Genomic DNA, 72,089 nt, shown 5'->3' on the forward strand with positions numbered 1-72,089 from the left:
GGAGGAAGAGGGGGGGATTTCATGGCCCTTGGAGGAGGGGTCTGAAACCAACCCTAACTCTTGTTTCCCCACACATACGGACTCAAAAAACTGCCTATACTTAAGTATTTCGAAAATACATGGGCCTGGCCCACTATTAATGTGACGTAGCACCTAGAATAGCCTCTGGACGAAATTTATGAAGTGGCATCTTGTATATTTCTTCCTAGGCTTCATGCACTCCTTATGGTGTCTTCAATGTCCTGAAATCATCACTTGTAACTCCGTTCTTGTTCCCCTTGCGCATGCCATCATCTCCATGATTTGTCTTGGTCCAGTGTTCATCCCTCTTATCCATGACAGGCCCTTCATTTGTAAGAAAAACAAATGTATCCAATTTAGGCAGCATCATATTCTCATGAGCATTAAAATCATTACCAAGAAACGAAAGTACCTGATAATTTAATTGGCATGCACGAGATCTAGTAATTGGTCCAGTATGTATAGCAGCAGGGGCTATGGGTGTAACAATGGTATTGATGTCCTCATCAGAACCCTTTCTTTGACTCATCCATTTTGAACTCCTTCAAAATCTTGTCAAGGTATGTGCTTTGTGAAAGTCCTATCAAGCGTCTTGATCCATCTCTATAGATGTTGATGCTCAATATATAAGCAACTTTATCGAGGTCTTTTATTGAAAAAATCTTATTCAAGTATCCTTTTATGCTATCCAGAAATTCTATATCATTCCCGATCAATAATATGTCATCCACATATAATATCACAAATGCTACAGAGCTCCCACTCACTTTCTTGTAAATACACGCTTCTCTGAAAGTCTGTATAAAACCATATGCTTTGATCACCTCATCAAAGCATATATTCCAACTCCGGGATGCTTGCGCCAGTCCATAAATGGATCGCTGGAGCTTGCACACTTTGTTAGCATCTTTAGGATCGACAAAACCTTCTGGTTGCATCATATACACTTCTTCTTTAAGATATCCATTAAGGAATGCAATTTTGACATCCATTTGCCAGATTTCATAAAATGCGGCAATTGGTAACATGATTCGGACAGACTTAAGCATCGCTACGATTGAGAAAATCTCATCGTAGTCAACGCCTTGAACTTGTCAAAAACATTTTTGCGACAAGTCGAGCTTTGTAGATAGTAACACTATCATCAGCGACTGTCTTCCTCTTGAAGATCCATTTATTCTTAATGGCTTGCTCATCATTGAGCAAGTCCACCAACGTCCACACTTTGTTCTCATACATGGATCTTATCTCAGATTTCATGGCCTCAAGCCATTTATCGGAATCTGGGCTCATCTTTGCTTCCTCATAGTTTGTAGGTTCGTCATGGTCTAGTAACATGACTTCCAAAACAGGATTACTATACCACTCTTGTGCGGAACATGCTCTGGTTAACCTACGAGGTTCCGTAGTAACTTGATATGAAGTTTCATGATCATTATGATTAGCTTCCTCTCTAGTTGGTGTAGGCATCACTAGAACTGATTTCTGTGATGAGATACTTTCCAATTCGAGAGAAGGTATAATTACCTCATCAATTTCTACTTTCCTCCCACTCACTTCCTTCGAGAGAAACTCCTTCTCTAGAAAGGATCCATTCTTAGCAACAAAAATCTTGCCTTCGGATCTGTGATAGAAGGTGTACCCAACAGTTTCTTTTGGGTATCCTATGAAGACACGCTTCTCCGATTTGGGTTCGAGCTTATTAGTTTGAAACCTTTTCACATAAGCATCGCAACCCCAAACTTTAAGAAATGACATCTTTGGTTTCTTGCCAAACCATAGTTCATACGGTGTCATCTCAACGGATTTAGACGATACCCTATTTAACGTGAATTCACGTGTCTCTAATGCAGAACCCCAAAACGATAATGGTAAATTGGTAAGAGACATCATAGATTGCACCATATCTAATAAAGTACAATTATGATATTCGGACACACCATTACGCTGTGGTGTTCCAGATCGCGTGAGTTGTGAAACTATTCCACATTGTTTTAAATGAAGGACAAACACGTAACTCAAATATTCACTTCCGCGATCAGATCGTAGAAACTTTATTTTCTTGTTATGATGATTCTCCAATTCACTCTGAAACTGTTTGAACTTTTCAAATGTTTCAGTCTTGCGTTTCATCAAGTAGATATACCCATATCTGCTCAAATCATCTGTGAAGGTCAGAAAATAACGATACCCGCCATGAGCCTCGACACTCATCGGACCGTATACATCAGTATGTATTATTTCCAACAAGTTAGTGGCTCACTCCATTGTTCCGGAGAACGGAGTCTCAGTCATCTTGCCCATGAGGCATGGTTCACAAGCATCAAATGATTCATAATCAAGTGATTCCAAAAGTCCATCTGCATGGAGTTTCTTCATGCGCTTTACACCAATATGACCTAAACGGTAGTGCCACAAATATGTTGCACTATCATCATCAACTTTGCATCTTTTGGCATTAATATTATGAATATGTGTATCACTATGATCAAGATTCGAGAAGCCATCGAGTGCACGACCATAGAAGGTTTTATTCATTTAAACAAAACAACAATTATTCTCCGACTTAAATGAATAACTGTATTGCAATAAACATGATCTAATCATATTCATGTTCAACGCAAACACCAAATAACATTTATTTAGGTTCAACACTAATCCCCAAGGTAGAGGGAGTATGCGATGGTGATCTTATCAACCTTGAAATCTCTTCCAACACACATCGCCACTTTGCCCTCAGCTAGTCTTTGTTCATTTCGTAACTCCTGTTTCGAGTCACTAATCTTAGCAACTGATCCGGTATCAAATACCCCGGGGTTACTATGAACACTAGTAAAGTACACATCAATAACATGTATATCAAATATACCTTTGTTCACTTTGCCATCCTTCTTATCCGCCAAGTATTTGGGGTAGTTTCGCTTCTAGTGACCATTCCTTTTTGCAGTAGAAGCACTCAGTTTCAGGCTTAGGTCTAGCTTTGGGCTTCTTCATGGGAGTGGCAACTTGCTTTTCATTCTTCTTGAAGTTCCCTTTCTTTTCCTTTTCCCTTTTTCTTGAAACTAGTGGTTTTGTTAACCATCAACACTTGATGTTATTTCTTGATTTCTACCTTCACCGATTTCAGCATCGCGAAGTGCTTGGGAATTGTTTTCGTCATCCCTTGCATATTATAGTTCATCTGAAGTACTAGTATCTCGGTGATACTAACTAGAGAACTCTGTCAATCACTATCTTATCTAGAAGATTAACTCCCACTTGATTCAAGTGATTATAGTACCCATACATTCTGAGCATATGCTCACTGGTTGAGCTATTCTCCTCCATCTTGTAGGCAAAGTACTTGTCAGAGGTCTCATACCTCTTGACATGGGCATGAGTCTGAAATACCAATTTCAACTCCTGGAACATCTCATATGCTCCATGGAATTCAAAACATTTTTGAAGTCCCGGTTCTAAGCCGTAAAGCATGGTGCACTAAACTATCAAGTAGTCATCATACCGAGCTTGTCAAACATTCATAACGTATGCATCTGCTCCTGGAATAGGTCTGTCACCTAGCGGTGGATCAAGGACATAATTCTTCTGTGCAGCAATGAGGATAAACCTCAGACCATGGACCCAGTCTGCATCATTGCTACTATCATCTTTCAACTTAGTTTTCTCTAGGAACATATCAAAAATAAAACAGGGGAGCTATACGCGAGCTATTGATCTATAACATAGATATGCAAATACTACCAGGACTAAGTTCATGATAAATTAAGTTCAATTAATCATATTACTTAAGAACTCCCACTTAGATAGACATCCCTCGAGTGATCTAAATGATCACGTGATCCATATCAACTAAACCATGTCCGATCATCATGTGAGATGGAGTAGTCTTCAATGGTGAACATCTCTATGTTGATCATATCTACTATATGATTCACGTTCGACCTTTCGGTCTACAGTTCGAGGCCATGTCTGTGCATGCTATGCTTGTCAATTTTAACCCGAGTATTCCGCATGTGCAAAACTGTCTTGCACCCGTTGTATGTGAACGTAGAGCTTATCACACTCGATCATCACGTGGTGTCTCAGCACGACTGAATGTCGCAACGGTGCATACTCAGGGAGAACACTTATACCTTGAAATTTTAGTAAGGGATCATCTTATAATGCTACCGCCATACTATGAAAAATAAGATGCATAAAAGATAAACATCACATGAAATCAAAATATGACACATGATATGGCCATCATCATCTTGTGCCTTTGATCTCCATCTCCAAAGCACCTTCATGATTTCCATCGTCACCGGCTTGACACCTTAATCTCCATCATAGCATCATTGTCGTCTCGCCAACTATTGCTTCCACAACTATCGGTAACGCATAGTGATAAAGTAAAGCAATTACATGGCGATTGCATTTCATACAATAAAGCGACAACCATAAGGCTCCTGCCAGTTGCCGATAACTTTTACAAAATATGATCATCTCATACAACAACGTATATCACATCATGTCTGGACCATATCACATCACAACATGCCCTGGAAAAACAAGTTAGACGTCCTCTAATTTGTTGTTGCAAGTTTTACGTGCCTGCTATGGGCTTCTAGTAAGAACCGTTCTTACCTACGCATCAAAACCACAATGGTGTTTCATCAAGTTTGCTGTTTTAACCTTCAACAAGGACCGGCCGTAGTCTGATACGTCTCCAACATATCTACAATTTTTGATTGTTGCATGCTATTATATTATCAGTCTTGGATGTTTTACAATCATTTCATATCATTTTTTGGTACTAACCTATTGACATAGTGCCAACTGCCAGTTCCTATTTTCCATGTTTTTTACATCGCAGAAAATCAATAACAAACGGAGTCCAAATGCCACAAAACATTACGAAGATTTTTTATGGACCAGAAGGAACATGTTGGGCCCTGGTTGCACCTGGGGGGAGTCCCGAGGAGGGGAAAACCTACCAGCGCGCGCTAGGAGTCCCAAGCGCGCCCTGGTGGGTTGTGCCCACCTCGGGTGCCCCTCAGACCGCCTCTTTGCTCTATAAATACCCAATATTTCCAGAACCCTATGGGAGTCGATGAAATATTCATCCACCCGCCGCAGAGTCCAGAACCACCAGATCCAATCTATACACCATCTCGGATGGGATTCACGACCTCCGTTGGTGCCTCTTTGATGATGCGTGAGTAGTTCTTTGTAGACCTTCGGGTCCGTAGTTAGTAGCTAGATGGATTCATCTCTCTCTCTCTTGATTCTCAATACAATGGTCTCTTGGAGATCCATATGATGTAACTCTTTTTGCAGTGTGTTTGTTGGGATCTGATGAACTTTGAGTTTATGACCACTCATATCTTCTTATATCCATGAAACTTATTTGAGTTTATTTGATCTATTATATGCATGATCTCTTATAGCCTCATATTTCTTCTCTGATATTTGGGTTTTGTTTGGCCAACTTGATCTATTTATCTTGCAATGGGAAGAGGTGCCCGGTAGTGGGTTCGATCTTACGATGCTTGATCCCAGTGAAAAAAAGGGAACCAACATGTATGTATCGTTGCTACTAAGCATAAAGAGATGGGACCTATATCTACGCAATAGATAAATGGATCTTGTCTACATCATGTCATCATTCTTATTGCATTACTCCGTTTTTCCATGAACTTAATACACTAGATGCATGCTGGATAGCGGTCGTTGTGTGGAGTAATATTACTAGATGCAGGCAGGAGTCGGTCTACTAATCTTGGACGTGATGCCTATGTAATGATCATTGCCTGGATATCGTCATAATTATTTGAGGTTCTATCAATTGCCTAACAGTATTACCCACTGTTTGCTATCTTTCTCGAGAGAAGCCACTAGTGAAACCTACGCCCCCCGGGTCTTCTTTCTCATATATTTGCTTGCGATCTACTTTTCCTTTGCATTTTATTCAGATCTATTAAACCAAAAATACAAAAATACTTTGCTGCACTTTATTTTATTTACGATCTATTATCAATCTACTACAAATTTTCTGGCATCGTTTCCTGAAAGGGATTGACAACCCCTTTAACACGTCGGGTTACGAGGTGTTGTTATTTGTGTGCAGGTGCCGTTTACATTGTGCTGCTTGGTTCTCCTACTGGTTCGATAACCTTGGTTTCATCACTGAGGGAAATACCTACCTTCGTTGTGCTGCATCATCCCTTCCTCTTTGGGGAAACACTGACGTAGTCCTAGTAGAGAGGAGTTTTTTAGCGCTATAGTCAGGGAGCAATCAAAAGGAATTTCTGGCGCCGTTGCCGGGGAGGATCTTCAACATAACCAGGTTCCTAATCACAAATCTCATCTCCTCGCAATTTACATTATTTTCCATTTGCCTCTCATTTTCCTCTCCCCCACTTCACAAAAAATGCCATTTTATTCGCCTCTCTTTTCTCGTTTGCCGTTTTCTTGTCAGGTCTATCCTTTGCTTGCAATCATGAGTGATTTTGGTATGGCACCAACAGATGATGGCCTAACTCCTAGGATAGGATGTACGGGCAATCTGGATGCTAAAACTTTTATCTTGGGGCAAGGGAACGTTGTGGGAAAAGAGTGTATCCAAGAATTTTTCAATTGTGTGGGAAACTTGAGTCTTGATGATGCTCCTATACTTAAACTACTAGATCTTATGCGGATGCTATTTCAGCACTAGTTCTGAAACTTGAAAGTAAATTTATTTGTACCCATCCTACCTTGCAAAGATTGTTTTTTGAGCTCCCCGTTATAAAGAACCCTAGAGCTAAAAAGTTTGCCACTCTTGTTCTTATGAATGAGTTTGACTACATAATATGGGAAGCTAGGGAAATCTTAGACTTTTATGGTATGAATCATGAACAACCCGTGATAGATAAAATTCTTTACAATAGTGACTATGCTTTAAGACATTTTCTTGGGTATAATAAAATCTTTGATGAGGATCTTAAAAAGGAAGTCGCAGTTCTAGATATAATCCAACAAGTTTTCAATAATGTTAATCAACATTACTCTTGGATTATTATGGGAAATCAAAAGGGGTATGATGAAAACCAACTTAGGATTGCTAAGGCCTCTATGGATAACATGTTTTATGTTGTGTCTACAAAGCCTCATGACGAAAATACCTCTAAGAAAGTCAAGAAGAAGGATGCCAAAACTTAGATCCATGTTTTATGCCTAGCTAAGGGCATAAAACTATAGCGCTTGTTGGGAGGCAACCCATTGAATACATTTATTTTTGCTTTTTGCTTTCTGTTCTTGTGTGTTAGCACAATTATGCTACTGTTATGATTGTGTTTTTTATGTTTTAATTAGTGTTTGTGCCAAGTAAAGCCTTTAGGATCTTCTTGGGTGATAGTTGTTTGATCTTGCTGAAAAAACAGAAACTTTTACGCTCACAAAATTAATTTTTTTACCAGGGAGCGATAAAATACCCATTCCACTTGCAGTAGATCAATATACAAATTTCTCAGGTCATCCTAATTTTTCAGAATTTTTGGAGTTACAGAAGTATTCGAAATAGTCAGATTGCTACAGACTGTTCTATTTTGAAAGATTATGTTTTCTTTGTGTTGTGTGCTTATTTTGATGGCTCCATGGTTTTCTTTGATGAGTTTTTGCCATAGAAAAGTTGGAATACAATAGATATAATACAAAAACAAAATATGAATTGGTTTAATACATCACTCATAGTAGTGATTTATTATTCTTATACTAACGGATCTCACGAAGGTTTTGTTGAGTTTTGTGTGATTGAAGTTTTCAAGTTTTGGGTTATCTTACGATGGATGAAGGAAGGATGGAAGAGCCTAAGCTTGGGGATGCCCCGGCATCCCAAGCTATTATCCAAGAATGAGCAACTAACTAAGCTTGGGGATGCCCCCGAGTGGCATCCCCGCTTTCTTCCAACGACCATCGGTATTTTACTTGAGACTATATTTTTATTCGTCACATGATATGTGTTTTACTTGTAGCGTCTTGTATGATATGAGTCTTTTCTTGTTTTATTTTGTGTTTTAAGTCATCAATCCTTGCTGGACACACCTATTTGAGAGAGCCAAAATTACGTCATGACTTGTTAAAATTGCTCTCTATGCTTCACTTAAATTTGAGAGAGCCAAAATTACGTCATGACTTGTTAAAATTGCTCTCTATGCTTCACTTAAATATTTTATGAGCTAGGACTTGCTATAGTTCTTCACTTATATCTTTTTGACCATGGTGTGCTTAGTTTTTTGAAGAAATGCTCTCTTGCTTCACTTAGATTTATTTGAGAGTTAGTAAAATTTTGAAGAAATTCTCTCTTGCTTCACTTAAATTATTTTGAGAGAAAGAAAATTTGTTATGCTCATGATATTCACTTATATTTGTTTGATCTTATGAAAAGCAACATCTGAAAATTAGTCCCAAAGTGATAGATATCCAAGAAGGATAAAGAAAAAAATGTCATGAAGGTCATTGGACAAAATAAACTTGATTCTTAGTAATAGTTTTGAGATATGATGATGTGATATGTGAGTTATGTTGATGAGTAATTGTGCTCTAGCAGGAATATTGGTGTTAATGTTTGTGATTCTTGAAGCATGAGCGTATATTCTTCGTTATGCTATGATTTTGGAGCATGTTTTATTTTTGATTGTCTTCCTTATGAGTGGTGGTCGGGGACGAGCGATGGTCTTTTCCTACCAATCTATCCCCTAGGGGCATGCGTAGTAGTACTTTGCTTCGAGGGATAATAAACTTTTGCAATAAGTATATGAGTTCTTTATGACTAATGTGCGTCCATGGATTATACGCACTCTTATCTTTCCGCAATTTGCTAGACTCTACGGTACCGTGCATTGCCCTTTCTGACATCGAGACATGGTGCAAACTTTGCAGGTGCATCCAAACCCCATGATATGACATGATAACCCACAAGTATAGGGGATCACAAAAGTTTTCGAGGGTAGAGTATTCAACCCAAATTTATTGATTCGACACAAGGGGAGCCAAAGAATACTCTCAAGTATTAGAAGCTGAGTTGTCAATTCAACAACACCTGGAAACTTAATATCTACAGCAAAGTATTTAGTAGCAAAGTAATATGATAGTAGTGGTAACGGTAGCAAAAGGTAACAATAGTAAAAGTAATGTTTTTGGTATTTTGTAGTGATGATAGCAATAGCAACGGGAAAGTAAATAAGCGAAGAACAATATATGGAAAGCTCATAGGCAATGGATCAGTGATGGATAATTATGTCGGATGTGGTTCATCATGTAACAGTCATAACCTAGGGTGACACAGAACTAGCTCCAGTTCATCAATGTAATGTAGGCATGTATTCTGAATATAGTCATACGTGCTTATGGAAAAGAACTTGCATGACATCTTTTGTCCTACCCTCCCGTGGAAGCGGGGTCCTTACGGAAACTAAGGGATATCAAGGCCTCCTTTTAATAGAGTACTGGAACAAAGCATTAACACATAGTGAATACATGAACTCCTCAAACTATGGTCATGACCAGTAATTATCCCGATTATTGTCACTTCAGGGTTAACGGATCATAACACATAATAGGTGACTATAGGCTTGCAAGATAGGATCAAGAACACTCATATATTGATGAAAACATAATAGGTTCAGATCTGAAATCATGGCACTCAGGCCCAAGTGACAAGCATTAAGCATAGCAAAGTCATGGGAACATCAATCTCAGAACATAGTGGATACTAGGGATCAAACCCTAACAAAACTAATTCGATTACATGATAAATCTCATCCAACCCATCACCGTCCAGCAAGCCTACGATGGAATTACTCAGGCACGGCGGTGAGCATCATGAAATTGTTGATGGAGGATGGTTGATGATGGCGATGGCGACGGATTCCCCTCTCTGGAGCCCCGGATGGACTCCAGATCATCCCTCCCGAGAGGTTTTAGGGCTTGGCGGCGGCTCCGTATCGTAAAACGCGATGAATTCCTCTCTCTGGTTTTTTCTCCCCAAAACACAATATATAGAGTTGGAGTTGGAGTCGGAGGAGCCTCAGGGGGCCCACGAGGTAGGGGGCGTGCCCTAGGGGGGCAGGCGTGCCCCCCGCCCTTGTGGACAGGTGGTGGGCCCCCTGGCCTTCATCTTTTGCAGGTATTTTTTATATTTTCCAAAAAGTTGCTCCATGAAGTTCCAGGTCATTCCTAGAACGTTTGTTTCTGCACATAAATAACACCATAGTAATTCTGCTGAAAACAGCGTCAGTCCTGGTTAGTTCCATTCAAATCATGCAAATTAGAGTCCAAAACAAGGGCAAAAGTGTTTGGAAAAGTAGATACGACGGAGACGTATCATGCTACGCTCTGTCGCACATAAGCCTTATTATATCTTCCTCAAAACTGTCACCATACCTACCTATTATGGCTTTTCCATGGCCATTCCGAGATATATTGCCATGCAACTTCCACCGTTTCCATTTAATGACTTGAGCATTCACTGTCATATTGCTTTGCATGATCATATAGCTGACATAGTGTTTGTGGCTCGACCACCTTTCATCATTTTTCATACATGTTATGCTAGATCATTTCACATCCTAGTACATGCCAGAGGCATTCATATAGAGTCATACTTTGTCATAGTTATTGAGTTGTAATTTTTATTTCTTTGGAGTTATAAGCAAATAGAAGTGTGATGATCATCATTATTCATTTTTAGAACAATGCCCCAGTGAGGAAAGGATGATGGAGACTATGATTCCCCCACAAGTCGGGATGAGGCTCCAGAAAAAAAGAGGAAAAAAAGAAAAAAAAAGGAAAAAAGAGAGGAAGAAAAGGAAAAAATAAATAAATAAAGAAGGAAAAAAATATATAAATAAACAAAGAGAGAAGGGGCATTGTTAGTATCCTTTACCACATTTGTGCTTCAAAGTAGCACCATATTTTTCATATGGAGAGTCTCCTATGTTGTCACTTTCATATACTAGTGGGAATTTTTCATTATAGGATTAGATGCACACCCACTTAGTTTCATATTGAGCTTTCATACACTTATAGCTCTTAGTGCATTCGTTGCATGGCAATCCCTACTCCTCACATTCATATTGATTGATGGGCATCTCCATAGCCCATTGGTTAGCCACATCGATGTGAGACTTTCTACTTTTTGTCTTCTTTATACTTAGCCCTATCATCATACTCTATTCCACCCGTAGTGCTATATCCATGGCTTGCGCTCATATATTGCATGAGGGTTGAAAAAGCTGAAGCGCGTTAAAAAGTATGAACCAATTGCTCGGCTTGTCATTGGGGTTGTGCATGATAAATACTTTGTGTTTCCCAGTCAAAAATACTTTGTGTTAAGAAGACAGAGCATGACAAGACTATATGATTTTGTAGGGATAACTTATTTTAGCATTGATATTTTGAAAGACATGGTTGCTTGTTGATATGCTTGAGTATCTAAATTATTATGTCAAAACTAGACTATTGCTTTGAATCACATAAAAAGTCCAATTGTCCATGCTATAAAGAAAAGAATATGGTATGACATGTTAAAAAACACTCCACATCAAAAATTCTATTTTTATCACTTACCTACTCGAGGACGAGTAGGAGTTAAGCTTGGGGATGCTGATACGTCTCCAATGTATCTATAATTTTTGATTGTTCTATGCTGTTATATTATCAATCTTGGATGATTTATAATCATTTTATATCATTTTTTGGTACTAACCTAATGACATAGTGCCAAGTGCCAGTTCCTGTTTTTTCGTATTTTTTACATCGCAGAAAATCAATCTCAAACGGAGTCCAAGTGCCACGAAACTTTACGAAGATTTTTTATGGACCAGAAAGAATATGTTGGGCCCTGTTTACACCTGCGGGGAGTCCCGAGCAGGGGACAACCCACCAGGGCGCGCCAAGAGGCCCATGCGCGCCCTGGTGGGTTGTGCCACTTCGGGTGCCCCCCGGACTACGTCTTTTCTCTATAAATACACCAATATTTCTAGAACCCTATGGGAGTCAAAGAAATACTCATCTAGCCACTGCAGAGTCCAGAACCACCAGATCCAATCTAGACACCATCTCGGATGGGGTTCACCACCTCCATTGGTGCCTCCCCGGTGATGCGTGAGTAGTTCTTTGTAGACCTTCGGGTCCATAGTTAGTAGCTAGATGGTTTCATCTCTCTCTCTCTCTCTCTTGATTCTCAATACAATGGTCTCTTGGATATCCATATGATGTAACTCTTTTTGCGGTGTGTTTGTTGCGATCTGATGAACTTTGAGTTTATCATCACTCATATCTTTTTATATCCATGAAAGTTATTTGAGTTTCTTTGATCTCTTATATGCATGATCTCTTATAGCCTCATATTTCTTCTCTGATATTTGGGTATTGTTTGGCCAACTTGGTCTATTTATCTTGCAATGGGATGAGGTGCCCGGTAGTGGCAGTGGTGCGCGTCGGTCCTAAACAAACGGTTTTTAACCCATTTCCACGACGATATTTGGAACTGTCGCCAAGTGAGTGTGTGCGATAGGGTGTCCTTCCCACATGACCCAGAAATGATCGGGGATAGGCCCTCTTGGGACCCAGGCTGGGGCCGTGTGCAATCGGGCGAGGCATCGAAACCCAATCATTTCCGTAGGTATGTACATCCCACATGGTAATCCGAGAAAATCATTTCCGTAGGTATGTACATCCCACACGGTAATCCGAGAAAATCATTTCCGTAGGTATGTACATCCACGGTGAATCACAGAAAAACATTTCCGTTCGTATGTATATCACACACAGTCAATCCAAGGAATACATTTCCGTTCTTATGTACATCCCACACAGTCAATCCAGGGAAAACGTTTGCGTTCGGACGTACATCCCACACAGTTTCATGTGTAGGCTCGTGTCTGAAAGGTGTAACTATCACACACGGTCTTCCTTGGTTAACTGTTTGCTTTTATCAACTATATCACACACGATTTGATGAAGAAAACTGTGTGGCATTGGGCTATCCATCGCAAGCGCTTTTACTGCTAGAACCGTTTGCAAAGATCCATGACACATTTAGCAGGTTTATTAGTTTACAATTAATAATTCCAGTATTACGCAAATTCACATTTCATATCGAACAACTGTTTGCCAATTTCATATCAGGCACATAAATATATTATAACATCATAGTACGGTAGCTACATGAAAACAACACAATACAACATATAGCTAGTTCAAGTTCATAAGAAGAATATATTCATTTCCCTAATCGAGATCATCCAGGCTCATCTTATCCACCTCTGCTTTCAGTTCAGTAAGAACCCGTTTTGCACGGGCCAACTGGTAAAGTGCCTCATCCTTCGCCAGCACCATCTTAGCAAAGTCTGATTTAAAAAATCTGAGCTCATTCTCCACCTTCAACTTTTTATCCCGCATCTTGAAATATGCTTCAGTGTTGACAAGACTTTCCCTAAGCCTACGTGTGTTCTCTTTCTCATACATGCTCTAGAGCTTCGTTAGGCACATCTTCAAAGACCGTGGCCACTCTTGATCAACCCACTCCAAGTAAGAACACTTCCGTTCATCTTATAATATTTAAAACTAGATCAGTAACAATTGTAGGGGAAATGGGTTTATAGCAACATAGAAAATCACCAATGCTTATTTTGAAAAACTGAAGAAACATGTTAATTATGACATATCTTCTCAAAAAGATCAATGTGCAAATGAAATAATTGGTATAGAGACAACAACCAAATTTTGAAACATCGGAAGCTATAATTAACTTAAACGATGCTACAAGTTCTTACTCATGTACAATAAATAACAAATTGAACATTTTATGAGGAAGGTAAATATAACTGCAAAAGCATAGCGACAGTGTTTGGATGATGGCAAATTGATACTAATAGGTGTGTACATGCACAAATTTAGTAACATAGAACCAATAGCACTAAGGCCGTCCACTATGTATGCCAAAACTGGGGTAAAGACAACTGTTCCTACATCTCACACCGGTGCCTTGCACTGGCGAGCCGATGCAGCGGAAAAAAAATCAGGGACCCGGACTTGGAAGCATGTAGTTGCTCCGATGCCCAGTTCCTTCGTGCCATAAAGATTTAGTACTTTACTGCTTGGCTGCTCGGATGCGTGGACCAAATTTGGCTACACAAACTAATGAAGCAGTGCCAAATAATTTTCTAATGGCACTGCTGATGAGATGGCAACAATTTAAGATAGTAGGTACAAACTGTGACACTGTCTTAGGATGCGTTTGGTTGAAGGCGTGGTATGAATGGGTTGGGACCGTGACAGTGTCTGAATCACATCTAACAAATGATTTGTAACAACGAAAGAGGGTCTAACCTTCTCTAAACATACCTCCCACTGTCCCCAGAATCAAACGCAACTAGCTTCACGCATGGAGATTGATGGTGACAACGAGCAGATAGATCTTTAGCCACCCCGCTCCATTCATTGCCACTGATGGTCTTAGGGAGCTACAAGAGGAAGAAACGACTCAAATCGACCTCCGGGTAAAAATCCTTCATTCCAAGTCATATCCTGAGAGAGAGAAGAGAGGCATACCCGGGTGGTGAAGGAGTAGTCGCCAGATGAGGAACCGCTGGAGATATCTTTGAAGAAGACCATGGCTACCCCGACGGTAGGATGCGAGACGGCGAGAGCGAGGAAGCGGCTATAGCTTAGCAAGGAGGGAAGGAAGGAGGAAACAGGGGAAATGTGACTTGTGGTCGGGGATAAAAGGGGGTGGGGAAGGGGGCAGGGGTAGATATTTTGGCGGTAGGCCAAAATTTTGGAAATGTGGAGGGAAACTTTGCGCGCGGTGCTACCGGACCATTTACTTTGAACAATTGTGTGCATCACAAATGATTCTTCTGCTTTACGTGCATGGGATGAGTTTGATAATTCAAATTTTGGTCTAAGGCATGGGCACATTCACTTTGAACCCGTGCGGTGCCGCCGGACCATTCACTTTGAACGATTGTGTGCATCGCAAATGATTCTTCTACTTTACGTGCATGGGATGAGTTTGATAATTCAAATATTGGTGGAAATTTCCCCGGGTACGTGATTGCATAATTTAACATCGCTTGCTAATTTGGCAACACAAAAGAGCATACAGCCATACCACACTTACTGAATCGAGCAATTTTAGTAATTACACAGAGCCAGTTGACCTAAACATTGCTCTAACAAAAGTCCAGCATTAAAAACAAAGCCTAAGTACGCATAATTAAAAATCCGCCGCCGCACCGGCCTATGCATCGCCGGTGTGAGATGAGACGTCAATGACTTGTCCTAGCGACATGCCGCCGTTGGTGGACTCCGTGTCCCCCTGCCGAAGTCAACCGCGTCCTCGTCCTCGTCCTCGGCGCCGCCCTCAAGGTTGTAGTACTCGTAGTAGTGGCTGCGCCAGAGCTCACGTTGGTACTCCACCACCAATTCCTCGACGGACAGACTCTTCTTCACCTCGACCTCGGCCACGCGCAACTCCTCCTCCCAGTGCTCCTCGATCTCCGCCGCTTCCTCCATCTCCAGCTCCCGCTTGGCGACCTCATGAGGAAGCAGGTGCTCCATGGCCACCGTCGCCTTTTCAGACGTGGGCTGCATGCTGGAGTCTAAGGTGGCCTAGAATATCTTGGCATGTGCATCCTCGATCTTTCTGTGGATGGCCTCGACCCGGGCCAGGGCAACATCAGCGGCACGGATGGAAGCTCGAGCGCTCTCGACATTTGCAGCCGCCGTCACAGCAGCAGCTGCAGCAGTGCCTTGTTGGCTGCCGCATACGCCCTCTCGGCGGAAGCGGACGCGCTCAATGCGGATGCGGCGGCACTCTCGGTGCAGGCGGCGGCGCTCGGGGGGGGGGGACGCGACCATTGTACGGGCCTTCACGAAGAGTTTCCACGACATCCTCTTTGCAAGAGGGGGTGCGGGAATGGGATCGGGATTCGTGGATTCGAGGGTTGCCGGCACTAGAGCAGTCGAGCCGGCGAAGCTTAAGGAGGGAGACTTAAATAGACCCAGATATTTTCATTGCAAACGGTTCCTAGAAAACAACTGTGTGTGATGTTGTAGATATTGTTTGTTAGCTATGAAAGACGAATTTGGAATAAAGTGTCAACGGATGGTGTTTTAAATGAACGAGAAATTTTGTAGTACTAATACAACTGTCATGTCAAATTTTGGAAAATTTCAGGGGTCATTTGACCTTCTAAGCATTGTTGAGGAAATCGTTAACTGGTAACTGCTCGGTTGGCTGGCGAGTAGGGGGTTAATAGGCTAATCGGCAAGTTAATCGGCCATTTAATCAATTAATCAGACGATTTCTCAGTTTATCAGCTACTCGGTGACCCTATGAGTAGGGATTAATCGGCAAGTTAACTGGTTAATCGGATGAATTCTTGAACAGGGCTTCTAAGACATTTAAGTGATTTTCTAGCCATTTAATGACCGTAATTGAAATTTGAACTACATGTACATGCAACAGCTAACCATAACGGTTTGAAAACTCATATTTCATGTACTTGTGTGCAATTTAGTTCCATGTGCAGTAAATTGGAAGGAATTTTCAAACATATTGGTCTAATGGCTATGACACAATTAAGCATGAAGTGACATGGCATTTTAATTGCAAAAAATAAAATAAATATCAGAAACACATGAAACCTTGGTTGATGTAATGTCATGCCACCAAGATGATGTGGTAAAAAATTGGCATGTTTGACCAAAGTTTGGACATACACCCCTCACAAACCGGAGCAACTCACTAGAAGGCTCGTGGTTCCGAGAGGGAACAATGCATCTTTGATGACGAACGGGAGATAGCTTCCTCTTACGGCCTTCAAATTTTTTCTATGTCTAATGTGCACTACTACAACTGTAATGTGAAATTTTTGAAAATTCTAGGGGTCAATTGACCTTTTAAAGACATTTCAGTGATTTTCTAGCCATTTAATGACCGTAATTCAAATTTGAACTACATCTACATGCAACGCCTAACCAAAACGGTTTGAAAAATCATATTTGTGTACTTGTGTGTGAGTCAATTCCATGTGTAGTAAACTAGAAGGAATTTTCCAGCATATTTGTATCACGACATGGACACATATGCATGAATACGTATGCATGGAGTGGCATGGCATTTTAATTCAAAAAAATCAGAAACAAATGAAACCTTGGTTGATGTAATATCATGCCACCAAGATCATGTGGTAAAGAAATTGGCATGTTTGATGAAAGTTTGGACACACACACCTCACAAACCGGAGTAACTCGCTAGAAGGTTCATGGTTCCGAGAGGGAACAATGCATGTTTGATGACGAACAGGAGATAGCTTCCTCTTACGGCCTTCAAATTTTTTCTACGTCTCACATGCACTACTACAACTGTAATGTGAAATTTTGGAAAATTCTAGCAGTCATTTGACATTTTAAAGACATTTAAGTGATTTTCTAACCATTTAATGACCGTAATTCAAATTTGAACTACATCTACATGCAACGCCTAACCAAAACGGTTTGAAAAATCATATATGTGTACTTGTGTGCGAGTTAATTCCATGTGCAGTAAATTAGAAGGAATTTTCAAACATATTGGTCTCACGACATGGACACATGCATAAGTATGCATGGAGTGACATGGCATTTTAATTCAAAAAAATATAGAAAAATTATCAGAAACACATGAAACCTTGGTTGATGTAATGTCATGCCACCAAGATGATGTGGTAAAGAAATTGGCATGTTTGACGAACGTTTGGACACAGACCCCTCACAAACCGAAGCAACTCGCTAGAAGGTTCATGGTTCTGAGAGGGAACAATGCATGTTTGATGACGAACGGGAGATAGCTTCCTCTTACGGCCTTCAAATTTTTTCCTACGTTTAACGTGCAACTGTCATGTGAAAATTTGGTAAATTTCAGGGGTCATTTGAACTTCTAAAGATATTTAAGTGATTTTATAACCATTTAATGACCATAATTCAAATCTGAACTACATCTACATGCAACGCCTAACCAAAACAGTTTGAAAAATCATATTTTTGTGTACTTGTGTGCGAATTAATTCCATGTGCAGTAAATTATAAGGAAATTTCAAACATATTGGTGTCAAGGCATGGACAGATGCATGGAGTGCATGCCATGGCATTTTAATTCCAAAAATTTTAAAAATGATCAAAAAACATGAAACCTTGCTTGATTTAATGTCATACCACCAAGATGATGTGGTAAAAAAATTGGCCTATTTGACGAAAGTTTGGACACACACCCTCACAAACCGGAGCAACTCACTAGAAGGTTCATGGTTCCGAGAGGGAACAATGCATGTTTGCTGACGGACGGGAGATAGCCTCCTCTTACGGCCTTCAAAATTGTTCCTATGTTTAACATGCACTAATACAACTGTCATGTGAAAATTTGGAAATTTTCAGGGGTCATTTGACCTTTTAAATACATTTACGTGATTTTCTAACCATTTAATGACCGTAATTCAAATTTGAACTACATCTACATGCAGCGCCTGACCAAAACAGTTTGAAAAAACATTTTTTTGTGTACTTGTGTGCGAGTTAAAAAATCATCCGACAATGTAAATATCTGGTGTTCAAAAAATAAAATGTAAAGATCTGGCAAGACAACCGGCCCCCACCTGATTGACACTCTATCTCGTGGCTCGAGGTTTGGTAGGTGATTGGCGGGGATCATTAATCAGACACAGTTCTGTATTGGAAACCGTCAGCTATTATGTTTATACACAGATTTGCTGCGGGAATTGTGTGTAATTCAAACTACAGTACTCGTAAATTCCAGCGTCCGGCGTGTGTACTGTCCACGTCGATCTAGATTACGGCCGCCAATAAATACTACCTTGCTCATGTCGTCCCGCCTGCATTCTCATCTACATCCTCCCCTCGCTCGCCCTCTCTCTCTGTCTCTCAAATCTCTGCCATGGCGCCGCCGGTCTGCCCATGCGTCGACGAGGAGTCGCCGCCCCCCGAGGTTGCGCCGGACCCGCCAACTTTGGATTGGTTTTGAGGCTAGTACAATCTTTGTCTATGGAAGTCGCCGCTGCTGGCTAAGAAAGCAAGGCAAGTGGCGTTCAAGAAGGAGATGGAGGAGGAGGAAGCCAGGTACCTGGCGGCCTGTGAAGCCCGTGATGCCGCCTGGAAAAAGGAGGCGGCAGAGCTTTGGGGGTGTAACACCCCGGATATGACTTTCCCAATATGTACTGCAACTCTTGTCGTTTCCGGCCTTAAATAATTTTCTCGGGTTCGGGTTTTTGTCTCCGTGTGTTGTTATCGTTGTCATGCATCTCATATCATGTCATCATGTGCATTGCATTTGCATACGTGTTCATCTCATGCATTCGAGCATTTTCCCCGTTGTCCGTTTTGCATTCCGGCGCTTCGTTCTCCTCCGGTGGTAATTTCTACCTTTCTTTCGTGTGTGGGGATTAAACATTTCCGGATTGGACCGAGACTTGCCAAGCGGCCTTGGTTTACTACCGGTAGACCGCCTGTCAAGTTTCGTATCATTTGGACTTCGTTTGATACTCCAATGGTTAACTGAGGGACCGAAAAGGCCTCGTGTGTGTTGCAGCCCAACACCCATCCAAGTTGGCCCAAAACCCACCAAAACCCTCCCCATCATCTAGAGCGTTCGATCACGATCGCGTGGCCGAAAACCGCACCTCATTTGGACACTCCTAGCTCCCTCTATGCCTATTTAAAGACACCCCCCGAAGATCTCCTTCTCCTTCCCTCGGAAAAAAACCCTAGATCCAAATCATCATCGCGCGCCACCGGACAGAGCCGCCACCAACGGACACGTCCGAATCTGCCCGCCACTGCCACGTGGCGCTCCACCACTCGCCCGCCGAGCTGTGCCCACTTCGCCGCACTGCGGGCCCGCGCAGCCCGGAGCCGGCCCTACCGGCCCGCGTCCTCGCCCCGCGACTTCGCCCCGATGCCGCCATCTCGCGCTCCGGCGACCGAGCCGGCCAGCCCTGCCGCGCGCCATCGCCGGAGGCCGCGCCAAGCGCCGGAGATCCTCGCCGTTCCGACCTCGCCGACGTCCCCGCGGCGCGCCGCAGCGTGCAAACGCCGCGCCGCCGTCTCCTCTCGTCGGATCCGGCCTCCTCCTCGCTTCTTCCTCGCCAGATCCTCGCTTCTTCCTCGCCGGAGCAAAGTCAACCCTCGCCGGAGTTGCCTCGGTTCGCGCGCCGACGACGAACCCTAGATCCGGAGGGTATAATTTTTCCTGTCTGCAGTTCAAATGCCCTTGTTCATCGTGCCATAACTTTGCATCTGTAGCTCCGTTTTGGGCATATAGCATATCAAAATGTTCGTCTCAGAGAGTACATCATTTCATTCCATTGCATCATTTTCATTTGAGTTCATCTTGATGCCCGAATGCTGTTAGAAGAGTGCTACTTGAGTTAATTGTCAGATCTGCTGCTCCATTTAGATATTTGTCATTTTTGCCATGATTATTGTGTGCATGATATGCCCATGAGCCCTACATATGTTTTGTTAAGGGTCTTGCCATCTTTCTAGAGGTGCAACCCATGTATTTTTGTGATGTGTGTGGTGACTAGCACAAGCTTGCCAAGTGAGGCACTTGGTAATGCTGATTTCAGGGACTTAGCATTTCACCAAGTCCTTGACCAGTTTATCTCATATGGCCATATGTTCATGTTGTTTCCTAGTTATCCGTGCCTCTTTTGAGGATGATTAGTAAGGATGTTTTGTTAATATTGTAGTGCTCTATCCATCTCTGTCTTTGTTTGCAATTATGGAGCACCCTAGCTTGAGTTAATCGAGCTCTACTTTTGCTACTTCGTGAATCTGGGCAGATTTTCTACTTGTTAGCGATTTTTCTGGTGATGTTGTAGTTGATCCGTGCATGCTATGCTATTGTTCTTGCCATGTATAGCTTGCATTTTATGTATTTTTGATGGGTGTATGCTTAGTTTTCCATGACTTGCTCTGTAGTGAGTGCATCGAGCTCGTAAACATGCCTACTTGATATCTGTTTCAGCATGTTCTAGTTTTCACTAAGTCTGAGAACTGATTATGTTTTTGCCATGTTCACATGCTTGCAATTGTATTTCCTTATCCCTTTTGGCTCAAGGTCACTAAGGGACTTTTGTTAAGATCTTTGAGTAGCTCCATTCCATGTTTTACTTTCCCATGTTCAGGTCTTGTAGCATGGAGTTTTGCTGCTCCGAAGTCTGAAATCTGTTTACCATATGCATTTTTTCCATGCTTGGTTGAACCTGTTAATGGATGAATTGGCCGTAGCTCAGTGCTAGAATTTTGTTAAGCATCATGAATGCATCCCTTCCATGTATTTTGTTGTCATGTTTGGGTGCTGTAGCATGCTCTACTTGCTATAAATCGCAGAACGTGGTCATATTTGAATTGCTTACCATTTCCAAACCGTAACTCCGATTCCGGCGTTCTTTATATCGTTTTCAAGCGATTTCATCTCATATTTCCAGTGGCACACTTGGATTCCCAAGTTGAGGCCAGGTTCATGCATTCCGTGTCACATCTTGCATATGCATCCCGCATCGCATCCCGCATAGCATATCATCTTTGCATCATATTGTTTGAGCTTTGCACGTGGTTGATTGTGTTCCGTTTGCTTGTTTGTCTTGTTTGGGTAGAGCCGGGAGACGAGTTCGCTAACGAGGATCCCGTTGAGTTTGCTTTCGAGGATCCAGTCAACTCTGACAACTTTGCAGGCAAGATGATCATACCCTCGAAATCACTACTATCTTTGCTATGCTAGATTGCTCGCTCTTTTGCTATGCCAATGCTACGATGCCTACCACTTGCTTTCAAGCCTCCCAAATTGCCATGTAAAACCTCTAACCCACCATGTCCTAGCAAACCGTTGATTGGCTATGTTACCGCTTTGCTCAGCCCCTCTTATAGCGTTGCTAGTTGCAGGTGAAGATTGGAGACCGTTCCTTGTTAGAACATTATTTACTTGTTGGGATATCATCCTATTGCCATGTTATCTTAATGCATCTATATACTTGGTAAAGGGTGGAAGGCTCGGCCTCTCGCCTAGTGTTTTGTTCCACTCTTTCCACCCTAGTTTCCGTCATATCAGTGTTATGTTCCCGGATTTTGCGTTCCTTACGCGGTTGGGTTATAATGGGAAACCCTTGATAGTTCGCCTTGATTAAAGCTTTTCCAGCAATGCCCAACCTTGGTTTTACCATTTTCCACCTAGCCTCTTTCTCCCTTGGGTTTCCGGAGCCTGAGGATCATCTTATTTTAGCCCCCCCGGGCCAGTGCTCCTCTGAGTGTTGGTCCAACCGAGCGATGTCCGGGGCTACCAGGGGCAACTCTGGGCTGGCCTACCCGACGTCTTGCTCATCCGGTGTGCCCTGAGAACGAGATATGTGCAGCTCCTATCGGGATTTCTCGGCACATCTGGGTGGTGTTGTTGGTCTTGTTTTAACCTGTCGAAGTGTCTTGAAGAACCGAGATACCGAGTCTGATCGGAACGTCTTGGGAGGAGGTCTATTCCTTCGTTGACCGTGAGAGCTTGTCATGGGTTAAGTTGGGACTCCCCTGCAGGGATTTGAACTTTCTAAAGCCGTGCCCGCGGTTATGGGCAGATGGGAATTTGTTAATGTCCGGTTGTAGATAACTTGAACCTTAACTCATTTAAAATGAATCAACAGTGTGAGTTACCGTGATGGTCTCTTCTCAGCGGAGTTCAGGAAGTGAACACGGTGTTGGAGTAATGCTTGTCGCAGGTTATCCTCTAGTTTCTTGCTCGCGCTTTCCCTCCTCTTCTCGCTCTCTTTTGCGAACAGGTTAGCCACCATATATGCTAGTCGCTTGTTGCAGCTCCACATATATTTACCCTGTCTTACCTATTAAGCTTAAATAGTCTTGATCGTGAGGGTGCGAGATTGCTGAGTCCCTGTGGCTCACAGATTACTATTACACCAGATGCAGGGCTTGATGATTCCGCTCTAGGTGACGCGCTTGAGCTCAAGTGGGAGTTCGACGAGGACTCTCAACGATACTATGTTTCCTTTCCTGATGATCAGTAGTGGTGCCCAGTTGGGGGTGATCGGGACCGGGTCGCATGTTGGGTTATCTTTTATTTTGGTGCCGTAGTCGGGCCATGAGTGTTTGATTGATGTAATGTTATTTATGTACTTGATTGATGTGGCGAGTGTAAGCCAACTATGTTATCTCCCCTTTTATTATCTATATATTACATGGGATGTTGTGAAGATTGCCTAACTTGCGACATATGCCTTCAATGCGATTATGTCTCTAAGTCGTGCCTCGACACGTGGGAACTATAGTCGCATCGAGGGTGTTACAGGGGGCGGGCGCGTCATCGTGACGAGGAGGTGTATGAAGACGGGTACTTCGTGAGGAAGGTCATAGGTGTCACACCCTCGATGCGGCTATATCTCCCACGTGTCGAAGCATGACTTAGAGGCATAACCGCATTGAAAGCAATGTCGCAAGTGAGGTAATCTTCACACAACCCATGTAATACATAAGGGAAAGAGATACATAGTTGCCTTACAATCGCCACTTCACACAATACAAGAATAAAGCATTACATCATCCAGATACAAACAAGGTCCTACTATGGAACCCAAAATGAAAGAAGACTACCCCAAATGCTACACAGATCCCCAATCGTCCCAACTGGGCTCCACTACTGATCAACTGGAAATGGAACAACATGACGAACACGAACTTCAACAAGCTCCTCCTTGAGCTCGGTTGCGTCACCTGCACGGTCTCATCGGCACCTGCAAACTGGTTTTGGAAGTATCTGTGAGTCACGGGGACTCAGCAATCTCACACCCTCGCGATCAAGACTATTTAAGCTTATAGGAAGGGTAAAAGGTATGAGGTGGAGTTGGAGCAAGCGACTAGCATATATGGTGGCTAAACATACGCAAATGAGAGCGAGAAGAGAAGGCAAAGCACGATCGATGAACTATGATCAAGAAGTGATCCTAGAACAACCTACGTCAAGCATAACTCCAACACCGTGTTCACCTCCCAGACTCCGCCGAGAAGAGACCATCACGGTTACACACGCGGTTGATGCATTTTAAATTAAGTTAAGCAACACCGCCCAAAGAGACCATCACGGTTACACACTCAGAGGAGCACTTTCCCGGGGGGGGGGGGGGGGTTAATAAAGATGACCCTTGAGTCCGTGGAACCCAAGGGAAAAAGAGGCTAGGTGGCAAATGGTAAAACCATTGTTGGGTATTGCTGGAGGAGTTTTATTCAAGGCGAACTGTCAAGGGGTTCCCATTATATCCCAACCGTGTAAGGAACGCAAAATCCGGGAACATAACACCGATATGACGGAAACTAGGGCGGCAAGAGTGGAACAAAACACCAGGCATAAGGCCGAGCCTTCCACCATTTACCAAGTATATAGATGCATTAATTAAATAAGAGATATTGTGATATCCCAACAAAATATCCATGTTCCAACATGGAACAAACTCCAATCTTCACCTGCAACTAACAACGCTATAAGAGGGGCTGAGCAAAGCGGTAACATAGCCAAACAAGGACAAGGTGGGCTAGAGGCTTGACATGGCAATATGGGAGGCATGATAAGCAAGTGGTAGGTATCGTAGCATAGGCATAGCAAAAGAGCGAGCATCTAGCAAGCAAAGTTAGAAGTGATTTCGAGGGTATGGCCATCTTGCCTGCAAAGTTCTCTGAGAAGACGAAAAGCTTGAACCTCGAACACGTACTCGACGGGCTCCTCAATCATGTACTCGTCTCCCGGCTCTACCCAAAGAAAGAACACAAGAAAAGGGAGACACAATCAACCACGTGCAATGCACAAGCAACAATGATGCAAAACATGGCATGGTATGCGGGATGCGATATGTGATGCATATGCATGACTTGGAGAGAAATGATAGAACCTGGCCTCAACTTGGAATTCCAATAGTGCCACTGGAAAGAGGAGTTGATTTTGGTCGAAAACAATATAAAGATCACCGGAATTGGATGCACGGTTTGCAAATGGCAAGCAAAACGAATATGGCACCGATCTGCGATTAACAACAAGTAGCCTACTAAATGCATCAAGATAAATAAGCTACTGCACTCAAACATGGCAACAAAATACATGGCAAGGATCCAATCATGTTGCTTTACAAAAGATGAACACTGAGCTACGGCTAATTCACTCCATAGCAGGTTCAAACAAGCATGGCCAAAGTGCAAAAGATTACAGGTTTCAGACAGTGAAATAAACAGCAAGTCAGGAATTTATCATCAGGAAGCAATGTTTAGAGCACGATAACTACATGCTACAGGAACATATCAAGGCAAAGCAAGGCATGGCATGAAGCTACTCAAGGCATACAACAAAAGTCCCTTAGTGACCATGAGCCAAAAGGGATCAGAAAATACAATTGCAAGCATGTGAACATAGCAATTAACGAAAACAGATTCAGAAAGTGAAAAACTGGAGCATGGCAAAACAGATAACGAGAAGGCATGTTTATGAGCTCGATGCACTCACTACGAGGCATTGCATGACAAACTAAGCATACACCCAGCAAATAGACATGGCATAGAAGCTAGACATGGCAAGAACAACATCATAGCATGCACGGATCAACTACAACAAGCTCGGAAAAATTGCTAACCATGTTAACAATCTGCGAGGAACATTTTATAGCAAAAGTAGAGCTCGATTGACTCAAGCTAGGGTGCTCCATATTGCAAACAAAGACATGGATGGATAGAGCACAACATTATCTACAAAACATCCTTACTGATCATGCTCAAAAGAGGCACATATCACTAGTAAACAACATGAACATATGGCATAAAAATAATGACAGGGCAAGGACTTAGTGAAATTCTAAGTCCCTGAAAACAGCATCATTGAGTAAGCTAGTTTGTATGCTTGTGCTAGTCACCACATAGATCAAAAAAATACATGGCATACACCCCTGTAAATATGGCATGACATTCTTCAAAACATATGTAGAGCTCAGGATCATAGCATGCACACATCAATCATGGCAAAAATGACAAAAGTGCATTTGCTGATACGGATCTGAAACTAACATCACATAGCCCTCTTCCAACAGCATTTCGGGCATCAAGATGAGCTCAAATGAAAATAATGCAGTGAGATGAAATGATGTACTCTTCGAGACGAACATTTTGATATGCTACGCGCATGAATCGGAGCCATGGTGATGAAGTTATGATGTGATGAAATATGCATAAAATTACTAGGACTTGGACGAGATTTAGACCTCGCGGGAAAAGTCAACCCGGGACGAGGAGATCCAGGACGGGGCGGATCCGAATCGGGACGGGGGCATTTGGATCGGGGGACGGGTGGATCTCATCCACCCGCCCGGATCTGGCTGGAGATAGGTTCTGACGAGCTTTCGAGCTCCGGCGAGGTGCGAACTCCGGCGAGGCGCGGTGGTACACGCGAGGTCTGGCGGGCGGCGTGCATGGCAGGACGGTGGAGCACCCGCGGGCATGGCGGCGCGGTCCGGTGGCAGGGCGAGCTCGCCGACGAGCTCGGGCGTGGCGGCGGAGAAAGGAGGCGGCGACGCGGAGGATGCGCATGGCGGCGGCGGCGCTCGGCAGCGAGCGGGAGGCGGCAGCGTAGCTCCAGCGGAGGATGCGCGGGCAGCGCGGAGCGGAATCCAGCGGGCGCGGGGGCGGGCGCGGGCGCTCGCGGGGTGGCGGCGGCAGCGAGATGGGCTCGCGCGGGCCCGAACTAGGTCCCGCGGGCCGCCGGCGGGGCTGATGAGAGAGAGTGCGGCGGCGGACAGATGGCGGTCTCCGATTCGCCCGGGCTGGCGGCGCGATCTCATTCGTCCGGGACGGACATGTCCGTCGGGCGAGAGGGGAAAAGGATTAGGGTTCATCCGCGAATTTTTCAGGGGAGGCCACATATTTATAGGTAGAGGGAGCTAGGAAAGTCCAAATGAGGTGCGGTTTGTGGCCACGCGATCGTGATCAAACGGCCTAGATGATGGAGGGGGTTTAGGTGGGTTTTGGGCCACTTTGGAGGGGTGTTGGGCTGCAACACACACGAGGCCTTTTCGGTCCCTCGGTTAACCGTTGGAGTATCAAACGAAGTCCAAATGGCACGAAACTTGACAGGCGGTCTACCGGTAGTAAACCAGGGCCGCATGACAAGTCTTGGTCCAATCCGAAAACGTTTAACACCCGCACATGAAAAGAGGTAGAAAGGGACACCGGATGACATAGGAGCGCCGGATTGCAAAACGGACAACGGGGAAAATGCTCGGATGCATGAGACGAACATGTATGCAAATGCGATGCACATGATGACATGATATGAGATGCATGACACGCAAGTAATGACAAGGCAACAACAGCAAATAACTGGAGGACACCTGGCACAATGGTCTCGGGGCGTTAAAATAGGCACTAGGCGCCTCGTCGCTACGTGCAGCTGGGCTAATAAGCTCTAGCGTGCCACCGACGAGGAGCTCCGGCGGGGGCCAACGAAATGGCAAGATCGTCCGCGCGCGTCCACCAGCAAGAGGCAGATCGGTACGTTAAGCGCTGCGAGGCGGAGGAGTCGGAGTACTGCCTCTGCACTGGGAAGACGCCGTGCACCAGGGAGCTGCTGGCGAGGGGCTACCGGAATACTGGCCCCAGGAGGGATTATTAGTTTTAGTATTAATCATTTTCAATTTTATGCATTGTACCTAGTAGTTAAGTATCATCACGTATATGTGACGATATTATGTACATATATATATATTCTGTGATGATCTAATGAACAATTAATATATATATATATATATATGTTATGAATTCCATTTTCTATCTATTTTTCTATACTAATTTGAATCTAGCTGTTATCATCCACATATACAGAATGGAAAGCGTATATACACACATTGAAACAGAACATATGAGAATGGAAAACAGAGTACACACATTGAAACAGAGCAATACTATGATTGCTGTGAATACATAGCTATCCACGTTGAAACGACTTTTCAAAATAAAACGGGTCCATGAGACCATGACCAGCCTCCCTTGCCTAGGGTAGCTCTTGTCTCTGCCTGAACTCGTGCACGCGTTCGTCCAAGCTGTTGACATGCTCGCGGTACATCTGGAGCGCGATCTCGAGCTCCAAGTTGGATATTTCATCGAAGATCACCAGCTCGAGGATGCGACGGCCATGTTCCTCTACTGCGCCCAGGTGGACACCTAGGCCAAGGAAGTGGTCGAGCCTACGGACCAGCGCGTTAGCATCCGGCGGGCCGCGGACAAGGCGAACGGAGGCACCCATGCGAACGGCGCGGCGGGTGTCCAGTGCAAGTACAGCACGGCCGGCCTCTGGTGAAAGTATGATGCTGAGGGCCTCTGCCCACTCCTGGTGAGGAATGGGGGTACTGACAGGACGTGTACCCAGCTGCAGGGCCGTGTTGACAGTAGGCAAGCGCCTCTTGATCCCATCTTGCTGTGCGGCGCGCCGCGCCTCTCGCTCTGCGGCGCTCCAACGGTCTCTCCGTGCGGCGAGCCGCAGCCTATCGACACAGACACGCCTAGCTTGCTCTGCGGTGCACCATCGATCATGTTGTGCGGCGAGCTGCAGCCTGTCGGCGCTGACATGCCTATCTTGATCTGTGACGCTCAAGTGCCATGCGCCAAAGGTCTGCTCAACCCTGGCGATGACGCGCATCACGGCATCGTCCATCTAGTTGCCGGGGAGCGCCTCGGCCTCGACGGGCCATGGCGCCTGCTCGTTTTCCTCGTCGATGAGGTTGATGGCAGAGGCGGCGCTTTGGTGTGTTGGCATGCTTGGAAAAGGTGGATGTGCTACAGGCTGCGCTTGGCGCCTCCGTGCGTCTCGCACCCCCTATGCGCAATATAGCAGGCGGAAAATAGGTGAGGAAATGGCGGGAAACGGTGGCGTGTTTATAAAACGCCATCAATTAATGGAAACTTAGCATCGAGCTAGCACAAGAAGTAGATGATGATCAGATGAACATGTACCACACTAGGGAACCCATCGGTGATGAATTCATCAATCCCAAACGGTTGAATACTAGCAAGTGTTTGCCCACAACACACACGGCCTATTCCATCACAAATAGGTCGGATGGATCAACTGTATGCCACGTATCACACATTGTCAAAAAGTAATGCGGTATACCTTCTTTAACATGTGTTAAAAAATAAAAAAAATAAATAAATAACAAGGACCTCGAGGTTAAATTAGCTAAGAGAATGGGGCATTTCGGTCAGTTGACCGAAATGACCCATCCCATCACCTAATTTAACATCGACACAACTTCCCATCCAGTCACCCGTCCGATGGCTGCTCCAGCCTGAGCACACTTAACTTGATAGTTTTCTTACATGAGCTACTAGTGGAACAAGTAGTCCTTGCTGATAGGAATGCCTCTTGACATCATTATGGCGTATCCGGATGACCGCCCGTCCCACAATGGCCAATAGATGTTGTGTAGACAGAGCATATCACATACATCTTATTAGAAGCAATCGTCTGCGTCATTATTGGTCTTTGCACACATTTCTGATTACATACCTGTTTGCCGCGTATCACACACATCTTGTTATATTGAACCGTTTCTGTTCTCTTGCCTAATCACAAACAGTTCATCCGAGTGAACCGCCTGCTGTACATTGCACACACCTTGATCGGGCTGACCGTTTCTTTTGTGTTGTCTAATCACACACAGTTCATCCTAGTGAACCGTATGCTGTATATCACACACGCCTTCATCTGGTTGCCCGTTTCTTTTGTTCCTCCTCATCACAAATAGTTAATTGAGCTGAACCGTATGCCCTGCATCGCACACACAACTAAAATCTGAACTGTGTTTGATGCATCCTCCATTGCAAACATTTTGCACCTTTTTTACGGTTATTTTACACCACCGTTTGCAATTATGGCATCGCACATAGTTTCGCCGAAGGGTCTCTGATTGTAGTGTCGTGTTAGCAGCATCCTGCAGTAGTGTGGGTTCGATCTTAGGGTGCTTGATCCCAGTGACAGAAAGGGAACCGACACGTATGTATCATTGCTACTAAGGATAAAAGATGGGATATATATCTACGCAATAGATAAATGGATCTCGTCTACATCATGTCATCGTTCTTATTGCATTACTCCATTTTTCAATGAACTTAATACACTAGATGCATTCTGGATAGCGGTCGATGCATGGAGTAATAGTAGTGGATGCATGCAGGAGTCAGTCTACTAATCTTCGACGTGATGCCTATGTAATGTTCATTGCTTGGATATCGTCATAATTATTTGAGGTTCTATCAATTGCTCAACAGTAATTTGTTTACCCGCCGTTTGCTATCTTTCTCGAGAGAAGACACTAGTGAAACCTACGGCCCCCGGGTATTCTTTCTCATATATTTGCTTGCGATCTACTTTTCCTTTGCATTTTTATTCAAATCTATTAAACCAAAAATACAAAAAAAACTTTGCTGCACAGTATTTTATTTACGATCTATTATTTCAATCTACTAAAAATTTTCTAGCATCATTACCCGAAAGGGATTAACAACCCCTTTAACAGGTCGAGTTGCGAGGTGTTGTCATTTGTGTGCAGGTGCTGTTTACGTTGTGTTGCTTGGCTCTCCTACTGGTTCGATAACCTCGGTTTCATCACTGAGGGAAATACCTACCTTCACTGTGCTACATCATCCCTTCCTCTTTGGGGAAACACCAATGTAATCCTAGCAGACAGGAGTTTTCTCGCGCTATAGTCAGGGAGCAATCATAATCAAATTCGATTCAACTAAAGTTGGAGAAACAGCCACCTGCCAGCCACCTTTATGCAAAACAAGTTGCATGTCTGTCGATGGAACCAAAAACATGAACGTGGTCATGTAAGGTTGGTCTGGGCCGCTTCATACAACAATACCGCCGAATCAAAATAAGACGTTGGTGGTAAGCAGTATGACTATCGCCGCCCACAACTCTTTGTGTTCTACTCGTGCATATCATCTACGCATAGCCTTGCTCAGATGCCACTGTTGGGGAATGTAGCATGCAATTTAAAAAAATTTCCTACGCTCACGCAAGATATATCTAGGAGATGCATAGCAACAAGAGGGGGGGAGTGTGTCCACGTACCCTCGTAGACCGAAAGCGGAAGCGTTTGACAACACGGTTGATGTAGTCGAACTTCTTCTCGTTCCGACCAATCAAGTACCGAACGTACGACACCTCCGAGTTCTGCACACGTTCAGCTCGATGACATCCCTCGAACTCTTGATCCAGCAAAGTTCCGAGGGAGAGTTCCATCAGCACGACGGCGTGGTGACGGTGATGGTGAAGTGATCCGCGCAGGGCTTCGCCTAAGCACTACGTGAATATGACCGGATGCGTAAACTATGGAGGGGGCGCCGCACACGACTAACAATGTTTGTTGTGTGTTCTAGGAGCCCCTTCCCCACATATATATAGGTGGGAGGGGGACATCCATGGGGCGCCCCAAGTGGGAGGAATCCTACTTGGGGGCCTCCTCCAATTTGGCCTCCCCCTTTCCTTTTCTTCGGAGGGGGAAAGGAAAGAGGGGAGAGGGGAAAGGAAGGGGGAATCCTATTCCCTCTATTTACTTTCCTCCTCCCCTTTTCCTTTCTCCACTTAGGCCAGCTCATATGGGGGCGCACCAGCCCACTAGCGGCTGGTCTGTCCCGCCCTTGGCCCAATAAGGCCCATATCTTTGCCGGGGGGGTGCCCGGAACCCTTTCCGGTGACCCGATACGTACCCGGTACCCCTGGAACACTTCCGGTGTCCAAATACTATCGTACTATATATGAATCTTTACCTATCGACCATTTCGAGACTCATCGTCATGTATTTGATCTCATCCAGGACCCTAAACAACATTCGGTCACCAAATCACATAACTCATATAATACAAATCGTCATCGAACGTTAAGCGTGCGGACCCTACGGGTTCGAGAACTATGTAGACATGACCGAGACACCTCTTCGGTCAATAACCAATAGCGGAACCTGGATGCTCATATTGGTTCCCACATATTCTATGAAGGTCTTTATCAGTCCTACCATAATGGCAACATACATTATTCCCTTTGTCATCGGTATGTTACTTGCCCGAGATTTGATCGTCGGTATCTTCATACCTAGTTCAATCTCGTTACCGGCAAGTCTCTTTACTCGTTCCATAATGCATCATCCTGAAACTAACTTATTAGTCACATTGCTTGCAAGGCCTATTATGATGTGCATTACCGAGAGGGCCCAGAGATACCTCTCCGATACTCGGAGTGACAAATCCTAATCTCGATCTATGCCAACCCAACAAACATCTTCAGAGATACCTTTAGAGCATCTTTATAATCACCTAGTTACTTTTTGATGTTTCATAGCACATAAGGCATTCTTCCGGTATCCAGGAGTTGCATAATCTCATAGTTAAAGGAATATGTATATGACATGAAGAAAGCTATAGCAATAAAACTGAACAACCATTATGCTAAGTTAACGAATGGGTCTTGTCCATCACATCATTCTCCTAATGATGTGATCTCGTTCATCAAATGACAACACATGTCTATGGTTAGCAAACTTAACCATCTTTGATTAACGAGCTAGTCTAGTAGAGGCTTACTTGGGACACGGTGTTTTGTCTATGTATCCACACATGTATCAAGTTTCCTGTTAATACAATTCTAGCATGAATAATAAACATTTATCATGATATAAGGAAATATAAAATAACAACTTTATTATTGCCTCTAGGGCATATTTCCTTCACTCCCTTCATAAAAAATAGCATGTAATGCATCATATCGATGATCACATGATGTTTGGGATGGAAAATCTTACATGCCACTTGGTTGGCATGCGAGAGCATGGAGACAATAATAGCATACATCTATCTGCACAACTGGAATGTTCTCAACAGGGCCTGCGAGAAGATGAGGATGCACATCGTTTGGCTCTGTCTAATGACCAAGCTTCATGTCACTGCCCCAAGAAAACGTATACACACATCCCTCCAGAGATAAAACGGCAGTAAAGAAGTTCCCAATTGTTGCTTGTACAATGTACATGTCCTTCAATGACTCTGTCATTTGTGATGTAGTCACAACCCTTGAAACTTGATTCCCAAATTCTACCTCTCCGAAAGAATCCTTCCCAAATGCATACACCCTACCAGCATCACTGACAAGCATTATATGGCCTGCTCCTGCTGCTACCTGAATAATTCAAACCCCCTGCAATGATCTACAAGAGTGCCAACAAAAGCTTAACACTCTTCTCAGAGACATTTGAGTCATGGTTAAATTCGTGGTAACTGTAAATTCTAGAAGCACCTGACAGGACGTGGTCTCTACTCTTCTAAACTGGCATGGCCAAGTTGACAGAGTTGTTGGACCCAAAAGTGTACGCAGCACCACTTGTTGTCACAACGATGTTGTGACCTGGTCTAGCAATTGCCTAAGACTTTTCTCGACGATGGCATGCTTCACCTGCCATTATGAACCTAAGAACCAGCTTCCAACTCCCAGTACAACATTGCTTAAACATTTCTCTAAAAGATATAAGTGAAGCACTAGAGCAACTGCCTAGCTCAAAAGATGTAAGTGAAGCACATAGAGTATTCTAACAAATCATGAATAATGTGTGTCCATCTCAAAAAGGTGTGTTCATCAAAGATGATTGTGGAAAACTAAAAAGCAAACGAAGCCTCATATAATACACAACACTCCAACAAAACTCATATCATGTGATGAATAAAAATATAGCTCCAAGTAATTTACCAATAGTTGGTAGAAGAAAGAGGGGATGCCTTCTGGGGCATCCCCAAGTTAGATGCTTGGGAGTCCTTGAATATTACCTTGGAGTGCCTTAAGCATCCCCAAGCTTAGGCTCTTTCCATTCCTTATTCCTTCACCCATCGTGATCTCACTCAAAACTTGAAAACTTCAGCACACAAAACTCAACAGAGAACTCGTGAGATCTGTTAGTATAATCAAGCAAATCACCACTTTAGGTATTGTTGTAAACCCATTCATATTTTATTATTGCATTATACCTACTGTATTCTGTTGACAACACTCAACCCACTACTATATGTTTTATACGGGAGCCCTAACTCCACCATGTAATTCAACAAGCTGAGGACGGAGAAGTCAATCGGTCTCACGTTTTCTTCTTTTCTTTTTAAAGAACCTGCCCCGAAGGAAAGCATATTATAGGGGAAGAGCTATGTAGCGACCAGACCTCAAACAGTTTGATCTCTGTGCTCCGGTGTCATCCCTGGATCAGTAATGCTGACACCACACAGTACTCAGAGGATTTATAACAGAGTAGCAATCACACACTTATTACATCGAGTGTCTCAATAGAGAACTTATTACAATAAATATGGCTTAAGGCCATCTAATAACGATAACAGCAGAAGGCTTGGAAGATAAGTGAGTCCATCAACTCCAACGGCATCACTGAGTATAGAACAACGACCTAAAAACTCCTTAATCATCGTCTGAAAAGTCTGCAACATTAACGTTGTAGCCTGAAACGGGTCAGCACATGGAATACGCTGGCAATGTAACACATAGAGAATAATAGAATGAAACAGCTATACTATATGCATATTTGGCTGGTGGAAAGCTCTATGGTTACAGTTTTGCGTAAAGCCAATTTTTCCCTACTGCAAAGGAATAAATGTATTTAACTATCATGGTGGTTGTTAAACATTCAGAATGGTTGACAGCATTCTCAATCCCAATTAAACATCATCATTAATCAAAACCCAACAAAATTAATTTAGAGTAACATGTTGAGATTCACATGATAATCCAAGTACTAGATACTCAAGATGTCCATAACCGGGGACACGGCTAATCATGATTAGTTTATTACACTCTGTAGAGGTTTGCGCACTTTTCCGCACAAGACTCGATCGCCTCCGTTTGGTTTCTCGCACTACATGGTGTTTGAGAAGACGGATGACCGAGACATAGTCTTTCAGAAGCGCTAGCACCTTATGATGGATAGACCGTTACACCTACTTTCCCCTACATCTGCTAGTCTACCCTGTAAGAGTTCGCACGACTTAATCAACTACGCTAGCGCCCATAATGGCTTGTGGCTGCGCACGGAAGTTTCTAGTATGAATAATCTCATGATCCCTTTGAGCCTGGGTGGCGGTCCAAAAAGAAACATGCAATCCTGGAATACCCAGGTACCTCAATCCACCCAGATGTGTATTTAAGTTGCCACCTTAGATAAACCATTAATTAACTCACCCAATCCATGTCTACTAGCATAGCATGGCATAATGTAGGCAAACGTAGAAGTAACTCCCAAAGGTTTGACAATAAACAGGTAATAGGTTCTACCTCAACTACTTCCCAACCCACAATTTAATTAGATCCTAGTCATGAAATTTGTGAGGGTTGATCTAATGCAATAAAACTGGGTAGTAGAAAAAGTATGATCAAAGTGTTACTTGCCTTGCTGATGATCCGCGAAACCTAGCGATTCGAAGTAACAAGCGGTGCACTCCGGGTACTCTATCGCAAACAAACAAGCATACAATAAGTACTCATCTAATGCATAGGTAAAACTCAAATAAGAGATCTAACCAGAAGGTTCCACTTAAGAACTCCGGTTTGTAAAAAGAATCAAATCGAACAAAGCAACGAAAGTCAAACGGCGAAAGAAAACAACTTCGTTCTACTAATCTGGATCTAAGGCAATTTTTATAGTGGCAAAAACTTGTTTAAGTTGGTTAAACGGATAGAGGGTTTCGAGACGAAACTCCAGACGCTTGAATCGCCTGATTCCGATAAACGAGCGAAAAGTTATACTAAAACGAAAATTGGATCAGGAATCGCGATCAGAAAAATCACGGATTTAATCCGAGAAAAAGAAAAAACAACAAACGCTCGCTAAAAAAATAAACCGGAAAACCGATCTATTTTAAAAAAACCGAAACTAAAAAAACCGGCGAAAAACTGATGGAAAAACCGAACGGTTTTTCGAAAAAAATTGCGCGGATTTCGAGGCGTAGCGAACCTCGAGCGGCGTGCGGCGGCGGCGATGGCGTGGCTAGGGCTGGGGCGGCTCGGGCTAGGGTTTGGCTGGGCTCCCCCCCGGCTTATAAAGGCTAGCGGGCCGGAGTCCTGGTCGGACACGGCCCGTAGGTCGGTTCGTTTTTTTTAAATAATTATGCGCGGAATAAAAATAAAAAGAAATACTAAACGGAAACCAAAAATCCCGAAATAAATTTTCCGGGCTTCTAAAATCAAGCCGCACAAGGTGAACATTTATTTGGGGCCTAAATGCAATTTTGAAAAACGCACATTTTTCCTAATTTCAAATAAAATAACGAAAAACTCCGAAATAAAATCTTATTTGATTTTATTATTAAATCCTCAATATTTCTTTATTTTGGGAAAGTCATTTTATTCCCTCTCTCATATTTTTGTAATAGAAATAATTGATGATAAAATAATAAAAATCAAATGATCCTATTCTCAAAATTTGAGGAAACTCAAATATGAAAATAATGAATTTCCCAACTCTCTCCGTGGGTCCTTGAATTGCGTAGAAATTTCTAGAATCAACCAAAATGCAAAATAAAATATGATATGCATTTATGATCTAATGTATAACATTCCAAATTGAAAATTTGAGATGTTACAAGCTAGCTTCATTCGAGTTGGATGGGCTAAAATCTTTCGTTGAGACAAAGCAGGCAACAAAAGTTTGAGAACATGAAGAACTAATCTACTGAGCCAGCCTCCCGTTATGCGCCAATGCTTAAACAGGACCGTTGACCTTTACCAAGCCAGTTTCCTGTAGTTGACCATTAGAATTCGACCGATTGAGACAGCAGGGCTGATGTGACTGATGGATTTGAAGAAGGAACTCATTTTTTTACTGATTTAGACCTAACATCACCATGGCTTATACCCCTGATACAATCCATAGATTCATCGAAACAAGCAAACAACACAACGAAAACAAAATCTGCAAAAAACAGAACAATCTATAGTAATTCAAAGAATTACATACTTCTGTAACTCCAAAAATTTAGAAATATTAGGAAAATATGGGCAATTTGCATATCGATCATGTGTAAAAAATTCAGAATTTTATCACGCTCCAGTAAACCTCAATAATTCTTCTACTGGGCGCAAATGTTTCTGTTTTTTCAAGGAATCAATGCAACTATCATGCAAATCATCCCAAAGGATTTACTTGGCACAAACACTAATTTAAACACAAAAACACAACCATAACAGAAGCATAATTGTGTGCACACCAAAAAACTGAAAAAGAACTAGAAAAACTGATGCAGAGCATCCTATGGTCATCCCCATGGACCTACCATCGTCTCATCAAGTGCCAAGAGGAGCCTTGACACGAGCACGAGCTAGAGCTCTCGAGAACGAGGTGACTTCTTTCCTTAGTGATATCACATATGATCCACTTGAGACATGGCTACTACCTAAGTCCGAGATATTGTGCATGATTAGGTATCAAGAGGACCCTCCCGAAGATGCACATGAAGATGAACAAGTCCCCGAGTTCACGGATGAAGAGAACCAAAGGAAGAAGTCAAGAACACCTCCCAAGCCCTGGACATCCGGCCACGACCCCGGACATCCGGCCCCTGGAGCGTTGTCCACCATAGCTGCACAACCACAAAGCATCTACAGGCCCCGGACATCCGGCCCCGATAGCTTGGACATTCGGCCCTTCCCGAGCTCCTGGAAATCCGGCCTCCAGCCCGGATATCCGGACACCACCGAACCCGAGAGAAACAAGGCCAGCCTCTCCAGCCCGTACATCCGGCCCCGCCTGAAAGCCCGGACATCCGGCCCGACGCCCGGACGTCCGGCCTCCCCTGTCTGCGCACAGTGTAAGGGCCCGAGGCCCATGTACCCCTTCGCCCACCTAGACTATATATATAGTCTTCTCCTACCTACGTTTTAGGGTTAGCGTTGTGATAGCTCATTTGAGAGATAGAGCCTCGCTCATCCATATCGGATCTACTCGTTGAGAAAGACCGTGGCCTTTCTACGGAGAAGATCCACCTTGGGTTCAAGACCCCCCTCTTGGGTGGCCCCATCAAGACCTCCTCACGGAGAAGACCGATTACCATTTGTATCGTCCCTTGTTGATCGTGGATCTTGTATATCCTCTCGGGTTTCGAGGATCTAGCACATGTGTGACTTAATCTTATTGGTTTGAGTGTTTCTCTTGTGTTCCTCTTGTGATTTCCCCTCGTGTTTCCCCTCGTGTTCTTCGTGTTCTTCGCGGGATCCGCTCCTTTCATGAAAGATCGGCCATCTAGGGTTCCACCCTACATCATCTTGGTATCTAGAGCCACATTGATCATGATTTTGGAGCCTCCCTGTTGTGTTTTCTAGCCTTGTTTTGTTGATTTTGTCCCTAATTCTAAAATTTCCCACAAAAATAGCCCCCAATTTTTTTTGATTTGTTGGTGTGATGCAGTTTTGTTGGATTTGATCCGCGGATTTCGTGTGTTGCAGGTAGATCTATCTTTCCATCATCTTTTCCCCAATTTCCATCCACAAATTCCACCGAATTTTGCCCGGATTTGACCTCTCCACGCGAAGTTCATCGAGTTCGTCCATGGATCCAGAGCCCGAACATCCAGCCTGACAGCCCAGACATCCGGCCACCAAGCCTGGACATCCGGCCCCTGGCAGCACCACTTCCATCCACCGCCCCGTTTTCTGTCCAAATTTCTCCAAATTTTGTTCCGGTGCCCACATACACTTCCGCATACCACCACCACTTCCGCATAGCACCTCCATATACCACATACACCACCATCGCTTACCACTACCAACCCTGACCATTTTGTCACATTTTTCTTTGAGAATTTGAGTTGCGGTTCCGTGTCCTATTGTGTTTCAGCTATTTAGGTATGGTTCGACATCAACACCACCGCCGCTCATCTTCGCCACGGACGCATCATCGACAACGACCACTTCACCATTTTCGACACCGTCAACCGTTTCTTGCTTACAAACAATCAACATCAAGCGGTAAACTCATCTTGGTATAGTGATACACCATTCTTGCCATTACATTGATAGCAATAATAGCCTTACTCTTTTGCGTCTCTTACTCTTTTGCGTCGCTTACCCATCGAGACTAGCCTTTGAGTATTGCTGGCTACGTGACTTGTGCACATTAGTGATCATACTTCCCATAGCATACATACATATCATTGGTGCATATCTTGGTATCATCTCTTGTGTCACAAAGTTGTCATCGTATACACAATTGCTATCTTGGTTCGTGAAGCATTGCATGAAACAAGAGCTCAAACACAAAGAGCCAAACAAGATTTTAAGCAAAAGGGAAAGATAAGCAAAGAGCTTTTAAGCAAGAACCATATAATCATACAACATTAAGATTGTCATACTAGATCATCTTGGATCATATCATCGGAATACCATACATAGAGCATACTTGGAATAGAAGTCGTTGCATTTTTCCTTAGTAGGTTGTGCACAAGTCTTCGTATCCGCCTATTGTGCAATCATGCTAGCAGCTCTCTAGTGTTGTGCAACAAGAGCATTTTCGTGGATTCCATATTTTGGCTCATCCTTGGTTGCACGACCCCACTTATCTCTTTGTGTGTGTGTTCCCGTGTACCTTATTTTGCTATTGGTCTACTTGTTGCATTGCAAACCTGCAAATCTTTTCCAACATTATTGAAGCTCAGTAACAATTGCATCAAATTTTGTGCCACCATCCTAACCGAACTCCACCATAGGCTTTTACTTGTGTAGATGTGAGAAATCGACAAGAATTGGTACCAATTGTGCTATTTCCTTGTTCCACATTGGAGTGATCTTTGATCCATCTTCAACATCGGTCAAGGTACATTTGGTATAAGTTCTTCTCCTTCTCCCACTCACATATTTGTTTGGAATGATGGATAGGCCAAGTACTTCTACCAACCCACTCTTCATCGGGCAAGACGACGACACGAACTCCTACGTCACAAAGAGCCACCTCTTTGGTGCACAACGTGGTTTGCATCAAGAGCAACAAGCAACAAGTGAACGCATCGACAACCTCGCCACCGACTTGTGATTCTCCGAGCAACGCACACGAGATTACTTCGACCACAAGCTCGATGACCATAACCAAGAGAATGATGCAAGAATGGATGAGATACTTGCTTTGTTGCTCAACCTCTCTTCTTCCACTTCGTGCTCATCAAGCCAAGATCAAATACTCTTCGTCATGCCGCGCGACAAGATTGTCAAGTTAACCGCAACCCTCTACATGACAACAACTCCCAAGAATAACGACATCATCAAAACCAAGCTACATTTGCGCAAGCACGAGAACGGAAATGCCAATGCCAACACGAAGAGGAAGAGCGAGCACGACTTCACCAAGAAGCACAAGATGCCGAGGCACAACGTCAAGAGCAACAATTGCGAGAAGCTCAAGCACTTGAGGCGCAACAAGCTCTTTGAGAATCAAGTCAAGCCATAGCCAACCGAGGCCGACAAGCTCGTGAACATCAAGAAGCACTTCGCGAAGAAGTCAAAGAACGATTATATCAAGCTCGCGTGCAACGTAAGCTCTACAAGTTCCTCCACAAGCTCGCCAAGAACATGAAGTTCAACAAGAGCAAGAAGACAATGGAAATCCTCCATGGAAAGAGCAAGTTGTGAGAGACGATCCTCCTCGTCAAGGACGTCATCATCCCCGACCCGAACACAATGAAGAGCAATGCTACGGCAAGATAAAGTTCACCATGCCCAAGTTCAATGGAAGCAATGATCCCGAAGAGTACCTTTCATGGGCATTGAAGGTCAACAAAATCTTCCGCTTGCACAACTATGAAGAAGAGAAGAAGATCGCGATGGCATCCCTTGAGTTACAAGACTATGTCCTCATTTGGTCGGAACAAGTAATTGAGCGCCAGGAGGTAAAAGGTGAACCACCCATCACTACTTGGGGCCAAATGAAGGATGTCATGAGAGCACGCTTCATGCCTACCTACTACAACCGTGGCCTCTTCAAGAAACTCCAACTACTCAAGCAAGGAACCAAGAGTGTTGAAGAGTACTACAAGGAAATGGAGATTGCAATGATATGAGCCAATGTCACGGAAGATGATGAGAAAACTATGGCACGCTTCTTGAATGGACTTAATCATCCCATCAAGAAGATCGCCGACTTCCAACCATACTCGAACCTCATCGAGCTAGTGCATCAAGCTACCAAGGCGGAACGTCAAGTGCAAGATGACTTCAAGTATGCCAAGTTCTCATCCAAGTCATATGGCTTCTCCAACACCCAAGCTTCAATGACTCCAACACCGTCTACCTCAACCAAGCCCTCTACAAGCAACGTCGACAAGTTAAATTATAAGAAAGCTTCGACAACCCCAAATTATCCTACTACAAGCAACTTCAAGCCGAGAGCTTCATCATCATCTACCCCAACCGATGAGACCATCAAGAAAAGTTCCTTCAAATGCTTCACATGCGGAGGCCAAGGCCACAAGTCCTTTTAGTGTACCAACAAGCGAACCATGATCCTCAACGACGATGGTACATATGACTCCATAAGTGAAGGAGAAATGGAAGCCCTTGAGAAAGTGGCAATGCACTGGCAAGTGAACGAAGATGAGAAGAACAAGTCTTTTGTGACGAAGATTCAAGTCCCGCTCTCGTTGTATCCAAGGTCTTGACTCCTCACCATCAACAAGAAGAAGACCAAAGATGCCATATATTTCATACCAAGGCCATCATCAATGGAAGGTCCGTCAAGGTCATTATCGATGGAGGGAGTTGTCATAACCTAGCAAGTGAAGAACATTGCTCCAAGCTCCAATTTCGCAAGATGAAGCACCCACATCCCTACAAAGTTCAATGGCTAAGAGACTCCGACACTATTCAAGTCGAGCATAGAGTGCAAGTCTTCTTCAAAATCGGAGCTTACGAAGACACTTTGGAGTGTGATGTCATTCCAATGACCGTTTGCCACCTTGTTCTCGGACGACCATGGAAATTTGATAGAGGTGTCATCCCCAACGATCGAACGAACCACTACATCTTCAAGATGAAAGGAAAGGAGTACGTACTTCACCCTATGTCTCCAAGCCAAGTGATCGCCGATGGTCATTACTCCTGGCGGTGGTCATTACACCTGGCGGGATCTAGACTGGCCCCACAGATCAATACTAGTCTTTTCTGCGCACTTTGTCCTCACTCGTGCGCACTCGGGAGCAACTTCCCGGTCGGTCACCCATCCTGACACTACTCCAAGCTGAGCACGCTTAACTTTCGAGTTCTGTCCGAATGGGCTCCCGGAAAAGAAGGAATTCCTTATTGATATGAGTAGTCTATCATCCCTAATAAGCCAAGCCATCACATACACCCCCACTCAGAGGAACCGACATCCTCGTCGGGCCACAGCAACGTTCCCTCTTGGCACATATGTCTGTGCATCCAGTCCGGTACATGTGCCATGCCGGGTGCCACGACGGGTCACAAACGTCATGAACAACATGACCGCGCACCTGTCCGCAAACATCCGTGTAACCGTGAGGGTCTCTTCTCGGCGGAGTCCGGGAGGTGAACACAGTGTTGGAGTTATGTTTGACGTAGGTTGTTTCTAGGATCACTTCTTGATCATAGTTGTTCGACCGTGCTTTTGCCTTCTCTTCTCGCTCTCTTTTGCGAATAGGTTAGCCACCATATATGCTAGCCGCTTGCTGCAGCTCCACCCCATACCTTTACCTTACCCATAAGCTTAAATAGTCTTGATCGCGAGGGTGTGAGATTGCTGAGTCCCCGTGACTCACAGATACTTCCAAAATCAGTTTGCAGGTGCCGATGTTACCGTGCAGGTGATGCAACCAAGCTCAGGAGGAGCTCGATGAAGATCTTGTTCTTTATGTTGTTCTGTTTCCAGTTGATCAGTAGTGGAGCCCAGTTGGGGTCGATCGGGGATCTATGTAGCATTTGGGGTAGTCTTCTTTTATTTTGGTTCCGTAGTCGGACCTTGATTGTATCTGGTTGATGTAATGCTTTATGCATGTAATTGTGTGAAGTGGCGATTATAAGCCAACTATGTATCTCTTTCCCTTATGTATTACATGGGTTGTGTGAAGATTACTGTCGGTGTCAAAACCGGCGGATCTCGGGTAGGGGGTCCCGAACTGTGCGTCTAGGCCGGATCGTAATAGGAGGTAGGGAACACGATGTTTTACCCAGGTTCGGGACCTCTTGATGGAGGTAAAACCCTACGTCCTACTTGATTAATATTGATGATAGGGGTAGTACAAGAGTAGATCTACCACGAGATCAAGGAGGCTAAACCCTAAAAGCTAGCCTATGGTATGATTGTTGTATATGGAGTTGATTGCCTACGGACTACAACCCTCCGGTTTATATAGACACCGGATAGGGTTAGGGTTACATAAAGTCGGTTACAATGGTAGGACATCTTGAATATCCGCATCGCCAAGCTTGCCTTCCATGCCATGGAAAGTCCCATCCAGACACGGGACGAAGTCTTCAATCTTGTATCTTCATAGTCCAGGAGTCCGGCTGAAGGTATAGTCCGGCTACCCGAACACCCCCTAATCCAGGACTCCCTCAGTAGCCCCTGAACCATGCTTCAATGACGACGAGTCCGGCGCGCAAATTGTCTTCGGCATTGCAAGGCGGGTTCCTCCTCCAAGTCCTTCATAGAATATTGTAAACACCAAGAGTAGTGTCTGGTTCTGCAAAATAAGCTTCCACATATTGCCATAGAGAGAATAATATTAACACAAGTCAAATCTGCTAACGTATTCTGTAGTGCGCCATCACACTACAGCCAAGTCCTTTACTTGAATCGTTTTTACTTTTCCACCTCAGCATGTTTTGCGAGGCGGCTTCCTTGGCACGTCTTGTCAAAGCAGAGATCGTGTGCCCTTTTTTACGGGATTCTCATCAATACGGACGTGGGTAACCCTAACCGCGCCATTTACCATGGCGCTTGGGAGGTAAGAGAGTTTTATTAGGCAGGTGGGGACGCACAACCGCATCCTCCCATATAAGGGGATAAGGATCCACCTTTTTACCCACGCCTTCTTCCTCCTTTGCCTATCCATCTCCTGCGCACTCGAACTCCAGCGCCCAAGCTCGCACTTCCCACCTCAACCTTCTTCAGTGATGTCCGGAGCGGGAGGCAAGTGGAAGGTCTCCTCCGTCACGGAGGGCGACGTAAAAAAGCTTAGGAAGGCCGGATACTTGTCCAAAGACGTCGCGCACCGGCTTCCCAAGAAGGGGCAGCTCCTCCCCACCCCAAGGTCCCACGAGAGGGTAGTATTCCTTCCCCACTTCCTCCGCGGACTGGGTTTTCCACTTCACCCATTCGTCCGGGGGCTCATGTTCTACTACGGCCTGGATTTCCATGATCTGGCCCCGAACTTCATCCTCAACATCTCGGCGTTTATCGTCGTGTGCGAGGCTTTCCTCCGTGTCCGCCCCCATTTCGGCCTCTGGCTCAAGACCTTCAACGTCAAGCCCAAGGTGGTGCGCGGCAGCCAGGCGGAGTGCGGAGGCGCCATGGCGGGCAAGATTGCCAACGTCCTGTGGTTCGAGGGCTCCTTTGTAGATACCCTAAAGGGGTGGCAAGCCGGGTGGTTTTACATCACCGAGCCACGCGATCCGAAATGGACCGCAGCCCCCGAGTTCCGATCCGGACCCCCCACGCGGCTCATGTCCTGGAAAGAGACGGGCCTATCGTGGGGTAACGAGGAAGAGGTGACCGGACTGAAAACATGCATCCAGTCCATGGTAAACAAGCCAATCAGGCTTGTAAATGTAGTCCAGGTCATGCTCGTTCGCCGAATCCTCCCGTGTCAACAACGGGACTTTACTCTGTGGGAGTTCGACCCGGCACAGCACCGAACCCTTAACAGGCTCTTCGACACGACGTATGAAGACGTCTGGAAGGTGCTAATCAAAGGTGCCAAGGCTCCCGCATCCGCTTCCGAGGACTGCAGATACAGCTCGCAGCATCACGCTAGCGAGGTAAGCTATCTTCACCTTTTACAGGATGTTCAGCTTTTTTCATAGTTTAACTCTATGCGGGATCTAAACTCCCTTGCCTTTGACAGGCTTGGTGGGCGATATCCGGACCGATTAACTGTCCGGCTCCGCTGCCCGAAGACCCAGCCCCAGCTCTACTAGTGAAGCTGCTGGCTCCGGCGCCTTATGTGGTGCCGGAAAAGAAGGCCAAGAAGAAGAAGACCACGGGGACTCGAAAGAGTGCCCGTAACGTGGTGGGGTCGGACTCGTCATCCGACGAGTCCGAGATGCACTCCTCCCGTGGAGACGAGGAGGAGGAAGAATAAACCTCTCCCCTCCAGCGGGGGGAGGAAAGAAGAGGAAGGCCGCCCCAGTAGGGGGGGCCTAAGGGTCCAAGAAGAGGAAAACCCCTCCGCCGGACTACGCCCCCGACGCTGACGAGGACGAAGAGGAGTGGCTGGACAGGGCCAGGCGTCCGGCGAAATCGTAAGTGTTCGGATACCAGAGTAACTCATGATATTCCTTTTGTTGCACAACCTTCCCTAATGTCGAATATAATCATGCAGCCCGCCCCGGGCCGAACTCAACGAGTCGTCGAGCGGCTCCCTGGATTCATCGGACGTGAACTCAGTTCCGCCCGCTGTCTCCCCCCGTACTGCGGATGACGCCGAAGTGGCGTCGCAATGAGCCCCGGGGCAGGAGGAGGTGGTCCTGGAGGAGCCGCAAGGCGACCTCCCTGACTCCAGGAGTAAAGGGGACAAGACCCCCCAGGGCTGGCCCGACTTTGAGCCAGACACCGTGCCGGAATCTTCAACAATTCCGGACCGCGGCAGGCGAACTCCTTCCAAGAGGAGCAAGCCCTCTGAGCCGGCAGCCTCCGTCCAACCGGAGGCGCCGAACAATCTGCTGGAGGTGCTTAAAGGCGCCTCCATCGACGAGGAGCACCGTACTATTATTAGTACGGTGATCCAGAAGGTTCAGTCCGTCAAGAGCGGACTGACTGAAGCTTGCGCTAGCCTTCTAACAGGCTTCGAGGTAAGTAAAAATATGTAAAAATATTACCGCACAGACGGTAGCCCCTGATGCTCTGTTTGGCGTTCGGAAAGAAAAGCCGAATAGAGGATCTATTAAATTTCGCAGGAGTCTAACAAAAAGAGTCAATATGCGTATGCAGGCTTCGCTGCTAGCCACCGCCGCACTAACTGCGGAGGTGGGTGCCCTGAAACAGGGACTCGAGTGGACCGAGCAAGAGCTCAGCCTTGCCAAGCGGCAGCTCGAGGAAAAAGAAGGTAAGAAATACCTTACAGAAAAAAGTGCCTATAGAGAGGCGTGATTGCAAAAAATAACAGGATTGCACTGCTTATTATAGGGGCCACGACTGAGGTGGCGACCCTCAAGCAGGCGCTATCCGAGGCCGAAAAGAAAACGGCCGCGGAGCGCACCGAGCAAGAGAAACTTGGGGCTCAGGTCGGCGAGGTGCAGCAAGAGCTTCAGGCTCTCATGAAAAAACATGAGAGTTTGGAGCTTGAGTCAAAGACCCAAGCGTCCGAGCTCGCGGCGGCCCTTGAGACTGCCAAGTCTGCCAAGGCTGAAGCCCAAAAGGCCCTCCAAGAGTTGGAGGAGGTGAAGAAGATAGCAGCGGGTAAGGCATTCTTCATGCAAAGAAGAAATATAGAAGTAAACTACCTATTACTTACCCGAATCCGGAGTTCTCCAGGGGCATTCGCAGATCTTCCCCGCAGCGTATCCGACGCCACCGCATTCTGCCGAGCTGAAGAGGGCAGCTCGACGGAGAAGGTGTTCTGGTCTCAGTATGCTGAGGCCGAACACCCTGTGCCCTTGAGCGACCAGCTGAAACAGCTGGTCGAGCTCCACAAGGCGGCCGAACAGGCCATGAAAGGCTTCATAGTTCGGTTGTGGCCCGGAGAGGCCCTGCCTAGGAGCTACTTCGGGCTGGTGCGGCGGCTGGTGGAGGCCTGTCCAAGGCTCGAGGTCATCAAACGCTCCGTCTGCATCGAAGGTGCCCGTAGGGCCCTTTCCCGTGCAAAGGTGCACTGGGGTAAGCTAGATGGTGAAAAGCTTGTGAGGGACGGGCCGCCGTCGGGGAAGGAGCATCGCAAGCCCGAGAACTATTACAAGGATGTTCTTACAGGTGCCCGCCTTGTGGTGGATGAATGTACCAAGGATGTGATTTTTGAATAAACTCGCTCGTTTTTATCCTGTGCGCTGAAAACTTGTTCATATGCGCTAAGCAATGCTTATTGAATTTAAAATATTATTTTCTGTGTGGCCGTTTATCAAAAATTGAGAGATGGCCAGTCGTCGGCTTCTGCCCCCGTGCCACTAGTGCTGGAGTGTTCGGTGATAAACCTGAGCGCTCTTTTTCCCATGGTTGGGTCCTTCAAGGGAGGCGCTCAGCATGACGAACCAGGCAATCGGACTATAATGCTTGAACACTCTCACTTAGCCATAGAACATTATAATTTTAAATTTCGGCGAAGCCCCTAGTTCAGAAGACCGAGTTCGGGGCGCTATCCATGCCTTGGCCGGAAAAAGCCGGCTCCTCGCTCGAAGCGGCATAAGTCTTTAGGGACTTGAAAAACCTCTCGAACAGCGACCGGTCTCTCGCCTCATCATGACAGTCAGTTTTAGCTTTCTCCACTGAGGTGCTTAACCTAGCTCAACTGGGGCACAATCACAGTGGTTCTCCTAGTGCTACCTTAGCCGATATAGCGGAACGTAAGGCACCAAAACATAGGAGCCGGGCAAACCCAACTATTGACCCAAATCATGATTCAGAGCCGATGCATATAGTGCTATAAGTTTGGGGTGCCGCACTTGTGAAAGTGCACGGACTTCTCACACCATATTAAAGGGTACTGAAGCCCCTGGCGTACTTGCCGTACCACAGTGTACGGGTGCAACATGTCATTAATAAACATATATGAAAGAGAGTAATGCAGAAAATAGACAAAAGCTATACATTGTTTATAGAGAGGCTATTTATCAAAGCCGAACGATACAAGTAGTGGGATAAGCAAAAAGATATTGGACTATTCAGTATGTCCTGACCAGGGGCAGGCCGCAGAATTGTATTTAAAACAGGTATACCGCTCGTAACAGAGACCACCTGGGAGTTCCATAATGCGGCATGGCTTGTCTGCCTCCCTGGATCTTGCATCGTTTGTGCGGCCGTCGAATTGCCGAACAGGTCATCCGAAGTATGGAGTCCTGAAAGTAAGAAAAAATTAAAAAAAGAATCCGGCAGCCCCTAGTACGTTTTAAGCCGTATTTTGGGCGTGCCGTTATTGTGCCCCTTCCCCTGTGCCCATGGTATTTCAAGGGCGTAGTTATGTATGCGAGGTACTGGTTTCGCTATGTCGCGAAAGCTGGGGTTGGGGCCGCATTGCTATGCTTGTTCAGAGTGTGCCAGGCGGTCCTGCTGTGGGTTACTCCGGGTGCGCTTGGCAGTGTCTGGCTTTTTAATGGCCGGACTGGAGAATTGCCTCAGAAGGCTACTTTGTACCTCCGCTGCGAGAGCCGCCGTATGCTCCTCCGTACGGAGGGAGCGTTCGGTCTTTCCGTTGACCGTACTTACTCCTTGAGGGCCTGGCATCTTGAGCTTGAGAAATGCGTAGTGCGGCACCGCATTGAACTTTGCGAATGCGGTTCGTCCGAGCAGGGCGTGATAGCCACTGCGAAACGGGACTATATCGAAGATTAACTCTTCGCTTCAGAAATTGTCCGGGGATCCGAAGACCACGTCAAGTGTTACTGAGCCTGTACAGTTGGCTTCTACACCTGGTATAACGCCTTTAAAGGTCCTTCTTGTGGGCCTAATCCTTGAGGGATCTATGCCCATTTTCCGCACTGTATCCTGATAAAGCAGGTTCAGGCTACTGCCGCCGTCCATGAGGACTCTTGTGAGATGAAATCCGTCAATGCTTGGGTCGAGAACCAATGCAGCAAAGCCGCCATGACGGATGCTAGTGGGATGGTCCCTTCGATCGAAAGTGATCGGGCAGGAGGACCATGGGTTGAACTTTGGGGTGACTGGCTCTATCGCGTATACGTCCCGTAGCGCACGCTTCCACTCCCGCTTGGGAATGTGGGTTGCGTATATCATGTTCACCATCCGCACTTGTGGGGGAAAGCCCTTCTGTCCGTTGTTGTTCGGCGGCTTGGGCTCCTCGTCGTCGCTATTCAGCCCCTTGTTTCTGTTTTCGGCCCTTAACTTGCCTGCCTGCTTGAACACCCAACAATCCCTGTTAGTGTGATTGGCTAGCCTTTCGGGGGTGCCATGTATCTGGCACAAGCGATCAAGTATTCGGTCCAAACTGGACAGGCCCTGAGTATTCTTTTTGAATGGCTTTTTCCGCTGACCGGATTTATAGCCTTTAAATCCGGCATTGACTGCCGTGTCTTCATTGTTGTCGCTGTTAACACGGCGTTTTTGCTTATTCCGACGTGTCCTGCCACTTTTGTCCTTGGTATCCGAATTACCAGGGTTCTTCGATAAGTTGTTACTGCGAGCTAGCCAGCTGTCTTCTCCCGCACAAAAGCGGGTCATGAGTGTCGTGAGGGCTGCCATGGATTTCGGCTTTTCCTGTCCCAGGTGCCGGGCAAGCCACTCGTTGCGGATGTTATGCTTGAAGGCTGCTAGGGCCTCTGCATCCGGACAGTCGACTATCTGGTTTTTCTTTGTTAGGAACCGTGTCTAGAATTGTCTGGCCGATTCTTCTGGCTGCTGAATTATGTGGCTTAAGTCGTCGGCATCCGGCGGTCGCACGTAAGTGTCCTGGAAGTTGTCGAGGAATGCGGCTTCCAGGTCCTTCCGATTGAGTCTGCTGGCAAGCTGTTAAGCCAATGCCAGGCCGGTCCTTTAAGTTTGAGCAGGAGGTATTTGATGGTGTGTAGATCATCGCCGCGTGCCATGTGAATGTGAAGGAGATAATCCTCGATCCATACCGGCAGATCTGTTGTACCATCGTATGATTTGATGTTTACGGGTTTGAAACCCTCTGGGATTTTATGATCCATTACTTCATTCGTGAAGCATAGCGGGTGTGCAGCGCCTCTGTACTGGGCTATATCACGACGCAGCTCGGAAAAGCTATGTCTATTGTGTTCGGCCCAGCCGGATTTGTTGTATCCGGAGTGAAGATCATTGTCACATGTCGTAGGGCGCCTGCGCGATTCGTAGACCGATCTTGTTTGTCTTGCCTTATCCTCCAGTATGTCTCGCAGGTCGGGTGCATTTTCCTGTGCCTTAGTTGAGCGGCGTCAGGGCATGGCTTGGGTGGAGGGCCGAGAGGCCTCTTTGTCGCGGCCGCGAGGTGGCCGGTCTGCCATGTCATGCGCTAGTGATGTAGGAGCTTCCTCCTCTGATTGGGGTAGCGGCCTGCGCTTCGGGTAACTCTTGGAGGGGCGTTCGAGTTCATACTCTTCGGCTGCAAGGACTTCAGTCCATTTGTCAGCTAGCAAATCTTGGGTAGCTCTAAGCTGTTGCTGCTTTTTCTTGAGGCTGCTTGCCGTGGCTAAAAGCCTGCGTTTAAAACGCTCTTGTTCGGCGGGGTCTCATGGTATGATGAATTCGTCGTCATCGAGGCTTGCCTCGTCTTTGGAGGGAGGTGTATAGTTATCATCCTCGACCTCTCGGTCTACCGCTCTCTCATGAGGGCTGTCTTTTCCATCTTCCTGTGCCGAATTTTGCTGAGGTGGGTGTTCTTCGGCGCTATCTGGGGTAGTATTATCTCCCGTGCCGGAATCGCCGTTTTTGCTTTGGCGGGATTTAGAGCGGCGCCGCTGACGCCGGCGCTTTGGCTGTTTCTTGGGGGCGTCATCCCCCACTGTTCCATCGCCATCTCCATATTTTGGAGTATCCACCATATATATGTCATATGACGAGGTGGCCTTCCAGCGCCCTACAGGTGCTGGTTCCTGTTCGTCTCCTACATCGTCGTCCATGCCGTCGATGTCTTCGGAGCTGAAGTCAAGCATGTCGGTTAGATCGTCGACAGTGGCTACAAAGTGGGTGGTGGGTGGGCTTTGAATTTCTTCATCGTTCGTATCCCAACCTTGCGGACCGTAGTCCGGCCAGGGCTCTCCTGACAAAGAGAGAGACTTAAGAGAATTCAGGATGTCGCCGAAGGGCGAGTGCTGAAAGATGTCCGCGGAGGTGAACTCCATTATCGGCGCCCGATCGGATTCGATTGGCAGGGGCGTGGGGGGCTCGGAGTTCGGAGAGGAATCCAGCTCCTTGGAGTCACGGGCCATGCGGAGTGCGGGGCTGGAGTTCGGCTCGATCGCCTCTGAGATCGCAGCCCCTGAGGCAGCGTCCAACCGCTGATCCTCGATCGGCGCAGTAGGCTCCGAATCAATGGTCGGAACCGAAGCGTGTGCGGCCTCGGCGGCAGAGCTATATCATGCCCATCGAGACAGTGTGGCGCGCCTGGCTGTGGCTTGAATCCGTCGAAGATCAAGTCCCCGCGGATGTCAGCCGTGTAGTTTAGGCTTCCAAACCTGACCTGATGGCCAGGGGCGTAGCTTTCGATCTGCTCAAGGTGGCCAAGCGAATTGACCCGCAGTGCGAAGCCGCCGAAGACGAAGACCTGTCCGGGGAGAAAAGTCTCACCCTGGACTGCATTGTTGTTGATGATCAAAGGAGCCATCGGGCCTAGAGGCGATGACACAAAGGAACTCTCAATGAGAGCACCAATGTCGGTGTCAAAACCGGCGGATCTCGGGTAGGGGGTCCCGAACTGTGCGTCTAGGCCGGATCGTAACAGGAGGCAGGGAACACAATGTTTTACCCAGGTTCGGGCCCTCTTGATGGAGGTAAAACCCTACGTCCTGCTTGATTAATATTGATGATAGGGTTAGTACAAGAGTAGATCTACCACTAGATCAAGGAGGCTAAACCCTAGAAGCTAGCCTATGGTATGATTGTTGTATATGGAGTTGATTGCCTACGGACTACAACCCTCCAGTTTATATAGACACCGGATAGGGTTAGGGTTACATAAAGTTGGTTACAATGGTAGGACATCTTCAATATCCGCATCGCCAAGCTTGCCTTCCACGCCAAGGAAAGTCCCATCCGGACACGGGACGAAGTCTTCAATCTTATATCTTCATAGTCCAGGAGTCCGGCTGAAGGTATAGTCCAGCTACCCGAACACCCCCTAATCCAGGACTCCCTCAATTACCTCAGTTGTGACATTTCTTTCAATGCATTTATGCCTCAAAGTCATGCTTCGACACGTGGGAGATATAGCCGCATCGAGGGCGTTAGAGCGAACCACCAGAAAGAAAGTGAGCGCCACAAGCCCAAATTGAGTGCCTCCACGACGAGCGAAAAGAAGAACCTAGTTCTAGTTGCCACCAAACGTTAGATAAGATAAGTGTGTGAGAACCCATCTCCTGTGATACACTACATCCTTTTGTAAAAGGACGATGCACCAAAAGCTAACACCTCTCACACTTTACCTTTAGTGTTGTTTTCTCTTTTGCAGTAATTCCAAGATGTTTTCCCCGACGAGATACCTCCGGGACTACCTCCACTACGAGGCATTGAGCACCGCATCGACCTCATCCCCGGAGCACCACTTCCGAACAAAGCTCCCTACCGCATCAACCCCAAAGAAACTAAAGAAATACAAAGGAAAGTCAAACATCTCATAGACCATGGACATGTGCGTGAAAGTTTGAGTCCTTGTGCCGTTCCGGACATTCTTGTGCCAAAAAAAGACGGTAGCTTTCGAATGTGTTCTGATTGTAGACCTATCAATGCTATCACCATTCGCTATAGGTATCCCATTCACCAGAAAGAAAGTTTGAGTCCTTGATGATATGCTTGATGAACTTGGTGGTGCCACTATTTTTTCCAAAATTGATCTTAAAAGTGGTTACTATCAAATCCGCATACAAGAGGGTGATGAATGGAAAACCGCTTTCAAAACAAAGTTTGGTTTGTATGAGTGGTTAGTCATGCCTATGGGTTTATCGGAAGCACCACGTACTTTTATGCGTCTTATGAATTATGTGTTTCGCCCTTACATTGGTCAGCTTTTTGTGGTCTACTTCGACGATATCCTTGTTTATAGCAAATCTCTTAAAGATCATGTCACCCATTGTTCGAACTGTTTTGCAAACTCTTCGAAAAGAGCGTCTCGATGCTAAAATGGATAAGTGCCTTTTTGGCGTGGATAAGCTCGTTTTCTTGGGTTTTGTTGTTTCCTCTAAGGGTGTCCATGTTGATGACTCTAAGATCAATGCTATTAAAACATGGCCACAACCAACCAACTTGCATCAAGTGCGTAGCTTCCTTGGTTTCGCCGGTTTCTACCGTAGATTTGTGAAGTACTTTAGCACCATTGCTTCACCGTTGCATGCTTTGAGCAAGAAAAATGCGCCTTTTGTTTGGGGACCATCCCAAGATACTGCATTCAATGAGCTTAAGAATTTGCTTACTCATGCTCCCGTGCTTCCTGTACCAAAATCTGACAAACCCTTTGAGATTCATTGCGATGCTAGTGGTAATGGCATATGAGGTGTGTTAATGTAAGAGAAGCGCCCCATAGCTTATTTTAGTGAGAAACTTTCTAGAGCGCAACTCAATTACCCCATCTATGACAAAGAGTTATATGCTTTAGTGCGAGTTTTGCATGAATGGGAACATTATCTTTGCCCTCATGAATTTATCATTCATACCGATCATGAAACGCTTAAATACCTTAAGGGTCAAACTAAGTTTAACAAGAGTCATGCTAAATGAGTGAATTCATTGAATCTTTTCCTTATATCATCAAGTACATCAAAGGTAAGGATAATGTTGTGGCGGACGCTCTTTCCCGCATATGCATGCTGGTTACTCAACTTGAATTGGATGTCATTGGCTTTGAGCACATAAAATACTTGTATGCGCATGATCCCACTTTTGCTACTCCTTATGCCAAATGTTTGACGCATACATCTTGGGAACGCTATTACATCAAAGATGGATATCTTATGAGAGCTAACAAACTTTGCATCCCCGAGTCTTCTCTTTGTTTGTTGCTTTTACAGGAATCTCATGGAGGAGGACTAATGGGACATTTTGGACGTGACAAGACTTTTGCTACGCTCTCCAAGAACTATTATTGGCCTAAGATATTTCATGACATCAACCGCTTCACCAACCGATGCTCTACATGTCGCAAAGCTAAGTCTAAGGCTCAATCCCATGGCCTTTACATGCCTCTCCCAATTCCATATCAACCATGGGAATATATTAGCATGGATTTTGTACTTGGATTGCCTAGAACTAGAAATGGAAAGGATTCCGTATTTGTTGTTGTGGATCAATTCTCTAAGATGGCACATTTCATTCCCTGCAACAAGGTAGACGATGCTTCACATGTTGTCAATCTCTTTTGTAGGGAAATCTTATGACTACATGGCGTGCCAAAAACGATTGTCTCGGACCGCGACGTAAAGTTCTTGAGTTACTTTTTGAAGACCCAATGCGCCAAGCTCGAAATCAAGCTACTCTTCTCCACGCCTTACCATCCTCAAACCGACGGCCAAACGGAGGTGACCAACCGCACACTGTACGCTCTACTTTGGGTGCTAATCAAAAAGAACATCAAGGAGTGGGAAGAGTGTCTACCTATCGCCGAGTACGCCTACAACCGAGCAAGACACTCGGCTACCGGCAAGTCCCCCTTTGAGGTTGTCTACAGTTTCAACCCATTGTCGCCATTGGACATTCTCCCTCTACCACTACAAGAGCGCATGAATATGGATGTGAGTGCCTGAGTCCACTATCTCAAGAAGATGCATGAAGATACAAGACACACCATCAAGTGCTAAGTACAACGACTCGTGACCAAACTCAACATCAACAAGCACCCCATGGTATTCAACATTGGAGATCTTGTGTGGCTACACCTTCGCAAGGACCGCTTCCCCCACGAAAGTAAATCCAAACTTCGACCACGAGCGGATGGACCCTTCAAGGTGGTTGAACGCTACAACAACAACGCCTACAAGATCGACATCCCACACAACAAGTACTCCATGAGAGACATCTTCAACGTCAAAGATCTCTCTCCCTACCATGGTGATCAAGATTTCGATCCAAGGTCGGATCTTCCCCAAGGGAGGGGAGATGATGTGGAGCATCCTATGGTCATCCCCATGGACCTACCATCGTCTCATCAATTGCCAAGAGGACCCATGACACGAGCACGAGCTAGAGCTCTCGAGAACAAGGTGACTTCTTTCCTTAGTGATATGACATACGATCCACTCGAGACATGGCTACTACCTAAGTCCGAGATATTGTGCATGATTAGGTATCAAGAGGACCCTCCCAAAGATGCACGTGAAGATGAACAAGTCCCCAAGTTCACGGATGAAGAGAACCAACGGAAGAAGTCAAGAACCCCTCCCAGGCCCCGGACATCCGGCCCCTGGAGTGTCGTCCACCACAGCTACACAACCGCCAAGCATCTATAGGCCCCGGACATCTGACCCCGCCAGCCCGGACATCCGGCCCTTCCCGAGCTCCCAGAAATCCGGCCTCCAGCCCGGATATCCAGACACCACTGAACCCGAGAGCAACAATGCCAGCCTCTCCAGCCTAGACATCCGGCCACTCCAGCACGGACATCCGGCCCCGCGTGAAAGCCCGAACATCCGGCCCGACGCTCGGACGTCCGGCATCCCCTGTCTGCACACAGTGTAAGGGCCCGAGGCCCGTGTACCCCTTCGCCCACCTAGACTATATATACTCTTCTCCTACCTACATTTTAGGGTTAGCGTTGTGATATCTCATTTGAGAGATAGAGCCTCGCTCATCCATATCGGATCTACTCCTTGAGAGAGACCGCGGCCCCTCTACGCAGAAGATCCACCTTGGATTCAAGACCCCCTCTTGGGTGGCCCCATCAAGACCTCCTCACGTAGAAGACCGATTAACATTTGTATCATCCCTTGTTGATCGTGGATCTTGTATCTCCTCTCGTGTTTCAAGGATCTAGCACATGTGTGACTTAATCTTGTTGGTTTGAGTGTTTCTCTTGTGTTCCTCTTGTGATTTCCCCTCGTGTTCTTTGTGTTCTTCGCGGGATCCGCTCCTTTCGTGAAAGATCAGCCATCTAGGGTTCCACCCTACATCAAAAACTAAGATATCTATTGGGTTGCCTCCCAACTAGAGCTATTGTTTTACGCCCCTAACTAGGCGTAATGCAAAGTTTCAAGAGTTGTCGTCTTTCTTCTTCTCAGATGTGTCTTTATCAAGAGGCTTTTCAAAGACAACATGGAACACATTTTCAACCAAAATCTTAGCAACATTAAGTTGGCCATCTGCAAACCCTTCTTTGTTTGCTTTTACAGTCCAAGAGTAATATTTATAATACCATTGAAAACTTGTTGGATCATGTTTAAAGTAGGAATTTAATTTTTGGTATTCTCATCAGAAGTGTGGTTATCACGAAATAAATATCTCAACAATTAATCTTCATTATATAAAATTTCATCTATCACCGTTTTTTCACGTCTCGTACCATAAAAATCAAAGATCTCTCTAGCTCCTTGCACTATGTCCATAAGGGTAGCTATCTTTTTAGCCTTAGGATTATTTATCACCGACAACTCATTAAACAATCTTTGCAAAGTAGGATGGGTGCGAATAAATCATCTCTCAAGTTTAAGAACTAGTGTAGAAATAGCTTTAGCATAAATTTTGGTTCTTTTAAGAATAGGAATATCATCACAAACCAAAGTTCTCATGTGATTATAGAATTCTTGGATAACACTTTTTCCTATGACACTCCCATGCCCATCACAAAAGTTTTAGCACCCAAATTCGTAGGAATTTCAACTTTAGGAGTTTTATCATCCTCACTTTTTCCAATGATAAAATCAGCCATGTAACAACTTCAAGCGAGCAAACAAGCAAAAAGGCAAACATAAAATATTTTTGTGTTTTTGTAAAAACATTTTAGAAGTGGGGGAGATGAAAACGAGAGGCAAATGGCAAATAATATAAATGCACGGAGATGAAAGTTTATGTGATGATACTTGATAGATGTTGATGATGTCTCCCGGTGATGGCGGCAGATATTCTTCCTGCTACTTATGAGGTGTGTTGGTATTTTCCCGAAGAGGAGAGGATGATGCAGTATAGTAGAGATAAGTATTTTCCTTAGTTAAGAACCAATGTTATCAATCCAGTAGGAGAACCATGCAACACCTCATTAGCAGTATCTACACTAAAAATAACAAGTACTTGCACCCAACGCAAACAAGGGGTTATCAATCCCTTGGTAGTTAATTGCAAGGATAAAATCTCGTAGTGATAGATAGATAAACAGAAACACAAGAAATAAAGTAAATAAAATTGCAGCAATGTATTTTTGAATTTTAGTATATGATAAAGATAGACCTGGGGGCCATATTTTTCACTAGAGGCTTCTCTCTTAAACATAGCATATAGTGGGTAAACAAATTACTGTTGGGCAATTGGTAAAAAAGTGAATAATCATGACTATACCCAAGGAAATGATGCCTGCATCTACGACTATTACTCCACACACCGGCTGCTATCCAGCATGCGTCTAGAGTATTAAGTTCATAAGGAACGGAGTAACGCCTTAAGCAAGATGACATGATGTATAAAAAGTAAATACAATCAATATGAATAAACCCCATCACTTTACCCTAAATGGAAATGATAAAAATACTTCTCATGTCCCTTTCTGTCGCTGGGATTGAGCACTGCAAGATCGAACCCATAGCAAAGCACCTGTCCCATTCCAAGATAAATCAATATAGTTGGCCAAACCAAACATATAGATCAGAGAGAAATATAAATCTATAACCATCATGCATAAAAGATTCCATAGAAGACTCAAATAATATTCATGGATAATCTGATCATAAACTGATCCGGAGCATCCTACGATCATCCTCATGTACACTCCAGCATACGCCATTGGACCTAAGGTGAACTCGCTAGTCGGTGTCAAAACCGGCGGATGTCGGGTAGGGGGTCCCGAACTGTGCGTCTAGGCCGGATGGTAACAGGAGGCAAGGGACACAATGTTCTACCCAGGTTCGGGCCCTCTCGATGGAGGTAAAACCCTACGTCCTGCTTGATTAATATTGATGATATGGCTAGTACAAGAGTAGATCTACCACGAGATCAGAGAGGCTAAACCCTAGATGCTAGCCTATGGTTTGATTATATGTTGTAGTTGATGTTGTCCTACGGACCAAAACCCTCCGTTTTATATAGACACCGGAGAGGATTAGGGTTACACAAGGTTGGTTACAAGGGAGGAGATATCCATATTTGTATTGCCTAGCTTGCCTTCCACGCCAAGTAGAGTCCCATCCGGACATGAGACGAAGTCTTCAATCTTGTATCTTCATAGTCTAATAGTCCGGCCAATGGAGATAGTCCGGCTGTCCGGAGACCCCCTAATCCAGGACTCCCACAGTAGCCCCTGAACCAGGCTTTCAATGACGATGAGTCTGGCGCGCAGTATTGTCTTCAGCATTGCAAGGTGGGTTCCTCCTCTGAATACACCACGGAAGAATTTCGAATATAAGGATAGTGTCCGACCCTGCAAAACAAGTTCCACATACCACCGTAGAGAGAATAATATTTCCACAAATCTTTAATCTACTGACACGTTTTGGCAACATGGCATCATGCCATGGCCCGGTGCTTATTCGAACTGTTTCTTTTAACTATCCCCGCACATAACGTGAGGCAGTTTTTTGACACGTCTTGTCGAAGCAGATATCATGTCCCCTTATTGCGGGATCCTCATCAATACGGGTGTGGGTAACCCAACCGTGTCTAGGACTCCTAGATTATAGGAAGTCCAAACGGTTTCGGAGAGGACGCTTGATATTCACCTTCTTTATAAAGGGACAAGGCCTTTACTTTTCCCTCCTGTGGTCAATCGAATCCTTCCCCCGCCTCGAGTTCTAACACCCAAAGCCCAGGTCAGGTGCTCCGAACCTTCAATCATGTCCGGATCTAGCCTTCAAGGCTGATGGATGCCTTCCTCCATCACGGAAGAAGACATCAAGAAGTTGAGGGAGGCCAGATACCTGACCGCCGAGGTTTCGCATCGGCTGCCTGCCCGAGGGCAGGTCGTCCCTACTCCTGAACCCAACGAAGACGTTGTGTTTATCTCCCACTTCCTCCGAGGCCTAGGCCTTACTATGGATCCCTTTGTCAGAGGCTTGATGTTCTATTACGGGCTAGACATCCACGATCTAGCCCCTGACTCCTTTCTCCACATTTCGACATTTATTGTCGTGTGTGAGGCCTTCCTCCGCATTACCCCTCACTTCGGCCTGTGGCTCAAGACCTTCGAAGTGAAGCCGTAGATGATCGAGGGGCAACATGCGGTGTGCGGAGGCGCGTCAATAAGCAAGATGGCCGGAGCTCCGTGCCCGAAGGGTTTCTTTCCAGAGGTGTCCGGATTATGGCAACAAGAGTGGTTTTACATCACGGCTCCGAGAAGTGCCAAGTGGACGACCACCACCGATTTCCGCTCGCCCCCCCCCCCCACAACTAATGTCATGGATCAATAGAGGTCTGAGCTGGGGTCCAGCCAAGGACGTGCCTATACTGCAAAGCCGTATTCAAGATCTTTTCGAGGGAGATTTTAATTAGATTGTGGTAATACAAGTTATGCTAGTTCGTCGAGTCCAGCCTTGCAAATGTCGGCCCCTTCGCTTGTGGGAGTTCAACCCAGAAGGACCGCAGGCCATTCAGAATTTCTTCAGCTTGACGCACAAGGAAATGTACCAGTCATTCTTTGGACCTCAAATAGAGTGTCCGAATACCACCAAGGACGTGGGCCTGAGCAGCAACCGCGTCGCCGAACAAGTAAGTAATCCTCTAGCCGAACACACCGTCTTTTATTTATGACGTCATTTCTGAGAGATTGCTCTTTGACCAGGACTGGCTAACAAAGGCGAAGATGATCCGGTGATCGGCCCCCCTCCCTGAGGGCTTGGGAAATCCGGTGCGGAAAAGATGCTCAAGCTCGCACCTTGCCCGAAGCCCTCGAGGGAGGATACAGGGGGGGCTGGGGGATAATATGGGCGGAAGCAGGCCCCCGTCGCTGCTAGTTCCAACCGAGGGAACGAGCGCCTCTGTGAAGGAGGACAACCAAGGAGAAGAATCCGACCTTCTCTCACTTCGGGGAAGGAAGATGACTGCCTCAGACGATCCAGAAACCGAGGCTTCCAAACGAGAGAAGAAATCCCCACTAGAGGGTCCTGCCTTGGAGGGTGCTTCTACCGCACAAAGTCCGTGTGAGGGTCAGCCCTCCAACGAGCTGTAAGTAGTTAGAAAGTACTTCAGTAGTGAAGGTATGTTACCTTTCCTTTGAGGAAAGTAACCGAAGCATTTATCTTGCAGTTCGGATCTTAGCCCTTCTCAGCAGAGCTCATCTTCGGGGGATCTTCTTCCAGAGATGATGGAGAGCGAAACGCCCCCTCCAGACTCCCCCGCTAAAGAAGAGGGCGACCTTGAAGTGTCGTCACGGAGGGCCTCTCCGGATTTGGCGAGGCCAGAAGATAATCCAGCCGCCCGAAGTCCTCAGCGTCCGGCTCATGACGAGAGCGAACAGAAGAGTCCGGCACCGTCTGGTATGCGGTCGGGCATACTGAGGGAGCTGTTGGGGCGAGCAACCATCTCAGAGGAACATCGTACGTTAATGGGTACGGTGATGGAAAGAGTTTCATCCACCGGAAGCGGATTGCATGAAGCTTTTATGAGTCTACTGACGGGTTTTGAGGTACGTGAAATGATATACTTTTTTATAGTACCGCACATGTGAAGTGTGCCCTGTGTAGATAGTAGCCCCTGAGACTCTGGTTGTCGTCGAAAACAGCGGCGAATAGAGGATCGTAGTCCCAGGCAATAACTATACTGCTTTAATGTGCAGGTAATGGGAGCTCCGGTGGCTAGCCGGACTCATGAGTTTGCCGAACTAAAGCGGCAACTAGATGTGGCGGACGCCGACATCGAGCTTGTTAACAGGTGGCTTGACGAGTCATAGGGTAAGTAATGTTTTCCTGGTGAATGTCACATAATAAGAGCAGCATAATGCCAGTATCTTTAATATGTTGTGACTGCAGACGGAGCTGCCACCGTGGAGACCCTTCGGGCGGAACTTGCCCGAGCCAAGGAACAAGCGAGGGTTAGTAATGCGGCTGCTTTGAAGGCAGCCGAAGAGTTAAGAGCTGAGAAGGCCGCCCATTGCGAAAGTAAAGAAAAAATGGCCAAGATGGCTGTGGAATTAAAAGGCACTGCCGACCATTGCCAATTCCTTGAAGAAGAGAACCGAGTGAAGGCAGCGGACCTTGAGAAGGCCACGATGGCGACCAAAGACACTCGCTCCGCTATGAGGGCGAAGAAGGAGGAGCTGTGCGAAGCCGGGGATATTGCGGCTAGGAAGCCCTTTCTGCTGTAGAGGAAGTTCGGAGATCCACGTTATGCCCCTCTGGATCGGCTGTGGAGTTCAGAAGACGTGTATATGGACTTGGCGGCAAGCGCTGCCGACGCGGTCGAGTACTTCCGAGATCAGTCGGATCGTGAAGTGGACAAGTTATTCTGGTCGCAATTTAATGTTTCAGAGCGTCCGCTTCCCCTGACGGATCAGCTAGCCGAATGGGCCGGACTTAATAGGTTGTCCGGACTCGCCATGAGGTCCGTTATGGATCAGCTGTGGCCAGAAAACCCGAAGCCGAGAAGCTATTTCAGCCTAGTGAAGCAGTCCCTTGGTGCGGTGCCATGCATCAATGCTTTGAAGAGTTCGGCGTGCATACAAGGCTCGCGGATGGCCCTTGCCCGTGTTAAAGCATACTGGGCGGAGATGGATGCAACCGCTATTGCGGCGCAGGGTTCGGCCATAGGCCGAGTGGCTGCCGAGCACTATTTCGAAGAGCTTCTTGAGGGTGCTCGTTTGATAGAGTCCTAGTGCTCGAAGAATATTATGTTTGAGTTACATGTATTCCCATTGTAAACACAACGTTTTTTATGAAATTTATTAAGGCTATGTTTATGTATACATGCGTATAACCTGAAAGATTGCAGTTGCCGGCTTCAGCCCCCATGCATATAATGCGGGGGTGTTTGCAGAAGACGCCTGTTCACACTTAACCCAACGTCTTGGTCCTATTAAGGAGGTGATAGCGCAGCGAACGAGGCAACCCGACTATAATGCTTTAACACTTTCACTTGGCCATAGGAGTTTGACGGTGGGACTACTATATAGCCCCTGTTGGCTCCGCACTCTCCCGAATTCGGGGTGCGTTCATGCCTGGCCGAGAAACGGCCCTTCGTTAAGGCGGAGGAATTCTAACATTCCAATAGGTCATCGAGTGGTTGACCAGTCTCACGCTATATCATGACAGTCAGTTTTCAGCTTTCTCTACTGAGGTGCTCGTCTGGATGACCCGGGGCACAATCGCAGTAGTTCTCCTAGTGCTACTGTCGTGGAATTGTCACGGCAGATGTCCTTAGTGTCAGGACTTAGTCGCGAGGCCAACGCGTCTATGTGGTAGCTTGAGAGGGGTTGAGCGGGACGAGAGACGCGATGTTTTACCCAGGTTCGGCCCCTCACGGTGGAGGTAAAAGCCTACATCCTGCTTCATTGATATTGATGACGATGATCACGGTTACAAGTGTGCTCTATCTCGAGAGCTATTGTCTAAACCTAATTTGTCCAACTTGTGAATCTTGTTCCCCCTGGGGAGCCCTGCCCCTCCTTATATATGTTGAAAGGGCGGTTTACATGACTAGTCCTAGTTGGATTAGGATTATTCTATTACAAGTGGAGTCCTAGTCTTGCTTCCTTTGTCAGGGAATATTCCTTATGCTTTCCTCATAAACCGGCCCACCATTACGCGTGAACCGGCCTTCTGGGCCATGGGCCTCGTCATCCATCTGATCCGCCTGCCGGGTTACTAATGAACCGCCAAGACAGGGCAGGTAGCCCGTGAACCGCCAAGCTCCGGCCGGGTTACCAGTGAGTCATCCAGTCCGGCCGGTTTATACTTCCGGCCGGTTTACGCCACGGGGTATATCCCCGACAGCTACCTTAGCTGAGAGAGCGGAATGTAAGGTACCAAAACATAGGAGCCGGGCAAACCCAACATTTGACCAAAGACATGATTCGGAGCTGATGCATATAAGGCCAAACTCGCGACGCCGAACACTCCCGAAGGTATTCGGTCTTCATGGTGTAAACCGGGCCTGAATAGTGCCCTTTGTAAGAAGCCCCTTGTGTCCAGGTACGTGCATTATTCTAACGTGGCCACATGCCAAGACGTCAGCATCCTTCTCAATTGCGCTGAGAGTTCGAGGGATGTGTATAAACAAGAGACAACAAGAAAGGTTTACGCAGGGTCTTAATCTAAAAAGAATCCTTGGAGCGGGTCCCTGCTGCACGTCTGCGCCTGTGTCTCCGTTGTGCCATATCCTGGATGGGTGTAGCACGATGATCATCTGTAAAAGAGAGGAACTTAGGTGAAAAAGTTGTCGTGCAAAAAGGTAGTTTTTTTAAAGAAACCATGTATAATTAAGAATAAGTAAAAATTGCCACTTTTCTGCGCGCGTTGAGCCCCTTGTATTTATAATAGGGGTGTGGCCCTCAATCCGGTACAAATTACATATAGCAGCTCCAGACTCGTCTAACCGCATCCGTGGTCCTGACGACCTATCAAATGCTATAGTTGGTGAGGCCGTTTTTAGTGTGAGACCGCCAAGGCAGTCACATTCTCTTCGGCGCGCAAAGATCGCTCAATATTTCCGCTCACTGTAATGATGCCATGTGGACCGGGCATCTTGAGCATGAGGGAAGCGTAATGCGGTATTGCATTAAAGCGAGCAAAAGCTTCGCGTCCAAGTAGTGCTTGATAACCACTTTGGAACGGAGCAATGTGGAAGGTTAAATGTTTGCTACGGAAGTTATCGGCGAAGCCGAGAACAACCTTTAGTAGCAGGGAGCCCGTGCAGTGAGCCCCTGGGCCTCGCGTTACTCCTTTAAAGGTAGTGTCGCTATGGCAGATTTTCGTTGGGTCTATCGCCATTTTGCGGATTGTATCCTGATATATCAGGTTTAAACTGCTGCCATCGTCCATCAGGACTCGTGTAAAGTGGTATCCATCAATAATTGGGTCTAGTACCAGGGCAGCCCATCCAGGCCGCCGGATACTTGCTGAGTAATCACGCTGGTCGAAAGTGATCGGTTGAAACAACCAGTGGCACGGCTGGGCGGTGATAGGCCCTTGGGCATATTTATCTGGGAGTGTCGCTTTGTTGCTCCCCTTGATCACGTGCAACATGTTTACTATTTTGACTTCTGGTGGAAACTTCTTTTGTTCCCCAGTGTCGTGCTTGAGAGGCTCATCCTCGTCTTCGCTTGGTGTATCCTCCCCCTTGTGTACGGTGTTGAGTTTGCCAGACTGCTTGAAGACCCAACATTCTCCATGGGTATGATTAGCGGGTTTACCGGGGGTGCTATGGATCTGACATACTTGGTCCAGAATTTTGTTTAGGCTGGATAGTTTGGCTCTGGCGCCTTTAAAGGGCAGCTTTTGCTGACTTGGCCGAGAGCTTTTGAATCCGGCGTTTACCGCTGTGCTCTTCATGATGTTTTCCTTATTCCGGCGTTTGTTATTGTTGTTGCGCCGTGATTTCCCGTTTCCATCTCTAGCTTCGGATGTACTAGGGTCGCTGGTGTTGCATATGGCTAGCCAACTATCCTCACCCGCGCAAAAGCGGGTCATGAGGCTTGTTAATCCTGCCATTGTTTCAGCTTTTCTTGGCCGAGGTGTCTGGCAAGCCATTCGTCACGGATGCTATGCTTAAAGGCTGCCAAGGCTTCGGCGTTCGGACAGTCGACAATTTGGTTCTTTTTAGTAAGAAACCTATTCCAGAGCTTTCGGGCTGACTCTTCGGGTTGTTGAGTTATATGACTCAAATCGTCCGCGTCCGGAGGTCAGACATAGTCCCTTGAAAATTTGCCCGGAAAGCGTCTTCGAGCTCTTCCCAGCTTCCGATGGAGCTTTCGGGGAGGCTTTTAAGCCAGTGCCGAGCTGGCCCTTTGAATTTAAGGGGTAAGTATGAGGTCATCTCCTCGAGCCATATCGATATGGAGGATATATTCCTCAATCCAGACCCCAGGGTCTGTTGTTCCGTCATATGCCTCTATGTTTACGGGTTTGAATCCTTCTGGAAATTCATGGTCCAGCACCTCATCGGTGAAACATGGGGGGTGTGCGGCGCCCCTGTATCTGGGCGTGCCGCATTGTTCAAATGTTTGTTGAGTTGCATCGTATGTTGGAGAGCGCTTGCGTGGTCCATAGATGGATCTGGTTGCGCCGTCCTTTTGATGCGAGCCCTCGTGTGGATCGCGTATTGGCTTATATGTGGCATCGTTTGCCGCTCTATGTTAGCCGTGAGGTCGTCTATCCGGCCAGGTGGCCGTTTTGATTTTTGGTTGCGGGGGATCTAAGGCCTCCTCATCAAATTAGGGTAGTAACTTCCGCTTTGGGTAACTCTTGGTGGGGCGATTGTCGCCGTACTTTGCTGCTGCGTTGAGTACTTTGCTCCATCTTAATTGGAGTGTGTCTTGCGCAGCCTTGAGCCTTTGCTTTTGCCTTTTTAGACTCCTCGTAGTGGCAACAAGCCTTTGATGGGCATTTTGTTGCTCCAGGTGTCTGTCTGGTGTTATGTCCTCTGGACTATTATCTTTGACAGTGTTGGTTTGTTTGGTTTGATTCTCCGTGTTGCCGTGGTCTGGCGGTGGTTCACCCTGCTCTAACGTTGGGCCTGTATGATCGTTATTTCTGTCGAGGCAGGATTTGGGGCGGCGCTTACACCGCCGCTTTGACTGCTTATCGAGGGGACAACCCTTCGTTGCGTCCTTCTGTTCCTCGTCGCCGTTTTCCTTTGGTGTGTCCACCATGTATACGTCATGTGATGAGGTGGACGTCCAGTGCCCTATAGGCAGTGGTTCCTCTTTGTCTCCCGCATCGTCGTCCATACCGTCGATGTCTTCGGAGCCGGAGTCGAGCACGTTGGTTAGGTCGTCAACAGTGGCTACTAAGTGGGTGGTGGGTGGGTAGCGAATTTCTTCGTCGTCCGCACCCGAGTCCTGCCGAACATAGTTCGGCCAGGACTCTCCTGACAAGGAGAGAGACTTTAATGAATTCAGGATATCGCTGAAGGGCGAGCGCGGAAAGATATCCACGGAGGTAAACTCCATGATCGGCGCCCGACCGGATTCGATAGGAACCGGCGCAAGCGGTTCGTAGTCCGTGCCCGGAGAAGTATCCGGCGGTTTAACAACACGGCTCTTGCGAAGGGTAAGGTCGATATTCGGCTCGATCGCCGCTGAGGATACGGCCTTCGTGACGGGGTCTATCCACCCGTCCATGGGTGGCGCAACTGGTTCCGAATTGAGGCTCGGAGCGGCTGCCGGTGCGATCACCTGAATACGGTCCGATGGTAGAGCTAAATCATACTCACCGTGACTGTGACGCCCCGAGACCGATGCGCCAGGTGTCTTCCAGTTATTCGATGTTGTTTCCATGTCATTCGCTTGCATGTTGCATTTTATCAGGTCATCATGTGCATTGCATCATCATGTTTTCAAAACTTGCATCCGTCCGGGTTCCCCCAGTTCCGTCCGTTGTCCGTTCTGAGCCCAACCACACTCGCACGCGCCCACGGCATGTCCGAAATATTATTTCATAAGTGGCCGGAAAATGTTCTCGGAATGGGATGAAAGTTGGCGTGTGGTCTCATTATAGTGTAGATAGACCACGTGTCAAGTTTCATCGCATTCGGAGTTCGTTTGACGCCGCAACGTTTAACTATAGCGGCAATATAGCCGGTCTAACGTCGGACATTTTCGGTCTCCTGAAATAGTCGCCGGGCATCTCTCTCTTCTCTTCTCTCAGCTCGAGACCATCTATACAGTCTACCTCTCACCTCCAGACCCTACCTAACCTCTCTCGTCAGTCTGCGGACCTCCTCTCGCGCGCATCCGAAATCTGTCCCGGACCGGACCCGGACAGTCATTACCGCTTTGTCCGGATCATCCCCTAACATCTACAAAACGTCTCCGTTTCTTTATTTGGACTCTCCAACCTTTTTTTATCTCGACCGTCCTATCTAAATCGGAGGGTCCAAATAGCCCTTTATCTCATTGCTATATATATTGGTCCAAAAACCCTAGTCTAGACAGCCCCTTCCATCCAATCCCTCGCCTGTCACCGCCACTCTCAATCTTGGGATCCTCCCAGATCCACACCGCCCCAAATCGCGAAGCCGCCGCCACCCGCTCTTCCTTGTTGCTCGGGAGCGTGTCCCATCACCAGCCACGCGCTCCTTCCCTCGCGCAAAACCTCGTCGCCATCCGGCAGGGACCGCTTTGTCGTCGCCCGGCCGCACCCGGGGATTTTCTCGCCGGACCAGCAGGACTAGCACCGCTGCGCCGCCCCTCCTCAACCGTCGCCATGCCCGCGCCTCCCGAGGAGCACATCATCGCTCTGTTCCCTGCTTCCTGGAGTTTGTCTCCGTGAGGTCTTCTTCAAGCCATGCTGCGCCAAGACTCGCCTCCCTCCCTGCGCCTTCGTCGCCCCAGCCAAGTCCTGCGCCAAGCTGCTGTCTCCTACCTTGCCGTCCAGTCACCGCGTCGCCATCCAGGACCTCGCCGGCCTCCCCTTCTTCTGCTGCGCGAGGAGGACGACACATCCAGGGAGCGCCCACTCGTTCCAGCCGCGTCCCTCGGAAGCCCGCCGCCATCGCCACGGAGCTTCCCCGTCCTCTCCTCCGCTCCGACCCAGCCCTCCGGCGGCCTTGCCGTCGTCATCGCCATGTTGAGCAGCCGTTCTATCGCGACCTTGCCTATGCCTCCTCGTCTCCATGTCCTGACCACCGGCCATGCTTTTCCCCCACAGGAGCTCGTCCATTTTCCCAAAGGCTCCACCGACCGCGCCCTTCGACGGAGTCCACATCGTCTGGCTCGTCCCACCTCCCGCAGGCCTCCCCGTCACTTGCCGGAGCCCCAGCGTCGCCATGTCGACCTCGCCCCTGCCATATTGCCTCGCCTCTGCTTCGAGCGATAGGAACACCGACGCCCCGAACCAGCACCATGGAGACGCCACCATCGCCTCCTCCACCGGATCTCCTTCACTCCGCCACCCAGCTGCTGGATCCACCCGTTCTGGCCGGTTCCTGCCCGGCGCCGCGCAGAACCCATGCCTCCTCCGCTACCGTTCTTCTTCAGCGAGTTGCAGCAGCGCTGCATCGAGCGCTTGACCACCACGCGCGTGGGTCACCAGCTGGGCTCCAGATCAGGCCCAACGCGCCTCCTCCCCACCGACTTGGGCTTGGCCCATGGTGAGGGCACCCCGCGCCCCTCCTTTTTTCCCCTCCTTTTGGGCTAGCCTGCCAGTTTGGGCATGTATAGTTTTTTTTTAGGCTGTGTGAATTTCTGTAATTATCCAGTGTAAAACAGTTTTACAAAAAAGCCCTTGTTGATCATGCATTTTCCACAACCGTGCATCGGATTGAAAAACTTAATATATGAAAATTTCTTAGAATTTTGTGTAGATTAATAATTTGCCACTTTCATCCATGTTTAAAATATTTAAAATGTTGTTTGTTTAAATTTTGCCTATTGCCATGCTAAAATGTTTTATTCCATAACTTGATAACCGTAACTCCGAATTTAATAAACTTTATATGTAATTGGGGTGGAAAAATGCCTAGTTTAACATGGTGCACTCATCTTGCATGTTTAACAACTATAAAATTTGGTTTAGGGCAGAACAGTACCAAACCTAATATATGCATATGAGGATTTTTCCGGACTTGTTGTTTGTTGTTCCAGCCTCATTTAAACTTGCCTAGATAGGTAGTTTTCATTTGTTTCACCCATTGCCATGTTAAGCAACATTTAATATTGTTGGGTACATAAACGATATCAAACTAAATAACTTGTTGTGGTGTTTCGTCAATATGCAACTCGTTGCATATTGAGCTCCACTTAATTTGTAGGATTGTTTGTGCACTTTGCCATGCCATGCCTCATTAAACCGGACATGCATCATACTTTATTGTGCATCGTGCCTTGGTTATGTGTTGGTTGTTTACTATGTTGTTTGCTTCTTTCCGGTGTTGTTTCTTCGGTTGGTTCCGATAACGTCGCGTTTGTGAGGAACCGTTCGGCTACGTCCGTGTGTCTTCTTCGTGGACTCGTTCTTCTTCCTTGTGGGATTTCAGGCAAGATGACCATACCCTCGAAATCACTTCTATCTTTGCTTGCTAGATGCTCGCTCTTTTGCTATGCCTATACTACGATACCTACCCCTTGCTTATCATGCCTCCCATATTGCCATGTCAAACCTCTAACCCACCTTGTCCTAGCAAACCGTTGTTTGGCTATGTTACCGCTTTGCTCAGCCCTTCTTATAGCATTGATAGTTGCAGGTGAAGATTGGAGTTTGTTCCATGTTGGAACATGGACATTTTGTTGGGATATCACAATATCGCTTATTTAATTAATGCATCTATATACTTGGTAAAGGGTGGAAGGCTCAGCCTTATGCCTGGTGTTTTGTTCCACTCTTGCCGCCCTAGTTTCCGTCATATCAGTGTTATGTTCCCGGATTTTGCGTTCCTTACGCGGTTCGGTTATAATGGGAACCCCTTGACAGTTCGCTTTGAATAAAACTCCTCCAGCAAGGCCCAACCTTGGTTTTACCATTCGCCACCTAGCCTCTTTTTCCCTTGGGTTAGGCCAGCCCAAGGGTCATCTTTATTTTAACCCCCTGGGCCAGTGCTTGTCTAAGTGTTGGTCCGAAATGGGCAGCCTACAGGGCCACCTCGGGGAAACTTGAGGGCTGGTTTTACTCGTAGCTTGACCTATCCAGTGTTGTCCTGAGAACGAGATATGTGCAGCTCCCATCAGGATGTCGGCGCATCAGGCGGCTTTGCTGGACTTGTTTTACCATTGTCGAGGATGTCTTGTAACCGGGATTCCGAGTCTGATCGGGTCTTCCCGCTAGAAGGAATATCCTTCGTTGACCGTGAGAGCTTGTGATGGGCTAAGTTGGGACACCCCTACAGGGATTTGAACTTTCGAAAGCCGTGCCCGCGGTTATGGGCAGATGGGAATTTGTTAACGTCTGGTTGTAGAAAACCTGAAGTTGACCTTAATTAAAATACATCAACCGCGTGTGTAACCATCATGGTCTCTTTCCGGCGGAGTCCGGGAAGTGAACACGGTGTTGGAGTAATGCTTGACGTAGGTTGTTCTAGGATCACTTCTTGATCATAGTTGTTCGACCGTGCTTTTGCCTTCTCTTCTCGCTCTCATTTGCGTATGTTAGCCACCATACATGCTAGTCGCTTGCTACAGCTCCACCTCATACCTTTTACCCTTCCTATAAGCTTAAATAGTCTTGATCGCGAGGGTGTGAGATTGATGAGTCCCCGTGAATCACAGATACTTCCAAAACCAGCTTGCAGGTGCCGTTGAACCGTGCAGATGACGCAATCAAGCTCAGGAGGAGCTCGATGAAGATCTTGTCCTTTGTGTTGTTTTGATCCAGTTGATCAGAAGTGGAGCCCAGTCGGGACGATCGGGGTTCTGTGTAGCATTTGGGGTAGTCTTCTTTTATTTTGGTTCTGTAGTCGGACCTTGATTGTATTTGGATGATGTATTGCTTTATTCATGTAATTGTGTGAAGTGGCGATTGTAAGCCTACTATGTATATTTTTCCCTATTGTATTACATGGGTTGCGTGAAGATTACCTCACTTGCGACATTGCTTTCAATGCGGTTATTCCTCTATGTCGTGCTTCGACACGTGGGAGATATAGCCGCATCTAGGGCGTTACAAGTTGGTATCAGAGCCTTCCCCGACCTTAGGAGCCCCCTGCTTGATCGAATCACTGGCGTTATTGAGTCTAGAAATGTTTTGAGTCATTTAGGATTATATATATCGGAGAGTTAGGAATTCTTTTTACTCCTCAGTCCCTTCGTCGCTCTGGTGAGGCATCTTGACGTAGAGTTTTGACTCTTCTCTTCTCAAATTTCATTAAAAAAATTTAGGATCACGTGGGTATCTTGGAATCATTCCGATGGATTTGTGATGAGAACATTATTCTTGGTGTCTCCTGTTATTTAGGGGTTGTGGCAGTGTCCCGGGGAGTTGAGCTCCGAGGTGTTGTCGTCACAATTTTATCGTTGCAGTTCTGGAATACCTGAGGTTAGTTTCACCGACATCGAAAATCTCTTTTATGCAGTTGTTGGTGAGATAACCTCAACGCCACCCAGTACTGGGTTGGGAGTTCGGGAGTATTGCCATAACTAGTATAACGGATGCTTTCCGAAGGTTGAGGTAGATGATTTCCGAAGGTTTCTTGGTTATGTGTTGAAGGATGGATACAGCTGGATGTAGGATTTGTTAGTTTTGGGTGAGATATTATGCTTCTCCTGTATCCCCAACACCTGATTGCATAACCGGAAAAATTTCACGAGTTTATAAGTGGCAATTCAAGTAGCTCTTAGGATATCTTTCCGACAGATGTATGATATGAAATTGGGGTTCAGCGTCTAGTGGTCCGCCTATCCATGGTTGGTTTTACAGTGGTCTCATTATGTCTTAAAGAGTCCTTGGCTATGCCGACTCGGGGACGCTTCATATGTCATGTACACTGCCTTGTACATGATGGTGCTGTATGATCAAGCCCGTGTAGGCCCCACCACGAAAACTTCGGACAAAATCTCTATCATATGTTTGTTCCGGCTTATTCTGCAAGCCAATCCTTTGTTTTGTTTTGAGTTGTGGTATTCGAGTTGCTTCAGAGACAAATGTGGATTCCATCCCTTTCCTA

The sequence above is a fragment of the Triticum urartu genome, chromosome 5 (genome assembly GCF_003073215.2).
Source record: "Triticum urartu cultivar G1812 chromosome 5, Tu2.1, whole genome shotgun sequence".
NCBI lineage: Eukaryota > Viridiplantae > Streptophyta > Magnoliopsida > Poales > Poaceae > Triticum > Triticum urartu.